We start from the raw sequence: 70,427 nt of genomic DNA, 5'->3' as shown, positions 1-70,427 counted from the left end.
AGTCCAAGACCATTGCACGGGCAGAAGCAGAGTCAGGTGAGAGCCCGTTCCTCGTAGAGGGCACCTTCTGATTTCCGTGTCCTCCCGTGGCAGAAGGGGCAGGCGGGCTTTCTGGAGGCTCTTCCAAAAGGCGCTAATCCCACTCATGAAGGCCGCACCCCCACAGCCTCGTCACCTCCCAAGGCCATACTTTCTAAGCCCGTCACATCGTGGATTTAGGAGACACATGAGCGTTCAGACCACAGCATGTGATCAGAAATGTGTGATGTGCAGGGTCCCGTCCTCTCACCCTAGAGAAGAAGCAGAGAACCTTGGAAGAAGTAAACTGAACAGCACTCAGCTCAATCTCCTTGTCTAGAGTTGAGGAAATAAGCCGGGCATGGTGGTACACACCTGCAACCCCAGTACTTGGGAGACTGAGGCAGGAGAATCGCAGGTTTGAGGATAGCCTCAGCAACTTAACAAGGTGCCTCAGCAACTTAGCAAGACCCTGTTTCAAAATAAAAAATAATGTTGGGTGTGGTGGTGGTGCACGCTTGTAATCCCAGCATTCAGGAGGCTGAGACCAGAGGATTGCAGTTTGTGGACAGCCTCAGCTACTTAGTGAGGCCCTCCGCAACTTAGTGAGACCCTGTTTCAATTAAAGAATAAAAACTAAGCCGGGCGTGGTGGCGCGCGCTTGTAATCCCAGCATTCGGGAGGCTGAGACCAGAGGATTGTAGTTCAAGGACAGCCTCCAGCTACTTAGTGAGGCCCTCTGCAACTCAGTGAGACCTGGTTTCAAAATAAAGAATAAAAAATAAGGCAGGGGGTGTCCCTGGGTTCCATCCCCAGACCTGCAAAAAAAAAAAAAAAAAGAATAAAAACTAGAGCAGGGGTGTGTGTGGCTTAGAGGTTGAATGCCCCTGGGTTCCATTCCCACACCTGAAAAAAAAAAAAAAAAAAAAAATATATATATATATATATATATATATATATATATTAAATATATATAGGGCTGGAGCATAACTTGGAGATAGAATATCTCTAGGTTTAATCCCCAGTAACCAGTAACACACACACACACACACACACACACACTCCACATTTCATGTTGTGTAGATAATCCCCCCAGCTGCCTCCTCTTCCCCCTGGTCCTGCCAGAAGAGAAGCATATGCTCCCAGGCTCTTTTGGACCATGATGTCCATCAGGGCAGACTTGAGACTTGTGTACAATTCTTAGCACAAGGTCAGCTCTTCACAGAAGGAGGAGGAGGAAATGGTCCTGGGCCTTGGCTTCGGCCCCAAGGCTTCCTCTGGCCTGAATTCTCCAGTGGGCTCTTAGCAAGGGCGAGGGCAACAGACTTGAAGCCACCCACAAGTCTTCAGCCTTCAGACTTGGCCTGTTCCCGGCCTGTTCCCTTCAGGGTCCCGTTGCCTTCCTGGCAGGAACCCAAAGGGGTGGGAGAGGGGAGGGATGAAAGCAAAGTGAAAGGATGGGCCTCTCTGGACGGCCCCTCTCCCCCCACCCTGTTGCCATGGAGACCAGAACAAAGCCTCTCTTTCCCCTCTTTTCTGGATTGTTAATTGTCTTTACTCCATGGTGCCTTTGTTAATTGTTGCCAGTCCCGCCCAGGATGGGGATCTAGGTTTCCTCCAGACAGGAAATAGGATTAAAAAAAAGTTAGGTGGCAGAGGCGGGGCACCCTAAACCAGGTGTGTGGGGGTGGTGAGGGGGCCCCAGGAGGCCAGGCTTCTGAGAGGGGATACGGCTTCACCCCTTTCCTCTCCCCATTCAATAATCTGCCTTTCCCTGGTGGGGCCTACGACCCCCTCTGTGAGAAGAGATGGGAGAGAATGAGAAAGGGAAAACAGAACTGCCCTGTGAGTGCCCCTGTGTGTGTGTGTGAGTGCCCGTGTGTGCGGGTGTGCTGTCCTCTGGGGGAGCTGGCCCTGTCTTTCAGCTGCATTCCAAGTGGGTCAGTAAAACATGCAGGCTGCAGGACCCCAAGAGAGAGAGAGAGAGAGAGAGAGAGAGAGAGAGAGAGAGAAGAAATGTATGCTAGCCCTGGAGGTGAGTGATACTTCACTCTTTTCCCTGTCCCTAAGCATAGGGATGGCAGAGCAGACAAACATGTGTAATAGACCAAGTCGCCAGCATTAGCTGAGCCCATGCACTGGCGAGGGTCCCATAGTGTGCGGTGGTATGGGTTGGGTCCTCCATCTATGGGAGGAAGTCATCCAGTTGGGGGCAGCAGGATGATTGTGACACAGAAAGCAGAGCTGTTTCCAGTTCAGGGTCCAGAGGAGAATCCAGTGGGCGCCTAACACTCAGGTGCAGGTGTATGTGGTTCCGATGCTGAGGGTGACTGAATAAGGCCCATTGGGTTCAGTGCGCATTATGCCAACCATCGGAACGATGAGTTTTGCACAAGAGAAAGAATTTGTGAGATGACCAAATTAGAGAAGTTAGGAGCCCCCAGATCTCAAGTCCACCCCCTAAAGGTAGGGTTTAGTGGTATTCATGAGATAAGGAAGCAGGGTAAGCTGGTCTCTCAGCAACCTACTAAGGCCCTGTTTCAAAATAAAAATGAAATAGAGCTGGGAGTGTAGCTCAGAGGTAGAACACTCCTGGGTTCAATCTCCACTACCACAAAAAATGGCAAAAATAAAAATAAAAAGGGCTGGGGCTATCGCTCAGAGGTACAGTGCCCCTGATTCAATCCCAGGATCAAAAACAAAACAAAACGGGGATTACAGACATGGTGGCGCAAGCCTGTAATCCCCGCGCTTGGGAGGCGGAGACAGGAGGATCGCGCAGGTTCGAAGCCAGCCACCCTGGCTTAAGGGACCCTGTTTCCAAATAAAAATATAAAAAATAATTCTGGGAGCATAGCCCGAAGGTAGAAGGGCTTCCAGGAACCCCAGTACCACACACACAAAAAAGACCCTGTTTCCAAATAAAATATAAAAAATAGGTCTGGGGGTGTAGCCTGAAGGTAGAAGGGTTCCATCCCCAGTACCACCAAAAACAAAACAAAACAAAAAAAAAAGAGCAAGCGAAGCTAGTGGATTTATTGGGGTTTCCCATCAGTCTTATAAGGACCATAAAACCCCACAAGAAGCAAAACAGCTTGGGATTCTGGGTGGAACCTGGATCTGAGAGCCAGAAACCCAGAGCGCCTGGGTTCTAACGTCAGCCCTCGCCCCTTCACTGTGTGGTCTTGGGAAACTTCCTTCACCTCCACAAGTGCCGTTTTCTCTTACAAGAGATTGACAATCGTGTGAGCAGTGTGCCCTCCTTGGGCAAGGTGCTGTGCCTCGGTCTTCTTCATTGCACAAAGATGGAGCTGAAAGATACTTCTTGAGGGCTATTCCTCCGTCATCTTGTACTCTCGGGTTCTGAGAGGCAAATGAAACATTCTGTTTCTCAATCTATTTCCTCCTCCTCCTCCTCCTCTTTCTCCTTCTCCTTCTCTTCCTTTCTTTTTCTTTTTCTGCAGTGATGAGGATCAACCTAGGGCCTCAGAAATGTTAGACAAGTGCTCTACCACTGAGCTACATCACAGCCCTTTTTGCTTAATTTTGAGATTAAGTAAAGTTGTCCAGTCTGGCCTCAGACTTGCCATCCTTCTGCCTCAGCCTCCCGAGTAGCTGGGATTACAGGCATGTGCCCACCGTGCCTGGCTACCCGTTACCTTCTTGATTAGCTCTGGTCCTGAGTGCGACTCTGGAAAAACCCGGTAGAAATGAGTAACAGTCACTTGAGTCAGCCCAAAGGCAGGCCTGAGGAACACTCCATGGGGGAGACTCAGGGCCTTGAGCACCTCTGGCTCCATCTCTGGCCACTGGCATCTGGAAAGCACCTGCTCAGTCAGTAGGATGAAGGGAGGGTCCAGACAAGCCCCTCTAGGCTGGACCTACCGGGCTCTGACCCACCACACAGGCGCCCTCTCTAAGATTCACAGAGAACAAGAGCCTTGCGGGAGTGGGCAAAAGAGAGAGGTCTCCGGGAAACTGGATTTCAGGGTGCTCTACCCTCCCTCTTTCGAGCTCTTAGACTCACTTGCTTTCTCCCAGATGTCGCCCGCCCATCAAGCTGTGACTATGGCAGAGGAAAGTAATTCACACTGTCCTGTGAATTTAATCCTTTTATGACTGCTGTTCAGGGGATTTGCATAGGACACCTAGTTTCTAACCTCAGTGTTAAAGGGAAAGCCAGGAAGCCAGCACAGTGAGGCATCACCCCCCTCCTCCCACACACACACACTTGATGGTCTTAGACCAAAGGCTTTGAAAACCAAATTCCTGCCTGGCCACACCCCTGTAATCCCAGTACTTGGGAGGCTGAGACAGGAGGGTTGCAGGTTCGAAGGCAGTCTCAGCAACCCAGGGAGATCCTGTTTCAAAATAAAAAATAAAAGCCAGGTGTGGTGGTGCACGCTTGTAATCCCAGTGCTTGGGAGGCTGAGACAGGAGGATCACACAGCTTCGAAGCCAGCCCCAGCTACTTAGTGAGGCTCTCAGCAACTTAGTGAGACCCTGTTTCTAAATAAAGTATAAAACAGATCTGGGAGTATAGCCTGGAGGTAGAAAAGCCCCTGGATTCCACCCTCAGTACCACAAATAAATAAATAATAAAGTAAAAAATAAAGTAGAGCTGGGGTATAGTTTACAGGTAGAATGCCTCTCAGTTTAATTTTAAGAACAAGAAAGAAAGAAAGGAAGGAAGGAAGAAAGAAAGAAAGAAAGAAAGAAAGAAAGAAAGAAAGAGAAAGGAAGGAAAGAAGGAAGGGAGGGAGGGAGGGAATAAGAGAGAGAAGGCCAAACTCCTGGAAGCCAATCCAAGTCATTCTCTCAGTAACTATTAGTATTTCCTGTGGGTTCTAGAAATGAAATGGAGAACAGGGCAGACAGGGTTCCCCTCTCAGGGGCTATGGTCCAGCCGGGAACAGGGAAGAAGAGGAAGGCAAGATGGAGTGAGAACCGCTGAGGTACGTGCTAAGAAGGCAGTGAGCAGGTGGAGAAAGAGGATAAAGGGATGGGGTGGAGGATGATTTTTGTGTGTGTGTGGCACTGGGGATGGAACCCAGGGGCATTCTACTCTGGACCTGCACCTCCAGCCCTATTTGTTTATTTATTTATTTATTTATTTATTTTTATTTTTTATTTTTGGTGGTACTGGGGTTCCTGGAAGCCCTTCTACCTCTGGGCTACACTCCCAGACCTATTTTATACTTTTTTTGTTTTTGAAAACAGGGTCTCTTAAGCCAGCATGGCTGGCTTCGAACCTGCGCGATCCTCCTGTCTCTGTCTCCCAAGCACTTATTCTTTATTTTGAAACAGGGTCTCACTTAAGTTGCCAAGGGTTTCACTAAGTAGCTGAGGCTGGCTGTGAACCTGCGCTCCTCCTGTCTCAGCCTCCCAAGCAGCAGGAGTACAAGCATGCGCCACCACACCCTGCTTAAATGGAGAGTGATTTTTAGGTGGAGGAAAGCTGAAAGTAGGAACCTTTGTGTTAAGACCGGAGGTGGAATGAACCTCCTCTGGAAAGAGCAGGATTTGGAAAAGGCACTTTTCAGGTCAAGAGATGCTTATAGCCGGGTGTGGTGGGGCAAGTTTGTAATCCCCGCGCTTGGGAGGAGGAGACAGGAGGATAATGCAGGTTCAAAGCCAGCCTCACTGGCTTAAGAGACCCTGTTTCCAAATAAAGTATAAAACAGGTCTGGGAGTGTAGCCCAGAGGTAGAAGGGTTCCACCCCCAATACCACTAAAAGAAAAAAAAAAAAAAAGAAAGAAAAAAAGAGAGAGATGCTTTTAAGGTTTGAAATCTGGTTTAAGGCACCTATTTCCATATGGGGATTTGGTTGGGATTGAGCAAAATTTGTGATATAGCCATTAAGGTTGGGAGACATAGTGAGAGAGGGTTCTGAAAAGTAATCAGTTGTTTTTTTTTTTTTTTTTGGTGGTACTGGGGTTCCTGGAAGCCCTTCTACCTCCGGGCTACACTCCCAGACCTATTTTTACATTTTTATTTGGAAACAGGGTCTCCTAAGCCAGCGCGCGCGGCTGGCTTCGAACCTGCGCGATCCTCCTGTCTCTGCCTCCCAAGCGTGGGGATTACAAGCGTGCGCCACCACGCCCGGCAAAGTAATCAGTTGTTTGAAAAGCAATTTATTCATTTATTTAATTTTTTGTGGTACTGGGGATGGAACCCAGGGGCTTTCTACCTCTGGGTTACACCCTAGACCTATTTTATATTTTATTTGGGAATAGATTCTCACTAAGTTGCTGAGAACCTCACTAAGTAGCTGAGGCTGGCTTCGAACCTGCGTGATCCTCCTGTCTTAGCCTCTCATGTACTGGGATTACAAGTGTGAGCCACCATGCCTGGTGTTTTTGGTTTTTTTGGTACTTGGGATTGAACCCAGCTGCACCACTCTACCTCCAAGTTATATCCCCAGCCCTATTTTCTTTCTCTCTCTCTCTCTCTCTCTCTCTCTCTCTCTCTCTCTCTCTCTCTCTCTCTCTCTTTTTTGTGGGTCTTGGGATGGGACCCAGGGGCATTTGACCTCCGAGCTATACCCCCTGCCCTATCTTTTATTCTTTTTTTTTTTTTTTTTGGTGGTACTGGAGGTGGAACCCAGAGGCTTTCTACCTTTCTACCTCAGGGCTATACACCCAGACCCATATTATATTTTATTTGGAAAGAGGGTCTCACTTAAGTTGCTGAGAGCCTCACTAAGTAGCTGAGGTTGGCTTCAAACCTGCGCAATCCTCCTGCCTCAGCCTCCCAAGCACAGGGATTACAAGCGTGTGCCACCACACCTGGCTTATTCTTTATTTTGAAACTGGGTCTCACTGAGTTGCAAAGGGCCTCACTAAGTAGCTGAGGCTGTCCGCGAACCATGATCCTCCAGTCTCCCGAATGCTGGATTACAAGCATGCACCACCATGCCCGGCTCTCTATTTTGAAACAGGGTCTCACTAAGTTGCAGAGGGCCTCACTAAGTAGCTGAGGCTGGCTAAGAACCTGTGATCCTCCTGTCTCAGCCTCCCAAGTACTGGGCTTACAAGCGTCCACCACAACTGGCTAGCAATGGTGGTTTGAGTTAAAGATGTAGCTTAATTGGTAGGGTACTTATCTAATGTGTGAGGCCCTGGGTTCTATCCACAACCACACACACACACACACACACACTCACACACACACTCACACACACTAAGAAAAAGCTAGTGGTTTGCCCAGTTAAGCAAACTATTGTCCTGGGAAGGGGGATATTTGAGCAGTCTATTGTTCGGATAAATTGATTTTCAGAAAGTTTTTGAAGAAAATGATGATGTTATTTACTGGTTTGTTATCTTTCCGGGCGAGAACATTCTGGAACAAATATTAAAGTCCTGTAGATATAAGCAGCCTTAGTTAAATGGTGTGTCTGTAGGTATCCTCAGTTCTCAGAGGCAGTGAGACTGGCAGTATAGCAGAGCAGTGAGGTGGCCTGGTATTTTGGGAGATGGACCGATGCCACTCACTAAGTTGTTAAGATGGGGAAAGAAAAATCAAGATGACTGCTAGGGTTTTGCAACAAGCCACTGGGTAAGGGTGGTACCATTTCCTGAGATGGCAAAAAAGATGGCAGAGGGTGTAAATAGATTCAAAGATGGTGGTTAAAGGTTCCTTTTTTTTTTTTTTTTTTTGTACTGGGGATTGAACCCAGGGGTATTCTATCTCCAAACTACACTCACCCTATTCATTCATTCATTCATTCATTCATTCATTTGTTTATTCTAGGGGCTGAACCCAGAGTCATTCTATACCCTCAGCCCTCTTTGTCTACTTATTGTGGTTCTGGGAATTGTACCCAGGGATATTCTACCTCTGAGCTACATCCCAGCTCTATTTTATTTTCTTATTTATTATTTGGAAATGAGGTCTCACTAGGTTTCTGAGAGCTTTGCTAAGTTGCTGAGGCTGGCCTTAAACCTGCAATCTTTCTGTTGCAGCCTTCCAAGTACTGGTGGTACAGAAATCCACTACCATGCTGGGCTAGGTTTTTATTTTCAAATAGGGTCCTGCCGAGTTGCGGAGGGTGTAAGTTGCTGAGGCCATCCTTAAACCTGTGATCCACCTGTCTCAGCCTCCTAAGTCTGAACCTGTGATCCACCTGTCTCAGCCTCCTAAGTACTGGGATCACAGGTGTGCGCCACCATGTCCGGCTAGAAACAGGGTCTCTATCCAGGCTGGTCTTGAACTTGGAATCTTCCTACCTCTACCTCCTGAGTTGCTGAGATTACAGGCTAAGTAAACCAGCCCAGCCAATCTTGGAGATTTAAGTAAAGAATTGGGAAAATTATTGACACATAGTTTCTACTTAGAACTAGGGAAATAGATAAAACTCCATCCTTGGGAGAGAAGGTAGGTAGGAAACCGAGATGCAGGAGAGGTTCATGAGAACACCCACCTGGGGCAGGAAGGAACAAAACTCGAGGGAGGCCTGGGAAGAACAACCTGTGAAGGCAGGAGGAATTCCGGAGTGTGGAGTCACGTAGCCAAGAGTGTTTCAGGGAGGGAGTGGTTGACTGGGTAAAGTGGTTTAGAGCTGACAAGTGTTTCTGGGAAGTCGTGTGGCAGTATAGAAAGATCTAGAATTTCAGTTGAATAATTTCCTCCTTCCACTCACTATCTATGACCTTGAGCTTAAATTTTCTCACGCCTAAAAGGGATGGATAGGGTGATAGGGTGGATGTGCACCCCGATAATCCCAGTACTTGGAAGACAAAGACTGAGACGGGAGGATCCCAGGTTCGAAGCCAGCCTCAGCGGTGTAGCAAGGCCCTCAACAACTTAATGAGACTGTTTCAAAATTATAAAAAGGGCTGAGAGTGTAGCTCAGAGGTAGAAAGACCCTGAGTTCTTATAACCAATAACAGGAAATAAATAAATAAATAAATAAAAATAGGGTTGGGGTGTACCTCAGGCAGAATTCCCCTGGATTCAATCCCCAGTACCACAAATAAATAAATAGATAAATAAATAAGTAAGCAAGAAAGTAGCTGGGCATGGTGGTGCACGCCTGTAATCCCAGTACTCGGCAGGCTGAGACAGGAGGATTGCAGGTTTGAGGACAGCCTCAGCAAGTAGTAAGATTCTTATCAACCTAGCAAGACCTTATTTCAAAATAAAAATAATATAGGGGCAGGAGTGTAACTCAGAGGTACAATGTCCCCAGGTTTAATTACCCCTCTACTCTCTTTCTCTCTCTCTCTCTCTCTCTCTCTCTCTCTCTCTCGTGTGTGTGTGTGTGTGTGTGTGTGTGTGTGTGTGTGTGTGAAAAATAAAATAGTGATGGGGGTGTAGCTTAGAGGTAGAATGCTCCTGGGTTTAGTCCCAGTAGGAAGAAAGAAAAAAGAAAAGGAAAGGAAAGAGAGAGAGAGAGAGAGAGAGAGAGAGAGAGAGAGAGAGAGAGAGAGAGAGAGGGAGGGAGGGAGGGAGGGAGGGAGGGAGGGAGGAAGGAAGGAAGGAAGGAAGGAAGGAAGGAAGGAAGGAAGGAAGGAGACACCAACCACACCAACCTCACAGAGTTGGGGTAAGGTGCAAATAGATATTGTAAGCCAAGTGTGATGGTCCATGCTTGTAATCTTAGTACGTGGCACAGCAGCTTAATGAGGCACTCTGCAACTGAGTGACACCCTGTTTCAATAAAAATATAAGCCGGGCACGGTGACATGCGCTTTTAGTTCCAGCACTTGGGGAGAGGCTGAGACAGGAAGATTGCAAGTTCGAGGACTGCCTCAGCAAGTAATGAGACTCTCATCAACTTAGCCAGACCCTGTTTAAAAAAAAAAAAAAAATAGGGCTGGAGGTATAGCTCAGAGGTAGAATGCCCCTAGGTTCAATCCCCAGTATAAATAAATAAATAAATAAATAAATAAGAAAATGAAAATAAAATAGGGCTGGGGGTATAGATTGGAAGTAGAATGTCTCTGGGTCCAATCCCCAGTACAAACAAACAAACAAACAAACAAACAAATAAATAAAATGAAAATGAAAATAAAATAGGGCTGGTGGTGTAGCTCAGAGGTAGAATGCTCCTAGGTTCAATCCCTAGTACCAGAGACACACATATAAACACATAGATATTGTATAGGAAAATATCAATATTTTAATGTGGTGTCAGTGACTTGGGAGGGCTGATACCACTACGGCGAGATGCAGGATGGAGTAATGCTGGAGAGAGGCAGGTCCACCTCTTGCCTCTCTGTCTTGGCATCTCCCTCTGCTGTGGTTAGGACAGAAGCCCTGCTTGGAATCCCTCAGAGGCTCCCCATTCCCTTCCATCAGCCAAATGACCAACCAATTTTAATTAAGGGCATGCTCTTGGCCAAGCCCTGGCTCAGCACAAGGAATCCAACAGTGAAGCAGAGCTATATTCCCAGCCTCTGAAGCTTGCAGACAAGTGGGGGAGACAGATGTGAGTAGTTGCCATGCTATCTACAACTGGTGAGGGGCTCCAGGAACAGACCAATGGACACCTGCTCCAGATTTAGTCATCAAAGAAGGCTCCTAGGGCTGGGTGTGATGGCGTATGCTTGCAATCCCAGTACTTGGGAGGCTGAGACAGGAGGATCGCAGGTTCATGGCCAGCCTCAGCTACTGAGTGAGGCCCTCTGCAACAGAGACTCTGTTTCTAAATAAATAATAAAAAATAGGGTTAGGGGTGTAGCTCAGAGTTAGAATACTCCTGGGTTTGGTCCTGGCACGAAAAAAATTAAAACAAGGCTTCTAGGAGAGTTAACATCAAGGTTGAGACGAAGATGAATAAAAAGAGTTAGCCCGGGATGGAAGTGGGAAATGATGAAATCTCAAGCCCTTAGAAGGCCTCTGCACCCCTACCCCCAACTCCCCTGGCCATGATCTGCTGGCGCCTGGACATCCCCACTGTGAGAGGCTTCTTTACTTGCCACTCCTTTAACCTGCCTTTGTCCCCAAAGGTCCCTCCAGATCAGTTCAGATGATGCCCCCATCCCACGGAAGACAGATTCTGTCCCATATCCTTGTACCCTGGTGAGGGGTGGGGGAGGCCCTAGGAGCTCCTGTCTGAATCCTCTTCCATTCACAGAAACTGGAGCATGTTCACCCATTCCTTCATAAGAGGGAGTCTAGTACAGGGTGCAGTGGTGCATGCACCTATAGATGTATTTTTGTGTGTGTATGTGTGGAGGTACTGGGGATGGAACCCTTCTACCCCCGGGCTATACTCCCAGACCTATTTTTTATATTTCATTTGGAAACAGGGTCTCTTAAGCCAGGGAGGCTTGCTCCGAATCTACAGGATCCTCCTGTCTCTGCCTCCCAAGCCCAAGGATTGCAAGTGTGTGCCACCACGCCTGGCTTGTTTTGTTTCTGATACTAAGGATTTAACTCAGGGACATTCTACCTCTTGGCTACACTCCCAGTCAGTTATTTATTTATTTATTTATTTATTTATTTATTTATTTATTTATGTTGGTACTGAGGAGGCATTCTACGTCAAAGCTGTGCCCCTAGCCTTATTTTTATTTATTTATTTATTGATTGATTGATTGGTGTTTGCGGTACGGGGATGAAACCCAGGGGCATTCTAGCTCCGAGTGACACCGCCAGCCTGATTTTTTAAAATTCTTTATTTTGAAACAGGGTCTCACTGAGTTTCAAAGGACTTCACTAAGTATTAGCTGAGTCTGGCTGCAAACCTGTGATCCTCTCGTCTCAGCTTCCCAAATGCTGGGATTACAAGTGCGCGCCACCGTGCCCGGTTTATTTTTATTTTTGAAACAGGGTCTTGCAAGGTTGATGAGAGTCTCACTACTCATTGCTGAGGCTGTTCTCAAACCTGCAGTCCTCCTATTTCAGCCTCCCAAGTACTGGGATTACAGGCATGTGCCACCACACCTGGCTATTTATTTACTAATTTATTTGTTCTGGGGATTGAATCCAGAGGCATTCTATCACACTGAACTATACCCCAGCTCTTTGTGTGTGTGTGTGTGTTACTGGAATGGAACCCAGGGGGTTTCTACCTCCGGGCTACACTCCCAGACCTATTTTTTATATTTTATTTGGAAACAGGGTTTCACTAAATTGTTGAAAGCCTCATTAAGGAGCTGAGACTGGCTTTGAACCTATGCGATCCTCCTGTCTCAGCTTTCCAAGTAATGGGATTACAAGCTAAATTTTTGTTTTTGAAACCGGGTCTTGATAGGTTGCTGAGAGTCTTACAAAGCTGCTGAAGCTGATCTTGAACCTGCAATCCTATCTCAGCCTCCCAAATGCTGGGATTACAGGTATAGGCCACCACATCTAATTTGGTGCATGCCTGTAATTCCAGGCATAAGGCTGGAGGATTACAAGTCGAAGGCCAGCCTGGGAAATTTAGGAAGATCCTAAAAGAGAAAATAAGTAAATAAATAACACTGGTCATGGTGGCGCATGCTTGTAACCCCAGTTTTTGGGAGGCTGAGATAGGAGGATCTAAGCCTGATTCAAAGCTAGACTCAGCAATTTATTTTTATTTTTTATTTTATTTTGTTTTTTGGGGGGTCTGAGGATGGAGCCCAGGGTACGACCTCTGAGGTACATCCCCAGCCCTATTTTTTATTTTATTTTATTTTTATTTTTTGGTGGTACTGGGTTTCCTGAAAACCCTTCTACCTCTGGGCTATACTCCCAGACACCTATTTTTTTGTATTTTTATTTGGAAACAGGGTCTCTTAAACCAGTGAGGCTGGCTTCGAACCTGCGCGATCCTTCTGTCTCCGCCTCCCAAGTGCGGGGATTACAAGCGTGCGCCACCACGCCCGGCTTATTCTTTACTTTAAACAGGGTCTCACTAAGTTGCAAAGGGCTTCACTAAGTAGCTGAGGCTGTCCACAAACCGACATCCTCTGGTTTCAGCCTCCCAAATGCTGGGATTACAAGCATGTGGCACCGCGCCTGGTTTAGACTCAGCAATTTAGTGAAACCCTGTTTCCAAATAAAAAGTAAAATCGGTCTGGGGGTGTAGCTCAGAGGTAGAATGCCCTGGGTTCAACCCCTAGTACCAAGAAAAAATAATAAATAAATCAGGCATGATGTGCAAACCTGTAATCCCAGTACTCGGAAGGCTGAGACAGGAGGATTGTAGGTTCATGGCTAGCCTCAGCTACTTAGGCCCTCTGGAACTGTTCTGAAATAAAGAATAAAAAGTAAGGCTAGGGTGTAGCTCAGAGGTAGAATGCCCCTGGGTTCAATCTCCAGCACTATAATAAAATAAAGAAAGAAAGAAAGAAAGAAAGGCTGGGGATGTAGCTCAGTGGTTTAGTGCCCCTGAGTTCAATCCTCAGTACTCCCTCCCCACAAAATAGATGAATAAAATAAAAAAAAAATGAAATGAAAATCCAGGAAGGGCGGACATCTCAGTCATCCTAAGGTCCCCAGCACCTACTGGACCAAGCATACCGTATACATTTAATAAGTACATTCATTTTATTTTATTTTGGTGGTACTGGGGATGGAACCAGAGGCTTTCTACTTTCGGATATATGCCCAGACCTACTTTATATTTTATTTGGAAACAGGGTCTCACTAAGTTGCTGAGAGCCTCACTAAGCAGCTGAGGCTGGCTTCAAACCTGTGTGATCCTCCTGTCTCAGTCTCCCAAGTGTGGGGATTACAAGCCTGTGCTACATTTAATGAAAGGAATACAACCCCCGCCCCAGGGCAGGAGAAAATAAAGGACTGTTCTAGAGGATGCAAAGGACAGTAGAAGAGCGAGGTCTTGAGCCGGGCGTGTTGGCGCACGCTTATAATCCCAGCATTTGGCATCACGGTTCGCGGACAGCCTCAGTTACTTAGTGAGGCCCTCTGCAACTCAGTGAGACCCGGTTTCAAAATAAAGAATAAAAAATAGGGCAGGGGTGTAGCTCGGAGGTCGAATGGCCCTGGGATCTCAGACCCGTAAAAAAAAGAGAGAGAGAGAGAGAGAGAGAGAGAGAGAGAGAGAGAGAGAAGAGAGAGACATAGATATCAGAGATAGGAAGCTGTCTAGTAGAGAGAGATCAGAGATAGGAAGCTGTCTAGTTGCAGGTGAGGTCAGGTTTTTAAGGAAGGTTTTCAATTTTTTAAATTTTTTTTATTGTTTTAAAACATTTATTGTTTATTTTGGGGAGTACTGGGGAAGGAACCCAGGAGTATTCTGCCTCTGGTACACTCCCAGTTCCCTTTTTTAGTGGTACTGGGAATTGAACCCAGTGGCATTCCATTACTGCACTAACCCCCCCATCTCTTTTATTTTTTATTTCGAAACTGAGTCACGCTGAGTTGTTGGGTGTTTGACTACATTCCTGAGGCTGGCCTCGATCCTCCTATCTCAGCCTCCCAGGTCCTGGAATTCCAAGCGTGCCACATGGCGTCCAGTTTAAAAAAAAAAAAAATTATTTTTTTAAACCCCCAATCCAGGCTGCTTGGAAGCTGAGCTGGACAGATAACTTCTTAGGTCTTGCTTGAAGAAGTGCGGATTTTCCGTAGCGACTCTCACACCCGGGCAGAGGGGTGGGCAGAATCCTCCTCCTCTCTCCTCCGCCCCCCCCCCCCGCCCCCGCCTCATCTCCGGCCAGCGCAGCCGGGGAACCTCGGCTCGGCCCTTCCCCGCAGAGGTTTCCAGCTGTTGATGCCTGGCTGGACCCGGCTGCAGGAGGAGGAGGAGGGACCTCCGCGCCCCTCCCTCCCCGCCTCTCCCCGCCCTCGCTCCCGCCCTCTCCCGGCCGCCCTCCCTCTTTCTCCTCCGCGGCTGTCGAGTCGCCTCGCAGCGGCGAGCGCCCGGTCCAGTCCCGGCTCGAGCCGAGTGCGCGCGGTCGGGCGCGGGGCCGCGGGCCGGGGGTGCGGGGCGCTCGGGCGGGCGGGGGCGCGGAGGGCGGCGAGCGGCCTGGCCCGGGGAGGGCGCCGCCGCCGCCAGCCCGCCGCCCGCGCGGTGGCCCCCGGGTCCCGAGCGGCTCCCCGGCGGCGGCGGGGGGCGTGCCGCCCGCAGCCCGCCGCCCCGCTCGGCCGCCGCGGCGCCGGGGCATGTGAGCGCGGAGCCGGGCGCCGCCGCCAGCACCGCCCGGAGGAGCCCAGGAGCGCGGAGCCGCGAGCCCCGAGCCCAGCGCCCGGCTTGGTCGTAAGTGCGCGCCGCCGCGCCCTCCCCGGGCCTCCGAAGTTTGACAATCGCGCCGGCCCTCCTCCCTCCCACTTCCCACCCTTGGCAAAGTTTTCCGCGGAGGAGCGGACCCTCGCCGACCCCCGGCGGCGGCCCGCGCGGCGGAGCCGGGTCCTCGTGCCGCCGGCCAGGGCCGGGCTGCGGGGTGCGCCTGCGGGGGCCGCGCGCCCCTCCGCGCCCGCTGCTCGCCGGCCCGCCGGGCGCTGGGTCTTTCCCACCGGCCTGGTTGGGGGGTTTCTCAGCGGGAAGCCCGGGCGGCGTGTGCGCGCCCCCCGCCCCGAGGCGTGGGGTGCCCGGGCAGACGCGCGCCGCAGCCCACCCAGCCGGGCTCGCCCCCCGAGGTGCAGCCGGGCGCCGCCTCCTGTTTATTTTCTGCTCGCGCTGCGCCCCGTGCCTCCCCCCACCGCAGCCCGCACCCAACTACCCCCACCCCCCGCCCCGGGCTGGCGGCGGGGGGCCTCTCCCACCCGGTCCCACCGCAGAAGCAAATTGTGCCCAGGGACCAGGAGATGCGGGAGGGGGGGTGGTCTCTCGGTCCCAGCGGCTCGCCATTGTTTTCCCACCCGCGCGTTCCGTACGTAAACACACACTCACACGTGTGTGTCTGTGTGTGTTTGGGTGTGTGCGCGCGCGCGCGAGTGTGCACGCGCCGGCTCCAGCTGCTCCGAGTGCCCAGATGCGCCGGGATCGCCCGCGGGATACCCCGCAGCCCGCCCGGGCGCGGGGGCCGGAGGTGCCGGGTTACTTAGCAGCCTGGGGAGGGCAGAGAGCCGGGGCTGCCCGAGCGCCCCCCGCGCCGCCGCGAGTCCGGCCTGGGCGGGAAGTGAATTTTGAACTTCAGCCCCGGACCTTTCCGGGAGGACCCCGAGCGCGGCAGCGGCGGCTCCCTCCCTGGAAGGCCCGCGGCAGCTGCAAGGACTCCGCTGGCGCCCTTGGCAGCCGCCTCCGTGACCGGGGCTTGGAGGAAGCCGGGGAGTTTTCCTGGGAAGTTTGCTTTAGCTCTGTGGGAATTTCCGGGCAGGGCGTCTTGGCGCTGGCGCTGGTGAAGGGCTCTAGCCAAAGGCGGCCAGAGAAGATGCTGCTGCCGCTGCTCTGGGCGGGGTTTCCAGCGACCCCGTTTCCACTGTGCTCCCTGAAGAAGCGCCTGGCTGGATGCTGGGACTCAGTACGGTTGGGTCCTAGTTCTCCACCGAGGCGTGGCACGAGTTCCTAAACTTTTCTGGACTTTTTCCTATGGAAACGGGCAGGATTGAGTCTTTGAAACTTGAAGGATCCAGAAAGATCTCACTTGGACCACCGAGAGCCAAGTACAGCCTAGTGGTCATGAACCAGAGAGGGGAGTCAGATCCCCAAGTGCTGCAACTGATGGTGTGACTTTGGTCAGTGGAACCCCACTCATCTGACTTAGTTTTCTCATCTTTAAAATGAGGCTACTCGGGCATGGTGGTGCAGGCTTGTGATCCCGGTATTTGGAAGGCTAGGACAGGAGGATGGCGATTCGCCTCCGCTACTACTTAGTGAGGCCCTTTGCAACTCAGTGACACCCTGTTTCAAAATAAAAAATTAAAAAATAAAGCCAGGTGTGGTGGTGCACGCTTGTAATTCCAGCATTTGGGAGGCTGAGACAGGAGGATCCCAGTTTGTGGACAGCCTCAGCTACTCAGTGAGTCCTCTGCAATTTAGTGAGACCCTGTTTCCAAATAAAAAATAAAAAATAGGGCTAGGGGTGTCGCTTGGAGGTAGAATGCCCCTGGCATGGTGACCCAAAGCTTGTAATCCCAGTATTTGGGAGGCTGAGACAGGATTGAGGACAACCTCAGCAATTTATTAAAGTTCTCAGCAATTTAGTAAGACCCTGTTTCAAAATGAGAAGAAAAAAAAATAAGGCTAAGGTGTAGCTTGGAGATAGAATGTTCCTGGGTTCAATCCTTAATACTGCAAAATAAATAAATAAAAATCTAAAAAATATAAACAGAACCCTTGGGGGTGGTCACGATAAGGAAACAGCTTAGTGGGGTGGCCCTCTGGAACAGGGCTGGGCACATCCTAAGAGGTGAATAAATGCTAGTTGTTGGGGTGTAGCTCTGTGGTAGAGTGCTTGCCCAGCAGGCCTGAAAGCCCTGGTTTCCTCCCCCAAAAGCTAGCTGTTAGTGCCTTTGTTGTTATTGTTATTTTTATTAGGGCCTGCTAGGCAAGTGCTTTACCACGCCCAACCTGTGCCATTCTTATTTAAGTGAATTTGTGCAGAGCCTGGAATCGCATTTGGGGATTGAGCCCACTAAATCAATTTTAGTAATTGTTGTTCATTTCTGGGGAGGAAGAGACCTCGTACAACTTTGCGAATTCTGGTTCCTCAGATCAAACTTTCCTTCCAACTACTATTTCCAGCTTCTTTAGTTGTGGGTCTTTTTGTTTATTTTTCCCTCCCTTCCGTCACAATTTTTGTGAAAGGCATTTTGTCTCCTTTCTTTCCTTATTCTTAAAAACCAGTCTTGGCCCCACGCCTTGCTCTCTGTGGAGATCAGGCCCCCAGGAAGGAAGTGGATCCTGAAGGGTGTCCCCGGCGTCCGCAGCCAGGGCTGCTGGCTCAGGATGGGATGTGCATTTGTGTCTCTAGGGTTGGGTGAATTTCCTGAGAGAGTGGAGCCAGGTGTCTGAGGCCCTGGGGAAGAGTCAGGTGGGAGGGGTCCGGACTGTTCCTGGAGGAGCTCAGCTCCCTGGGTGGTGTCTGTGTTTCCTGCTTCTGGGGCTCCTTGGGAACCTGGAGGAGCCCAGCTGCCTGAGCAGGCTGTGTATGGGATTTAGATGAGGCGGGCAGAAGTGTCCCCTCCAACTTTACGGCAGGAGCTGGAGGATTTTCTGGGAGTTTGGTTATAGGCACAAGCTCCTTGTCTGATTGGGACCTCTGCTTAGCAAAAATAAGGGGTGAGGGTGGCTCCAGGGAGCAGAGCAGAGGCTGATGCCTGCCACCTTGCTGCTGTGGACAACAGGCTCCTGTTTTTGCTCCTTTTTTTTTTTTTTTTTTTTTTTGGTGGTGCTGGAGATTGAACCCAGGTGCTTCTGAGCTATACCCCCAAGTCTCATTTTTAAATTTTATTTTTTGTGATACTGGGGATTGAACCCAGGGGCATTCTACCTCTCAGTTACCCCCCAGCCCTATTTTATTTTGTTTTTTGAAACAGAGTCATACCAAGTTGCTAAGATTGTCCTCAAATCTGTGATCCTCCTGTCTCTGCCTCCCAAGTCCTGGGATTATAGACAGGCCTGGCTTTGTGTTTTTGTTTTTGTTTTTTTTTTTAGCATTACTAGGGGCTGATCTCAGGGGTGCTCTACCATTGAGCCCTACCCCCTGTCTGGCTTTCACTAACCCACTAACCCCTGCCAGGCATGGGAGAAGATAGCCAGAGGGCCCATTCTTGGTTCTTGGGGAACCTGTAGTAGGCAGTTTTCAATAAGAATAGCAACTGCTGCACTTCATTTCTTTAGCAGAAATGTGTTACAGGAATGTGCCTGTTATGTGCCAGGCCCTGTGTTCCGGCCAGTGACAGGGTGAGCAAGTCAGATAGCACATGTGCCTTAAAAGGGGCTTCTTTCTCCCTTTATTCCTTTTTTTTTTTTTTTTTTTGGTGGTACTGGGAATTAAACTCAGGGACATTCTACCAGCCTTTTATTTTTTAGTTTGGAACAGGGCCTTGCTTGGTTGATGAGACTTGCTGAGGCTGTCTTTGAAGGTGCAATCCTCCTGTTTCAGCCTCGCAAGTACTGGGAATATAGAATTGCTCCACCACATCCGGCTGAGAGAGGCATCTTTTAGGGTGTGGGGAAGCTGGGTAAGATTATGATAATGTGCTATGCCAAGGCCAGGGGCCTGGTGTCCCTGGAATGGGAAGCCAGTGAAGGGGCCCCAGGGAAGAGGGACAGCTCAACACAGGCCTGAGAATAGAGCAGGAACCAGATGCACAACGTTAGGAAGAATGAGATTCCAGGCCCATGGAAGAGCAATGAAATCCCCCTGAAGCCAGGGAACCAAAGGGATTGTGGCTGCAGGGCAGAGACCCGAGGGCCAGAGGGCTTGGAGCTAGCTTCTGGTTAGGAGCCTGATTTTCTTGCCAGAGCAATGAGAAGGGATTGACTGGAGAGCGGTGTGTGTGTGTGTGTGAAGTGATCTGATGTATGATATTAAACGATTATTTGGTACATAAGAATCTGTAATCATAGTTGCCCCAGGGGAAGGAGATGGTGGCTGAGGGAAGAGGGCTTCTGTTTTCCCTGTAGGCACCATTGTCCTTTCTGAATTAAGTACCATGTGCAAGGGTATCCTCTATACCAAAAAAACCAAAAAACAATAAATGAGGTCAACAAAGAACAGCTTGCAAACCTGGGAAAATGTTTATGGATGCTTATGAAGAAGAGAACAAAACAGGGTGTAAAATGGTTTAAGTGTCATTTTCATGTAGATATTGTATGTAGACACCTGCCCATCACACGCACATACAATGAAGAGGGACTAGGAGGGTGCATTGACACATTTACCCAGGTTCACTCAGACAGAATCCTGGACATATGGATGGTTTTATTTCTTCTCTTTTTTTAATCTTCTGTTGGTTTTTCCAATCTCCTACAGTGGTCATGAATTACTTTTATAAGCGCAAAGAAAAATGTTGTAAAAAAGAGAGATTGCTGTGGTTGGTAAGTAGAGAATAGCTTGCAGGAGAGTGAGGATGACGTCAGGGGGCCCGCAGCTGCGACGCCTGGGATTAGGGTGGGTCCGGGCAAGGCTGTTTAGAAGTAAAGCTCGGTGGTCTTACTGACACTTTGCTTACAGTTTTAGAGCTTTTGCCTGGAGAGGGCCCCCCCACTGCAACTCAAGCTTTGTGATAAAGAGTACCAGGATCAGGAGGGGTGTAGATGGACTTCCTACCTACAGCCCTGTCCCCATCATCCCTTCTGATGGGCAGAGACTCATCCTGGGCATTTTGCTACTTTGATAGTGGATTCAGAGAAGCATGGATATACAATGAGAAGGATTTAGAGCCAGGAGAGATTCACCACGATCACCTCCTATGGGAGAGTGGCCGTGAGAATTCCTGCCTCTTAGCACCCTTGAGGCCCTCATGGCTGAGCACGAATAGGATGGTGCAGGGCGAGTGTTGGCTTGAGCTGGCCTCTCCCTTCAAGAGATCTAGGTGTTTCTGCCCTTGGTGGTGGACAGGCCAGTCTACTAAGCTTTCCTCCTCTCTGGGGGTGCTTTGAGGTGGGCCTAGATGGGGACGCTCCCTGCTTAAGCCTCCTGGAAGATGATACCACTGGAAAAAGTGGATTGAGAGGCTGGAGTACTGGAGCGCCCCCTCCCCCAGCACATTCAGGGGTGCAGCCGAGTGTTTGAAAAGGGCTCTGTGCTGGGAAGGCCGGCTGGGGCACAGTAAATCGTGCTTTGAATGGGAGTTATTTTTGTGCTCACTGTTTGCTTAAGAGGGCTTGCTCCTGCCTGGACTCGCTGCAGTCCTCACCCACTGCCAGTCCTTCCTGGAACCCGCATGTGTTAAGACAGGGTGGCTGTCATAGTGCCACCAGATGGGAAATCAAGACCCATGGACGATGGCTTCCACACCTCACTATGTCCCTGCTCTGTGCCGGAAGTGGAATATGTGTGTGCTGGTCCTTGTTTTGTGGCTCTGTTTGTTTGTGTGTTTCCAAACTGGGGCTTGAAGCCAGGGGCATTCTACCTTCTAGCTACACCTCCAGCCCTTCATATTTTTATTTGGAAACAGGGTCTTGCTAAGTTGCTAAGCATCTGGAAGCTGCAGAGGCTGGCCTTGAAGCTGCAGTCCTTGTCTGAATCTCCCAAGTACTGGGATTACAGGTGTGGGCCACCACACCCGGCCCTGGTGGCCCCGTGGTGACTGTCCCTTGGGAAGGCTTGGTTAGGAGATGTGCTACAGCCAACTCAGTAAGGCCACCACCAACCAGCATCTCTGACCCCGGATCACCTTGTCGCCTTCAAAATTCAAATACTTTCCTGAGCAGCAGTGATAGGGTGGTTCATTCTAAGTCAGCCGGTTACACATCCATGTCCTAAGGACATGGGACATGAGAGACAACTCCCTGCTGCAAAACCCAGTGGTGATGAAGGCCTTCCCAGCCCCTGGAAAGAGTTCTGCCATTTCATGTGGTCCACCGCATAGAACCTCCCAGCTACCTCTTGCTATTCCTGCCCTGGCTTCTTGGCCCAGGATTTGGCAGGGAGGCCCTCCCTGCTTTAGGAAGACTTCTGCTGCTTTTGTGGGGTCCCTGAGCCCTGAAGCCCCTTGCTCACTCCTGGGAAGAGCAGATGGCAGTGCCGGCTGGGATGATCTGCATGTCCCAGAGATAGATGGACAGTGGTCAGACCTATAGACCATAGAGGGAGGAAGAGTGGCCAGAGCCTCCTCCAAGACCATCATGAGCAAACCAAGGGCCTCGGCAGAGCCAGAGATGCACAGTGTGGGCTGGACATCCCCGAGCACTAGGCTAGGAGAGGTACTGAGATTTGTGCCCAAATGCTCAGGATTTCAGCCAGGGATGTTTTGGGGGAGGAATGTATGGGGAAATAGAGGAGACAAGGGAAGACATAGGGACAGCATCCCCACCTTTTTCCTGAAAAAGGTGGTTCTACCCAGATCCTTTTGGTCTCTCCCAGGAAGCCAGAAAATCTCGAATTCAGTTCCCTGGGTAGGAACAGCATTCAGACTCCTCCCCCATGCCGGGCTCCCCAAACAGTGGCCTTAGCATTTAAATGGCCTTGGCACAGAGCCCATAGGCTGTCCACCGGGTTGGAGAAGGAGGTGAGGGAGAAGAGCATGCCCCCCCCCCCCCACTTTCTGGGGAAGCATCGAGGTAGGATTTCAGTGTTTGGGCTTAAGAGGAGCCAGGGAAGGGACCACCTCTGGGCCACAGCGGCCTGGAGCCCTTCTCCCTGGTGGTTTGGTCTGTAATCCCTGCCCGGCTGGGAGCTCCCTGGGGGATCCACCCCAGAGGAGGCCAGACTGCTCCCTCCCCTTGGCCTCACCTCCCCCAGGCCCCGCCTCCAGCCTGACTCAGAATGGAATGTGCAGCCTGCGGAACTGGATGGGGTGAAGACTGGATGGGGTGAAGACGGGTTCCCTGCCTAGGTAGGGGTGAGCGGTGCTCCCTGCCACCCAGGCCCTGTGCTGAGATGGCACAGAGCTGTGCCCAGAAAGTCCAGGTCTGGCCATTTGAAGGAGTAGCCAGCATATGGATTTTCTTCTTTAAGTCCAAGTTGAGGGCAGGTGGTGAGTTGAGGCCACACCAGCAGGCAGGGCAGCAGCCTTGGATAGTCACCATCCTTTGTTGACTTTTTGTGTGTGTGTGTGTGTGGTACTGAGGATTGAGTCCAGGGGCATTCTATCTTTGTGCTACATTCTCAACCCTATTTTATTTTGAAACAGGGTCTCGTTAAGTTTTGGAGATCCTCACTAAATTGTTGAAGCTTTCCTAGAATCTCCAATTCTCCTGTCTCACCTCCAAAGTACTGGGATTACATATGTGTGCGCTCATGCCTGGCCTTATTTTTTTTATTTTGAAATAGTCTCTAAGTTGTAGAAGGCCTCACTAAGTTGCTGAGGTTGGCCTCGAACCTAAGATCCTCCTGTCTCAATCTCCCAAGTACTGGGAATACAGGTGTGCACCATCACACCTGGCTATTATTATTTTTATAGTTTTAAAAAGCAGTACATTCATATAGGTTACATTTGGAGTACGAATGAGAAGAATTGAAAATATATCTAAGCCGGGCGTGGTGGCGCACGCTTGTAATCCCCGCGCTTGGGTGACAGAGACAGGAGGATCGCGCAGGTTCGAAGCTAGCCGCGCGCGCTGGCTTAGGAGACCCTGTTTCCAAATAAAAATGTAAAAATAGGTCTGGGAGTGTAGCCTGGAGGTAGAAGGGCTTCCAGGAACCCCAGTACCACCACCCCCCCCCCAAAAAAAAGAAAGAAAGAAAATATATCTAGAATTGCCAGATGGTGAAACAGAAAACCTGTCTTTCCACGGAAAAGAAAGAGGAGTCAGGGCTTGACCAACTCTAGGGCAGCAGAAAAAGTTCCCAGCCATGAGGGGACGTGAGAGTCCCAGCCATGAGAAGACGGTGGCGGGGGTCCCCTGGTGAGCCCTGGGCTGTGGGGCTCCTGAGGCCTTGAACCTGGGAGAGGCCCAACAAGGAGGGGAGCCTTGGCTCCAGCTCTCACTAGAACTTGAAAGAATCAACTGCCACCAGCAGGACCTGGCAGAGTGGAGGCCACCCGTCTGCGCCCCCAGCCCCTGCGGGTCCAGAGTCACTGAAGCATCCCTGTGAGCCTTGTGCTTGGAGGGTGGGGAGGGAAGGAAATGAAAGGTTAGTGGCTGGCCTGGGAGGAAGCCTGGGAGCAGGTAGACCCGGCAGGGTGTGGAGGACCTGAACAGGAAGTATTGTAAGCAAAAGGGAGGGCCCTTCAGCCCCTGCCGGGTTGCTGGCTTGGGCTCTGCTTTCTGCAGGGTGCAGAGGTGTGTGTGTGTGTGTGTGTGTGTGTGTGTGTGTGTGTGTGTGTGTGTGTGTGAGACGTAGTTGGGTGGGGCAGGTGCGCAGCCTCCTCTGGCCCCGGAGAACTAGGCAGAGACCTAGGCAGAGACCGTGAGGACATTACAGCAAGGTCAAGAAGGAACAGGGTGGGGTGGCTTTGAGGAAAATAGGCGGAGGGACCCTCTTCGCACTCATTCTTGAACTTCCACCTTTCAGAGCTCCCAGTTCCCCCAAAAGACCCCTTCTCAATCCCGGGTCTACCTGGGGTAGGGGAGGAGGGGCGTTACCTTCCTGCCCTTCCTTAGCCCTCTGCAGCTGTTCCCACATCACGGAGCCTCAGCATCCCCTCACCCAGGGGAGACAGCATGGGGGAGTCCGCCTGGGTGGAGGGGCTGGAGGAAGAGAGGACCCCATGCTGGGGCCAAGTAGGGCTCCCTAGCTGGGGATGCTGGGCAGGGAGGAGAGCCTCTTATCTTAGTTGGGGTGAAGGGCTCAGCCTACACTAACAGATACCCTCGCCAGTGAACTCCCAGGGAGCAGAACTGGAAACAGGTTAGATAACAGAGGAAGAGCCGTGTTAATGTAAACGTAGGTAGCAGGAGCGCTTTTCCTTTGGTATCTGAAGGAAACAAGGGATGAACTTGACTGCTGATTGCCAAAGAATTGTTGTCATACGAACCTAGATGAATGGGGCTGGTGCAGTGTTCCTACATCTACCTGGTGGCCCTCTTGGAGCTGGCCCAGGGCAAGCATCAGGAATCTGGTTTCCTTTCCTTCTTTTCCTTTTTTTTTTTTTTTTTTTTTGTGGTGCTAGAGATTGAGCCCAGGGACATTCTACCTCTGAGCTCTACCTCCCGACCGATTTTTTTTTTTTTTTAATTTGGAAACAGGATCTCTAAGGTAACAAGTTGCAGAGGTTGGCTTCAAACATGCAATCCTCCTGTGTCAGCCTCCCAGGTCCTGGCATTACAGGTGTGTGCCACCATGCTGGGCTTGGATCTGTGTTTTTCATGATGTTAGTTCCCTGACTCTTATACCAGGTTTGCCTGGACTTAGCCATATTCCTCATATGGCACCCCCAATTGGGGAGTGATTTTGGATATGTTGCCCTTTTCTGATTGATATACAAATTTGGGGAGGACTTGTGTTCAAGGGTTGGGCAGTTTAGAGGATCTGTGGAGTTGGAGCTGGCCTCCACCCTCTGTTGAGTCAGGGTTCTGATTGGCTAATTGGCTACAGGTGTAAGGGACCTGCTGCTTCCTGAGCCATGGCCCGTTGGGTCACATTCAAAGGGACACTTGGGGAAGAGGGAGGCAGTCCCTCCTCCAGCCCCTCTTGCTGTTCTTCTACCCATGAGGCTACTTTGCACCCAGGCTGCTTCTCTCCTGTCCCATCACCAACTTGTCCTTTGTCCTCCCAGGATCCCTGCTTTCTGATCTGTAAGGAGATAACCTGCTAATCAGATTTGACCCATCTAGGTTCTCTAGGCTAGTGACACAGTAACAGAAACTTTTGCAGTGCATTAGCTTTTTAACCAGGCCAGGGGCCTTATCCATCCAAAGGTGACTGAGGGTGGACCTGTGGGGGTCTGCTCCCCTCCGCCCTCCATCTGCTCCAGCCCACGTGGGGGCTGGAAGTCTAGGAGACCAGCACCGGCCCTACCCAGCATGAGGAAGGTAAAGAGAAGAGAGTAACTGATACTACTGAGTGGGAGAGGGGTGTGGGCTGCTTTGGGAGCATCCAGGAGCCATCAGGGAAGCTCCTAGAGGAGGAACTTGGGAAGAGTAGGTCAGAAGGAAGAGGATGATGGAAGGGCAGGTCCCCCCACACCTCCTGGGGCCCCATCTGGGTCTCCAGGGGCGTGTCACCAAGGACCCGGCATGTCCTGACTGGGAAAGAGTGAGTGTGCCTGGCATGGGGGACCTGGGCTTGGTGTGTGCCTTTACCTGTGCCTGTGCCTGTGGTGTGGCGCTGTGGTCCCAGCAGGGCTTGGGCACAGTGTGGGGTGTGGCCCAAGCTGCCAGGGGGTTGGAACCCCAGCTTCGGTGGTGTGGGATTGCTCGGGCCAACTGCAAATTAGCCAGACTGGCATGAAATGCCTTCACTGCTTCTCTCCGCTCCTCCTGTTCCTCCCTGCCCTCCTGAAAATCAACAACTGTGTCAACAGCAGTGTGATTGTGCTTGGCCTGCAGCGCTGCCAGGACCAGGCAGGTGCTGGCAGGGGCTGTGGAGCCCCACGCTGGGTGCAGGCAGGCCTGGCTGCCAGGCTGCAGGATAAACAAGGCCGCACACAGGCTTGGAGGAGGGAGGCTGAGGGCAGGCAGGAGGGGAGAACAGGTGTCTCAGGAGCTCTGCAAACACAAAGGGCCTCTTGTCTCCTCCCCCTGGCTGGGAGCAGCCCCCTCCCTCCCTCCTTTCAGGCCCCGCCCAGAGCCCAGTGACCAGGTCAGCCAGGGTGCTGTCTTGCAAGTCCACCCCCACCCCGCCTCTTGGCGTGTGTTTGTTCTTTCTTGGAGACAGGGTTAAAACCAGCTCACATGCACAAGCTGCAGAGGTAGGAGATCTGCCTCAGACAGGATAAATCCACAGGCCCTGCCTTCCTGGGCCTCAGTTTCCCTGCTGGGAAGGCAGCAAGATCTCTCACCCTTGATGGGGCACGCAAGCTCAAAATGGATGTGAGCTGGGAAAAGCACCTGGGGTTGTTGAGAAGGCAGGAGCTTATCAGGAGTGAGGCGGAGGGAGACCTGGGGGATCCCTTGGGAATTTGAGGCTGGGGTGTGGTAGCACCCTATTTCCTCTGCCTATTTATTTATTTATTTATATTGAAACAGGGTCTTGTTAAGTTGCTGAGGGACTCTACCTATTTATAAAACAAACATTTGCTGAGCACCTACTGTTTGCCAGGCATTGCATTAGGGACTAGGGAGGCAGTGGAGAATGATCCAGTCCCAGCGTGGACAGCCAGCTTCTGAGGCCAGGCTGCCTGTGTGATTTTAAGTTACTTAACCTGTCTGAATCTGTTTCCTCATCTGTAAAGTGGGGGTGATGTCCGTTACCATCCCCATCCCTGAGACAGCATTAGGGCTCATATCTAGCCAGAACCTGAGAGATAGACAAGTAATTGTAACCTAGTTAAGTACCAGAGACCTGTGACATCTGAGGAATAATCAGCCCTTGTTAAGACTGTTAGGGAGGGGAACATTTGGACTGGGTTTTAGGTGAGGTGTAGGAGTTTGCTGCTCAGAAATATAGGGAAGGGGCTCAGGGGCACCATGGAACCAGAGCCCAGAGGTGAGAAAGTGTATGTTTGTGTCTGAGTTACAGTTTTCAGAGGGTGACAGCCAGAGGGTGGCCTGGGCTGGTGTGAGGGGCCTCGTTGCCTGGAAGGAGTGTGGGTGCATCCAGCTGGCTGTCAGCTACTCTGGGCCAGGTACCGTTTGGGTATCACTCAATGGGTTCTCCCCCCTTCACTCTGGAATAGCCTTTGGTTTATATTTTGGGCTGTTAAGAGTCAGAAAATTCTATTTTAGTTTAATTTATTTTATTTATTTATTTATTTATTTATTTATTTATTTATTTATTTTGTGGGTCTGGGGATGGAACCCAGGGGCATTCTACTTCCAAGCTACACCCCCTGTCCTATATTTTTTATTCTTTATTTTGAAACCGGGTCTCACTTGAGTTGCAAAGGGCCTCACTAAGTAGCTGAGGCTGTCCTTGAATCACAATCCTCCGGTCTCAGCCTCCCAAATGCTGGGATTACAAGCGTGTGTCACCACGCCCGGCTTAGTTAGAAAGTTCTAGATGTGAAACTTTTAGATTTTGGTTCTTGGTACTGAGCCATTAACCACATTTCTTTGGGTCACATTTTCCTTATCAAGAAAATGGGAGGTGCTATCTCTCTCTTGGCAGGGTTTTGAAAGGATTAGAGGACACCATTGTTGGGTGCACAGTAAACAATGTGTGGGACCACAAACCTGTTGGGCCTCAGCCTCTGTGTCTTTATTGAAGGGACAATGGTCTGTGTCCTTCCTTCCTTCCATGGTTTTTTAGAGGTGATGAGCCCTAGACCCCTGACTTGTGCTGAGGGTGCGGCATCACCCTCTAGGTTCCTTGCCAGACTCTGCTGGACTGAACGAGGGAGCCCGATGCCATGGTGGGGCAGCTGTGGGGTGCAGGACCCTCCTCACAGTGGCTTGGGGCTGCTCCTCAGCCTCAGACAGCAGGGTCCTGTCCTGCTTAGCTGCCTGGGGAGAAGCCCCGCAGAGTTTCTGGCCTCTCCCTGGGGACTGTGCTGGTGTTTGAGGGTCCCTGAGGCCATGGGCTCCCAGGAAGACCTAGGATCTGGTCTAACTTCTACGGTTGACTTGCATGTACCCTCAGGCCCGTCACTGAGCCTCCTAGAACCTTGCTTTCCCCCTCTGTGACTTGGGAAGGGCCCTTTTGAGCCCTCCTAAGAGAAAAGGGACCATTGGGTGCTGTGGAAGAGTAGGTGGAGGCTGTGGCTGCTGCCCTGGTGCCCTGGCTGCAGTCTCAAAGTCCAGGTACGGAGCTGGACGCTGTGCCAGTGTCTCTGCATTTGCGCCAAGCTGGGCCCTCATGCATGTTTGGGTGAGGTGCCCTTCTGACTTAGGAGGGTTGGGAGCACCGGATCCCCAAAGTCTACAAGTTTCACATGCACCACCAGGCCTAGCTTGTCACTGGCTTTAAAACATGGTGATGGGAAGGGCCAGGAACATGGAGGAATGTCCGGAGCCCATCAGGTCTCCTGGGAATCACAGGGAATCCGCCCCAAGACCATCTGGAAGGATGTTTGCCTGGACACCGTCATGTCATGTTTCTTAGGTGATCACGAGTTAAACTGAAACCAAGGGGAGGAGTTGGTGTGAAGAGCATGCTGGGAGATAGGGCTGGGGACACTACTCTGAGCTCACCTGGCCCAGCGGTGTAATGACTTCCTAGGTAACCTGAAGACTACACAAGTAAGAGAGGAGGAAAGAGCAGCAGGGACACTTGGGTTTTTCCAGAAGCCTTGCCTATATTTACATGCAATTTGCAAATAACCAACACACTGAACACAATTTTCTAATCTCTCTCCAGGCACATTCAGATCTGCTTTTACTATCGTTCTTTCCTATGATAGCTGCCACTGGCTTTTCACTCCTGTCTCATCGCCTCCCTTGCCTGGGGTCTCAGAGAGGGCAGGGGCCTGGACAGAGGCAGTCAGGGGCTGTCCCCAGCACTGAGCTCATCCCACCTCCCTGGGGAAGCGCAGAGGGCAGTACCATGGCTGCTGCTCCTTAGCTGGGGCACAAGCCCAGAGTCCCCACCCCAACCCAGTGGCCACCTCTTTACCTGTGTTAGGGAGCAGGACACCTTCCCGTGCTCAGCATTCAGCAGGCGCTCAATAAATATGAGGAAAAGCCTAATAGAGATAGAAGGAGCTGTGGGACACAAATACAGTCCATAGGCCCCGGGCGGGGGCCTCGAGGGCGGGAGCAACTGACTTCCCTTTCAGTGACCATGACCCGAGGAGGCATTTCTTTCTGTCCTCAGCCTTGCAGGAACTAGTGCTGAGGATGAGAGGAGCAGAAAGGAAGAGGCCTATTATTTTGTTTTTCAGATCGAGAGTCTGTTATTAGCAATTTATTACATCCGGGTCTCCAGCCAAGCACATTCTGTTCTCCAGCGTTGGGGGAAGACGCTCGCTCGGGGGATATGGCAGGAGGCTGGGCAGGAAGGAGGAATGGATCAACAGCTTCACGATTGACAGTCTGAGCCGAGGCCATGTCGGGAGGCGCCTTCCCCATGGCAGGGCGACCCCACCTGGGCCCCGACGGCCTGGGAAGCGGAGTGAATGGCCTGTCCTCCCACACTTGGCCCACCGCCCATGGGTCTCTGCGAAACAGGGTCAGGGCAGTGACGCTCAGAACAAAATCTAGTTCCTTTTTTCCCTTTTGTGTAACTGGAGATGAAACCCAGTGGCATTCTACCTCCGAGCTACACCCCCAATCCGGTTTTTTTTTAAATTCTTTATTTGGAAACAGTCTCACTGAATTGCAAAGGACCTCACTAAGTTACTGAGGCTGCCCTTGAACCCCGATCCTCCAGTCTCAGCCTCCTGAATGCTGAGATTACACGAGTGTGCCACCACGACGCCCGGGTCTACTTACTTATTTTATTATTATTATTTTTGATACTGGAGGTTGAACCCTAAGGCATTCTTTTGAGCTATACCCCTAGCTCTATTTTGTTTTGTATTTTCAGACAGGGTCTTACTAAGTTACTGAAGGATATTTATTTATTTATTTATTTATTTGTACATAGTAGGGATTGAGCCCAGGGGCATTCTACCACCAGGCTACACTTTCAGACCTTTTTATTTTTATTTTGAAGCAGGGTCTCACTAAGTTGCTGAGGCTAACTTGAAACCTGTGATCCTCCTATCTCAGCCTCCCAAGTACTGGGATTACAGGTGTGTACCATGACATTGGGCTTATTTTATTTATTTTTGAAATAGGGTCTCACTAAGTTGCTGAGGCTGGCCTTGATCCTGTGATTCTTCCATCTCAGCTTCCCAAGTCCTAGGATTACAGGTGTGCACCATCTGGCCCAGCTGCAATGATAGTTTCTTGAGCTAGTGAGGAAGAAGGAGCAAACTGGTGCATGCAAGAACCCAGGAAGGGAAGGAGCAGGCAAGATGGCTGCTCTTATGGAAAGAATGGTGCATGAGCAAAACAACCCCCTTTTTGCAAATGTGCTGAGCTGGTGGAATTTCTCTTGGTGGCTACGAGATCGGGGCGGTAGATAGCGCTCTGTGGGCGCTGGGCCCGTGTATGCGCAGGTGGCTGTGTGGGGGTCCCGGAAGAGGATGGAGAAGGCAAGGCCAGTCAAGGCACCCCCTCCTCAGACCTGGCCTCCATGCTTCCCGGGGCACATTCCTGGTGCCCATTCCTGGCGGCACGTGCCCTACCTCCATCCACCCCTCACGTAAGTCGCTCTCAACCTCCCCTGTGGCCCCCTTGTTCTCCCACTGTTGGCTTTGACTATAAGTGGCTACATCACTTTTTAAGGACATTCCCCCAAGGTCTCTTGATGCCAAGTGGTGGGGGACTCTGGCGGAGGGGCCTCTGTCCGGGTCAGGGATGGTGGTGCCTGTTTCTCGGAGTCTATCTCACGGCCAGGCCTCTCTCTGGAGGGAGCCCAGGTCATTTGGGGTAAACCGAGCCACCCAAATGGTGGTTTCTTGCATCCCAGCCACATCTCCAAGCTTGGTACCATGGATGGTTGTTGATGGACAGGTTCAGTGTAGATGAGAAGCTCCCGTGGGACTCTGGGAAGGTCACTGCAGACAAATGTGGGGGCAGTTGGGGGAGCTGGGCTAGGCGGTTAGTTAGAGCCTGGGTCTACTTTCCAGCCGCAAGGCATGTCCTCTATATCCCACCGATGACCACTTCTCCCTGAGCTGGCTACTTGGCCTGGGTTCTCTGGACTGACATCCTCCTCCTTGGCTAGCTAAAGGCTCTTGCCAGAGGGTCATGCAGGGATGAATTCTGAGATTCGGTTCAGGGAGTGTGTATTGAGTCGAGGTTCCATTAGCAGCCCTTGTGCCTCTGGGTGCTGTAAGGAACAGCGGTGACTGAGCTCCCCCCCTCCTAGTGGCTGAAGAGGGAGCCCGGCTGCGATGAGAAGGGACTGAGTCAGCTTAGACTACAGTTAGGCTGGGACCACCCTGCCTAGCGGGAACCTTGGACGCAGACCATGGAGCTGGGACTTTGTTGACAATGGGGAACCAGAGGATGTTGCAGAGAACTTTCAGAATGGGTGGCTGGTTCATTCAGGCCCAAGTGTCTCCCATTGTTTGTGAGAATTCCCAATGGCATCCTGTTCTTTTCCTTTTCATTCAAAGGCATTCTGCTGCCTTCAGGTCCAGCTGATGGGCCTAGTAACTGAGACAACTTCCCCTTGCCTGCCAGGGCTAGCGAATGTGGGACCGGGGCTGACAGCCCCTGGAGACTTGTTGCTTTTCCCTGTCCACCTTGTCCCCTGCTGCCCATGGCTTTGGTCCTTCTAGGGCCCAGCGAATATGGCTACCTTTTCTGGGAAACCTAGCATAAGCAGGTTCCTGATGAACGGGCAAACTCCCATTGTTCAGAATTATCCCTAAATGTCTTTATATTTGTTTTTTTACTATTATTATTTTGTAGTGGGTATTGCACCCAGGAACATTCTCCCTCTGAGCTACAACCCCAGTCCTTTTTTTTTTTCCCCCTTCGGTGCTAGGGATAGAACCCAGGGGCATTCTACCTTTGAGCTTCACCCCCAGAGCTATTTTTTATTCTTTATTTTGAAACAGTCTCACTTAGTGAGGCAAAGGGCCTCACTAAGTAGTTGAGACTGTCCGCGACCCGTGATCCTTCTGCCTTACCCTCCACAATGCTGGGATTACAAGCGTACGCCACTAGTCCAGCTCCTAGAACTTTCTTAGAGCCTACTTTTTTTCATCTACCAAGTGGGTCAAGGATTCCTTGAAGTACTTGCTTAGGCGTGTGGAGTGGGGGTGGCACCACTCTCCAGGGCCTGCCGGGTATGGGGTCAGCACACACGAGCATGGCCCCTGTAGGATCTGGGGAAAGAGAAGCTCCTCTCCATGGTGTGCTGGGATAGACATTGCTCTCTTGGTGCTTTGGTTGTAATGAGCAAATGCACCATGCCGCCTTGGCCGAGTTATCTTTTCTTTTTTGGGGGGCAGGTTCTGGGGATCGAACCCAGTTGTGTTCACCTCCATGCTACACCCTCCAGGCCCCCCCCCCCCTTTTTTTGGTGGTGCTGGGGATGGAACCCAGGGGCATTGTGCCTCCGAGCTACACCCCCAGCGCTATTTTTTAGTCTCTTTATTTTTGAAACAGGGTCTTACTGAGTTGCAAAGGGCCTCGCTAAGTAGCTGAGGCTGTCTGTGAACCGCCATCCTCCGGTCTCAGCCTCCCGAATGCTGGGATTACAAGTGTGCACTATCACTCCGGCCTTATTTTTAGTCCTTATTTTTTTAGTTTTTATTTTTATTTTTATTTTTATTTTTTGTGGTACTGGGAATGGGACTCAGGCATTCTAACTCCGAGTACAAGTGTGCACTACCACTCCGGCCCTATTTTTAGTCATTATTTTTTTAGTTTTTATTTTTATTTTTATTTTTTGTGGTACTGGGAATGGGACTCAGGCATTCTAACTCCGAGTGACACCTTCAGCCCTATTTTTTATTCTTTATTTGAAAACAGGATCTCAATGAGTTGCAGAGGGCCTCACTAAGTAGCTGAGGCTGTCTACGAGCTGGGATCCTCCTGTTTGAGCCTCCCAAATGCTGGGATTACAAGCCTGCACCACCATGCCAGACTTTGTCTTTATTTTGAAACAGTGTCTTGTTAAGTTGCAGAGGGCCTCATTAAGTAGAGCAGGCAGTCTTTGAACTTACAGTCCTCCTGTCTCAGCCTCCCAAGTGCTAGATTACAAGCACGCACCACCACACTAAACTCAGAACTCTCCATCAAAAGATGCCAAGAGCCAGGTGTGGTGGCGCAGGCTTGTAATCCCAGCATTTGGGAAGCTGAGATAGGAGGATCGCAGTTCGCGGACAGCCTCAGCTACTTAGTGAGGCCCTTTGCAATTCAACTGAGACCCAGTTTCAAAATAAAGAATAAAAAATAGGGGCTGGGAATGTAACTTGGAGTTAGACCGTGTCTGTGTTACGGGGTACATAAAAAGGCTTATGTGAAGGGTGCCTAGAGATTGTACCCAGGGGTTTGCTGCTGTCCCTTGTTTCTGGTTACTTTGTTATTGGAACAGACATTTCTCTCAAAGAAAGCAGGTTGAGTGCTGTTACCAAGTGTCCCAGGGGCTTGGAGCAGGGCAAGGTGCTCCTGGAGATGGGCTGGTGCATGTACCCTGTCTTGCTGGTCCCAGGGAGCAGCCCTGAGGCGATGGACCTGTTTGTCACATGCTGGCTGCAGGCAGGGCGTCACCAGGTGTGACCTAAGTGACAGTGTTGTTCAGAGCACACTGCCTTCCCTGTCCACCCTAAACTCAGGGGACCCTTCTCACCAAGGGCAGTCGATTTTTGTAAAACTGGAATTCACATAGAGTTGGGGTTGCCCTGAGGCATGAAACCACCACATTCACGAAGGCCCGCCGCTGGGTTATGAATTTTAATAATTCATAACAATAAACAGCCTCTAAGTAACCTTTGGACTCGGGCGGCTGCCCGCAAGAGCCTGGCAGGAGGTGGAGGCAGCATGGGTGTGCGTGGCTGCCCTCCCTCTGGCCACGGGGACAGCCCAGCCGCAGACAGGGGGAGGCCTTCTTGCCGCTGGCCATTCTTGTGACACGCAGCGCCTGCTGGAGAGCGGTCGCCGGCACTTGGGGTGCGGTGGGAGGTAGCCTTTCCACGGAGATCATTGCACGGTGGTTTGGGACTTGGAACCAGGCCCACCTTAGGCTGGATTCTGCTTACCCACCTCAGCTTAAGTGTCCACATCTGTGAAATGGGTTTTGCTGCTGCAGAAGGCAGCTGTGAAGCTCTTAGTTTGTGATCCCGCCATAAATGGCGGGCGCTGTCATTCGCTTACTCTTGGGGGGAGCTGCCGGACGTGGCCTCGCAACACTTCAATTTTTGCAGCATCAAAGACATGGGAGGCCGCCTCGGCCTCTAATTTCACCTCTGGGAGAAGTAATAATTCATGTTTCATATAGACCCGGGAGGTTCAGTGGCTTGTCCCATGCCTTACAGTGAGTCAAGAGATCCGAGTCCCTTACACGTGTATATGGAGCATTTTAGACCATGTAGCATCAGGTACTTTTATTTATTTTTTATTTTATTTTTTGTAGTACTGGAGACTCAACGCAGGGGCATTCTACCTCCAGGCTACACCCCCTGCCCTATTTTTTATTCCTTATTTTGAAATTGGGTCTCACTAAGATGCAGAGGGCCTCAAGTAGCTGAGGCTGGCCTGTGATATCTTCCTGTCTCAGCCTCCCAAGTACTGGGATTACAAGCATGCACCACCATGCCTGGCTTATTTATTATTTTTGTGGTACTAGGGGTTGAACCCAGGGGTGCGAGAGCTACACCCCCGGCCCTGTTTTATTTATTTCAGTTTTGAAATAGAGCCTCACATGGTTGCTGAAGGCCTTGGTAAATGCTGTGGTTGGCTGCAACTGTGATCCTCTTGTCTCAGCCCCCCAAGCGCTGGGATTCCAGGTGCGTTCAATTTGCAGTCCAGTCTCGGCCTCCCCCAGCTACTGGGATTCAGGCCTGCAGCCGCCATGCCCAACTGTGTCCAGTGCTTTGACATTTAGAAAGTAGTTGCTGAGGTCCCTACTGCCCTGCTGGTACGCGCTTTGACTCCCAGTTTTCAGAGGCTAAAACTGACGCTCAGAGACTCCAGAGACGCGCCCGGGATCACGCCTTGAGTCTAAGGCTCACACTCAGGCCTTCTGCTCTTTCCACTGGGCCCAGAACACTGCTCTGGCTCTTCTAGACCCTCTGGAATTATTTTTTCTCTCCATCCAAACGTGTTTGTTAGTGGATTGCCATGAGCCGGGAGAGAGAGGGTTAAATTCCTCAGAGCAGAGCCGGTTTTGAGCTGGGCGCCTTCAGTGACCCCATCATTGACCCCCTTCCCCTGGGTCAGGTCTGCAGGCTGTGGGGGAGGGGAAGCAGCAGCGGCTCCTGAGGCCCAGCGGGGGCCGAGGGAGGGCCTGGAGACTATGGGCGCTGGGCCGAAGGTCTTTTATCCCTCTCCCTCTTTGGACAAAGATGAACAAAGATGCCGGTGGCTTTTGCAGTCTCTGTAGGAAGTCCCATGGGTCCCTTGGGGCGGGCTGCCATCCGTGTGGCCTGCGTTCGCAATCGAGCCACAGAGCACAAGCTGCTCCGGCAGACACAGGAAACCCTGTGATTTCTTCTTGGTTAAGTGGGAACCGGGATAATTTTGACCAGTAAAGTACCAAAGGGAAAATCAGAGCACAGAAACATCGAGTGAACCTTGAGGCCGGTGGGACTTTGGGGCAGCCCGTAACTCGCCGAGGAGGAAGAGGATGCTTTGGGCGGGCCACTGAAGCTAGTGTCAGGGACCCAGTGAAGTGTGCACTGCAAAAGTGGGAAAACCGCCGCCCCCTTCCTCTCCCCAACTGGTCCCCGCTCCACAAGCACGGGCCTGCTGGTGCGCTGCTCAGGCTGGACTATTGTCCTGTGTGCTTCCAGACAGGAGGCACCCGGAGTAGCCTTATTTTAGGGCCCAGGGTTGTACAGCAAGTCGGGCAGAGCTGTTCTGGAGGCCGGGCAGCCACCTGGTGCTTGCCTTGAAACCAGGGTCTTTAGAGGAAGGATTTCCAGGAAAGTGGAGAGACTGACCCGGAAGATAAACCTCCTCTTCTCCGAGCACCCTCCCTCCGTCCCAGGGGCCCAGGACCCCGGCAAGGAAGAACTCCTTCAGCGCACCTTGCTGGGCTTGCAGGGCGAAGCCTTTAGCTTTTTCTCTCATTGAGGACGGTGGGGAGGGGAGACCCAGCAGGTGAACTGAGACCTTGTGAGCAGCGGGTCTCCTGTTTGCCTCTCTGCAGATTAAAGGTGCTAAAAAAGTAAATGATTAGCATTTTTTCTCCTTTTAAATTGTGTTACAATATATGTAACACTAAATTCACCCCTTTACTCATCTTGAAATGTGCAGTCAAGGGCATCCGGTACATTCATCTTGTTGCACAGACATCGCCAAGGTATCCCACACGAAAACTCAGGACCCACTCATTCTTTTTTCTTTTTGTGCAGCACTAGGGGTGGAACCCAGGGGCATTCTACCTCCGAGCTGCACCCTCAGCCCTATTTTTTTTTTTTTTTTTTTTTTTGGTGGTACTGGAGGTGGAACCCAGAGGCTTTCTAACTCTGGGCTATACTCCCAGACCTTTTTTATATTTTTATTTGGAAACAGGGTCTCACTAAGTTGCTGGGAGCCTCACTGAGTAGCTGAGGCTGGCTTTGAACCCGTGCGATCCTCCTGTCTCAGCCTCCCAAGCGCGGGGATTACAAGCGTGCGCCACCACGCCTGGCTCTCAGCCCTATTTTTTATTCTTTCTTTTTTTTTTTGAAACTGTCTCACTAAATTGTAGAGGGCCTCATGAAGTAGCTGAGGCTGGCCTTGAACCTGCCATCCTCCTGTCTCAGCCTCCAAAGTACTAGGATTACAAGCCTGCATTAAACAACTTTCTGTTCACTTCTGCTCCAACCCTAGTCCCCTCTATTTTCCTCCTTTCCTTCCCTCCCCCATCCCAAGCAGAGCCTTACTACATTGCAGAACGTCTCCCTAAATTGCTGAGGCTGTCCTTGAACCTGCAATCCTCCTTTCAGCCTCCCAAATCTTGGGATTGCAGGCATGCACCGCCACCGACTTCCTATTTCTTTAAATTGAAAGAATAGTTCATAAGTGAACTCCTGCAGAATTTGTTCTCTGTACCTGACTTATTTTATTTAGCAGGTTTTCAAGGTCTGTCCAAGTTGTAATATGTATCAAGATTTCCTTCCTTTTTAAGGCTAACTGTCCATTGTACGCATGTACCACACTTTGCTGAACTGGAGATGGACGCATGGGTTGTTTCTATTTTCAACTCTCATGAACAATGTTGTAGTGAACACAGGTGTACAAATTTTCTCTTCAATACCCTTCAAGGTTGCTGGGTCACAGGGCAAGTCCCTCTATATATTTTGTTGTTGTTGTTGTCGTTTGTGTGTGTGTTGTTTTTGTTTTTTGGTACTGGGGATTTAAACCAGGGACATTTTACATCTGAACTGTACCCCTAGTACTAGGGATTGAGCCCACAGGCATTCTACCTCTGAGCTATATCCCCAGCCCTATTTATTTTTTATTTTGAGATAGAGTTTCACTAAGGTGCTGAGGGCCTCACTAAATTGTTGAGGCTGGTTTTGAACCTGCGATCCTCTTGTCTTAGCCTCCCAAATCCTGGGATTACAGGTGTCTACTAGAAGCGTTTTTTTTTTTTTTTTTTTTTGGTAGTACTGGGGGTTCCTGGAAGTCCTTCTACCTCCGGGCTACACTACCAGACCTATTTTTACATTTTTATTTGGAAACAGGGTCTCCTAAGCCAGCGAGCACAGCTGGCTTCGAACCTGTGCGATCCTCCTGTCTCTGCCTCCCAAGCGCAGGGATTACAAGCGTACGCCCGGTTTAGAAGTTTTAATAATGTCTACCAAACCGGGCGTGGTGGTGGACGTTTGTAATCCCAGCATTCGGGAGGCTGAGACTGGAGGATCGTTTTTTGTGGACAGCTTCAGCTACTTAGTGAAGCCCTCTGCAACTTAGTGAGACCCTGTTTCAAAAATAAAGAATAAAAAAATAGGGCAGGGGTGTAGCTTGGAGGTAGAATGCCCCTGAGTTCGATCCCCAGTACCGCAAAAAAAAAAAAAAAACCCAAAAAACAAACAAAAAAAACCCCAAAGTCCACTGTGTAATAACAAGTAATAACATGAAAACTCCCCCAATACATACCCAAATGGGAGGAAAGAAACAGGATAAGAACCTACATATGAACTCTGTGATAAAAAAGAAAACTATGCTTAGAGCAGAGTTCAGTGGAAATACGCCGCACGCTCAGCACCGCGTCTAGCCTGATGAGAGGTGGGTGACTCTTTAATTTTCCCATCTTCTTTGTTGCTGTGAACATTGCAGGACTGCTGGGGGTTGGGGGGCATGTACTCTTCTAGGCAGGAAAAATTGATTCGAATGTGTGAGCGACTGTACCATCCATCGGGCACATGGTTGCACGCACACAGCCCTGATCGGTGCCACTGAGCATTTGGCACTGATGCAGAGCAGAGGGGAAGAGAGGAGAGGAGGCGAGGGGCTGGGAGGCGTGGAGGGCTGGCCTGGGAGCGAGAGGGACGTTGGGCCTCTGCCCTCCGGAGGCCATGTTGAGCTCCCTGGCTGTACTTACCTGGTCTCTTGCTGTGGCTGGCAGCAGGAGCGAGTGAAGTCTGGAGCCTGTAGAAACGGGCTTGTCTTGACATGCTTTCCATCCACTGAACCGAGGGCCAGCTTCCCTTGACCCTCATCGTGGGAGCAGCACTTGCCAAGCAGAGGTGGGGGTGGGGTCGGGCGATTGAGGCCCCGGCCGCCTTTGCGGGGACCTCTGGCAGGGCAGAGAGGAGCCACTCAGTCCTTTGCTGAGAGTCTATTGAGCCGGTGCTGGGTTCTGTTTCTCGGCTGTCACTCCCTGGCTATGAACTTGGGTCGTGGCCTGGCCTCCCTCCCTCTGTCTCTGTCCTCATCAGTAAAGCAGAGATAATTGATAGTAGCTGTTTCACAAGCTGATGAAACAATAGAGCTGAAGCGCACTCTGACACTGGGCGCACTGTGGAGTTGATTCCTGGTCTGAGAGCTGCATTCTGATGTTAGGCGGCAGGCTTGAATCCCCTCAGGGTCTCGGTTTGTAAAGTGGAGATGACACTACCTACCTCCCAAGATGATCATGAAGATTAAATAAACTACTATGGGAAAAAGTGATGCACGCACTTAGAGCCCCAGTAGGTGGCTGACACCTACTTAGGTCCTGGGTTCAAGGCCAGCCTCCGAGAGCCAGACCTGGCGACAGGAGCCTGTAATCCCAGTATTTAGGAGGCTGAGACAGGAGGATTGCAGGTTCAAGGACAGCCTCAGCATATAGTGAAACTCTTAACAATCTAGCGAGACCCTATTTCAAAATTAGAAATAAAATTAGGCCACCTTCCAAAGGTGGAAGGCCTCTGGATTTAATCCTCAGTAGCACGCGCGCATACACACACACACGCACACACACACACACACACACACACACACACACACACAGCCTCAGAAACTTAGCAATATACTGTCTCAAAATATAAAATAATGGCCGGGCATGGTGGCACATTCTTATAATCCCAGTGCTTGGGAGGCTGAGACAGGAGGATCGCACAGGTTTGAAGCCAGTCTCAGCTACTTAGTGAGGCTCTCAGCAATTAGTGAGACCCTGTTTCCAAGTAAAGTATAAAATAGGTCTGGGAGTGTAGCCCAGAGGTAGATAAGCCCCTGGGTTCCACACCCAGTACAACAACAACAAAATAGAGTTGGGGGTGTAGCTCCGAGGTACACTGCCCCTTCCATCCCCAGCACCGTATAAATAAATAAATAAATATAAAAAGGACTGGAGGTCTAGCTAGGCAGTAGAATGCCCCGAGTTCAATCCCCATTACCAAAAAGGAAAAAGAAGCAGTGTGCGGTGGCACATGCCTGTAATAGTCTCAGTACTTGGGAGGTTAAGACAGGGGGATTGCTGGGCGTGGTGGTGCATACTTATAATTCTAGTACTTGGGAGGCCTAGGAGGATTCGGGTTTGGGACTAGCCTCAGCTACTTAGTGAGGCCCTTTGCAGCTTAGTGAGACTTTGTTTCAGAATAAAGAATAAAATTGGGCTGAGGATGTAGCTCAGAGGTAATATATATGCCCCTGGGTTCAATCTTAGGTATTGCAAAAAAAAAAAAAAAAAAAAAAAAAGACGAGGATTGCAGGCTTGAAGCTAGCCCCGGTAACTTAATGAGGCTCTTGGCAACTTAGACCCTGTTTCCAAATAAAAACTAAAATAGGGTCGGAGAGTGTAGCTTAGAGGTAAAATGCCTCTGGGTTCAGTTCCCCAGTAAAATACACGTGTACGCATGAGCACATGTGTGTGCGCTTACATGCATGATTCATACAGTTCTTGGCATATAGTAAGTGTTTCAAAAATGTTAGCTATAACTAGGAGGTCTTTAGCCATAGGCACCAGTTCTTTGAGGCGGACATCTGCCGGCTCATCTGATTGTCCGGTGCTCATTACTCATTAGATATTTTGAATGTTGGTAGTCTTGTTTCTTATTAGCATTGTGGACTCTGCGTGTCAAGATCCCCCCCCTTGATCACACCTCATCCCACCCTTTCCCAAGCCTTGGTTGAGATGGTCCTGCCTCCATTTCCAGAATGCAGTGGTGAGGGAAAGTGGGGTCCAGGCAGACTAGGGGAAAGCTGGCTTGCTTTGGAGATTGTTTCTTGAGCATTGTAGACAAAACCTAAACGATGAGAGACTATGTATGATACAGCTCTCCTTCCCCTTGCTTCCCAGCCCTTTTGAGAAGGAGCCAAAGGCAAGAAAACAACCACCCACCCATAAATAAAGACGGCCATGAAAATAACAAAAAGAAAGAAGAAATCTTGCTTTTGCGATTGCCGATGGGGTAGATAAGGGGGAGGAAACGTGGCCTTTACGGATCAAAAGAACAGAACATTTTGTTCCTTGGAAGGACGAATGCGGGGTGAACCAGAGCACTAAATTGGGGCTTCTGATGGGCGAGCGTGGTTGGGGGGAGATGGTGGCGATTAGGCCTTAGCTCTTCCTGGGTGGCATCCCACCTAGAGGCGGGGGGAGGGGGAGGCAGGGAACGGAAGCAGCGGACCCGCCGGCTTGAGGCTGGTGGTCCACCCTGAGCCTCAGCCATGTAGTGTGGTGCACCAGGCACCATGCTTTTCCTCAGGTTCAGCTCAAGCTGGGGGCTGGTGCCTGAACCCCTGAGGGCACCCCTAGACCTCCTCTTAAGTTATATCTCCCGTGGAGCCCTAGGGAGGTAATTCCAGGGAGGAGGAGATGAGGCCCAGGTGTGTTGGCTGATGACCTGCATGCCGACCTTTAGCGTCCAGGCTGAGCCCCTCAGCGCTGCCTGGGCTTTCTTGGTGACCTGCATCTACTGACTTTTGCTTTCTTGTATCACGCATCCATCTTGTTCGCTGACCCGTTTTCTCACCCCAACAGAGGTAGCTGAGGCAGATAGATCAAGAGGAACTAGGAAAAAATCAGACCCCTTTCCCGAACCGCAGGGACCCCAAGATGCTGTGGGGGAGTGGCCTGTGGGCTCATGGGGATGTGGAGGGTGGTATTTGAAATGCCTTTTAAGAAGGGCCAGGCATAATGGCACACGCCTGTAATCCTACTACTTGGGAGACCAAGACAGGAGGATTGCAGGTTCAAGGACAGCCCCAACAACTTAAGAGAGACCCTGTTTCCAAATAAAAAATAAAATATGGCTGGGGGTGTAGCTCAGAGGTAGAACACCCCTGGATTCAATCATCAGTACCGCACAAAACAAAAGTAACAACAGCAAAACCTATACACTGCTTTAGGACTGAGTACGCTGGCCGGCAGAGGGTCTCTGGAAGCATCTTGCCAGCTCACCTTGTGCCAGGCACTGTGTATCTCAGGCATAGTAACATTAATTCTTCAGCAGCCCCGAGACGTGGGCATTGTTCGCCCCATCACACATGGAGACCCTGAGGTCTGCAAAGAGGCGGCCTCAAGTATTCATCAGGCTTAGAGCAGCGTTGAGCTGGGCGACTTTCCACCTAACCAGCCCTCACCCTCCCGATCTCAGTCACAACAGTAATGGCCTGCACAGTTGTTCAGCTCCAGGCCTCGCCTGTATTATCTCATTTACTTCTGGAAACCACACGGGGGGGGGGGTGTTACTTGTCCCATTTATAGATAGAGGAAGTGGGAGACTGAGAGTGTAACGAGTTGGCTGGTAAGAGGTGCTGGGTTTCCACCAAGTCTGCACATCTCCGGAGTCTCTGTTTCAACATCCACCGTAACAGCTTAGTTGACACGGCTTTTAGACCTGTCACCAAGCAGTAGCCAAATGCTACCCAGCTCATCTGCTATCAGAGGGGGAATGTCTATCACAGATGAAGTTTCATCTAGACTGGGGACTGTCCTCCCATGTTCTGTGCGCCCAGGATTGGCAGGGTGCTGCAGGGGTGACTGGAACAGCCCTTTACCTCATGGGCTCTTAGGGAGCCGATGGGCTTGGCAGAGCTTTGGTGTCATCAGCTGGGGAAGGGAGGGCACTGTGGCATGGCGCGGCGTGTGGCCCCCCTCAGCAAATCTCTATCTTCTTTGCACTCTGGAGGTCTAGGGGCCCAACCTAGTGTAGGCCTTGCCGGGGAGACTCCAGGTAGTTGGGGACACTGAAAGAACAGACAACAGACATCCTAAGTAGGGGTATGAGATAGTGCCAAAGAGAGGGAAAGCTATGTGTGGCAGGTGGAGAGGAGGGTGACATGCCCAATTGTCCTTCAGGGAGGCATTCTGCTTGTTTGTTTGTTTGTTTTTGTTTGTTTTTTTTTAATTTGAAAACAGGGTCTCACTAAGTTGCTGAGAGCCTCACTAAGTAGCTGAGGCTGGCTTCGAAGCTGTGTGATTTTTCAGTATCAGCCTCCCAATCAATCACATCCCTATTTTTTTTTCTTTTCTTTTTTTCTTTTTGGTGGTACTGGGGTTCCTGGAAACCCTTCTACTTCTGAGCTACACTCCCAGACCTATTTTATATTTTATTTGGTAACAGGGTCTCACTAAGTTGCTGAGAGCCTCACTACGTAGCTGAGGCTGGCCTTGAACCTGTGCGATCCTTCTGTCTCAGCCTTCCAAGCGCGGGGATTACAAGCGTGCGCCACCATGCCCGGCTGGCATTTTGCTTGTTTGACCATGTTGTGAGTGCGACAGGGATGGGAAGCAAACGTTTTTACTTTTTATAAACACCATCATATTCAGTCTTCTTGATCATTCTATGAGATAGATATATTTGTCCAACTTTATTATTTAATAATAATTATTATTTTATGCAGTCCTGGGGATGGAACCCAGGGGCATTCTATACCCCCAGCTCTATTTTTCTATTCTTTATTTTGAAACAGTCTCACTAAGTTGCAGAGGGCCTTCCTAAGTAGCTGAGGCTGGCCATGAACCTGTGATCCTCCTGTCTCAGCCTCCCAAGTACTAGGATTACAAGCCTGTGTCACCACACCTTTATTATTATTATTACTATTATTACTTTGTACTGGAATCGAACCTAGGGGCGTTCTACTTCTGCGCTACACCCCCAGGCCCTTTTTAAATTTTTATTTTGAAAAAGAGTCTGCCTAGGTTGATTAGAGTCTCACTGCTTGCTGAGGCTGTCCTCCAGCCTGTCTCAGCCTCCCGAGTATGGGGATTATAGGCAGGCTCCACCACGCCTGGCTGGAGGCTTCTTTACAGAGCATCCATGATCACCTTAACCTTTTGCCCTCTTCTCCTCCGGGAGGAGGTTGGGTGTGGAGTTGAAAGTCCCAACCCTCTAATCCTGTTTTGGTCTTTCTATGATAACTGTCTTTCTGCTACCTGAAGAAAGCCTCCTTCAGTCAACTCATTAGCATATAGAAAGACACATATCACTTTGGAGATTCCAAGCATTTTAGGAGCTGGATGCCAGTAAACAGGATGAAAAGCAAATAGCCTCTCACAGTATCCCTGGAGGGAAGGAGACCCCTTTCTGCTGGTCTTTCTGCCACTTCCCTGAGCATACATTCCCTACCCATTCTTTAATTGTGCATAATCTCCTCATCACAGAATCTCCATTCTACACACGAGGGGTTTTGAGAGGTAGAGGCTTTTTCCCAAGTCCCCAAAGCTGTCTTGGTTTTCTTTGACTAATCTTTCCTTGGTCACGACTCAGGTCAGAAACACCTGGAAGTGCTAAAGGCAGTGGCTGGACCTTCTTTGCTGGACCAGAGCCTCTCAGGGGCAGAGGGAGAGTGGCCCAGCCTCAGTGGACAGGGGGGAAGATGGGGGTTGAGGCCCCAGTGAGGCCCGAGTTCAGATGTCACCTTTGCGGGCCTCAGGAAGGATGCTCCAGCTCCCTGCGCACTAGTCTCTGGGTTCTTCTGAGGATTAAGCCCCTCACCTTTAGTGCTTGCAGCTACGAAGCACTTCCCCACTCTGTGCTTTCCTTGGCCCTCTCTTGCTTTGGTTGGTATTGGAGATTATCCTCAAAAGGGCCTTTGGCCAGGCTATCAGCCCCAGCTGGGCACTGCCCTGCAGGGAGACAGGATGGGACTGGAGCTGCCTCCGTGCACTGTCAGGGTGCAGGAGCACCTGGAGACATCAGATGGTAGAGGCATGAAGGCCTCTAGAGGGATCCCAGAGGCACTGGCCTTGCGGAAAGCCCCGTGCTGGGAGCCTCAACAGCACTCTTTTTCCCCCCTTGCGCAGTACTGAGTATTGAACAGTGGTGCTCTACCACTGAGTGACATCCCCAACCTTGTCTGTCTGTCTGTCTGTCTGTCTATCTATCTATCTATCTATCTATCTATCTATCTAATCTAATCTAATCTATCTGCACTACTGGAGATTGAACCCAGGGGCATTCTACCTCTGAGCTACACCCCCAGCCCTGTTCTTTATTCTTTATTTTATTTTATTTTTTGTGGTACTGGGGATGGAACCCAGGGGTACACCCCCAGCCCTGTTCTTTATTCTTTATTTTATTTTTTGCAGTACTGGAGATGGAACCCAGGGGCATTTTACCTTCAAGTGACCAGATGTATTTTGAAACAGGGTATCACTATGTTGCATAGGGCCTCACTAAGTAGCTGAGTCTGGCCAAGAACCTGCGATCCTCCTGCGTCAGCCTCCCAAGCACTGGGATTATTACACGTGTGCGCCACAATGCTCAGTTTATTATTTATTTTGAGACAGGTTCTTCTTAAGTTGTCTAGGCTGGCCTCGAACTTGCCATCCTCCTGCCTCGGCCTCCCGAGTCACTGGGATTACAGGCATGCACCACCATGCCTGACTCTCAACGGCATTATTTGGCTGTCTCTTCTGTCTCTCTTGACTGTCCCCCTGGGTTGGGACAGAACTCAAGTTCTTCAGAGGACAGAAGACAGGTAGGAGGTGGCTGGGAACCTCACAGGTACCTCTTCCCCCTGGTCGGAGCTCAGCGCAGAGCTGCGGCGGGGGCGGGGGGGGGTGGCCCATACCCGGCCAGAGGGCAGGGGCACCAGGCCTCTGTATGCCCGAGTGACTGCCACCTGGGGCAGCTCCGAACAGCTCAGGGATGGGGACTGTTGGCAGGGCCACCTGAGCTGGGCAGATCAGACCTGGCCACAAGTGGGTCCCATAGCACTCGACCACACAGGCTGGACCCGCGAGGAGATTCAGGAAAGTTTTGTCCCAAGCCTGCAGCCAGCCCAGCTCCCAGCTCTGAGTAAACACAGAGATAGGATCGGGCGTAGCCAGGAAGGGTGGCAGGGTGCGGCCTGTGAGAAGAATGGCAGGATGTGGCACCGGGGCACTGTTCTGGGCACCCACGCCTCGGACTATTGTTCAGGGCAGCCTGAGGCTCTCAAATCTCTGGGGCTTTGAGAGGAAGTGACATTCCCTTGGGAGCAGCCCTGCCCCACCCTGCTGCTCATTTCTGCTTCCTGGACCATGCCCTGGGCACCACCCAGTTAGGCCGGGACCGGAGGCGGCCAGCAGGGGGCTTGTTCGCCCAGGGGCTCCTCTGGGGGTCTGTCTGTTCAGTCCATCTCCCTGGACCCCCTGGGTCTGAGTCAGTCATGCTGTATGGCTGGGATTTCTCTCCCTCTGCATCTAGATATTTTGTGGGAGGCGATGTGGTGACCCAGGGAACGAAGGCTCCTTTGATTCCCATCCAGCGGAGTCTGGTGTCGACTGATTAGAGGAGGAAGTGGCCTGTGATTGTTTGGGAAAGGGCTCGATGTGTGCCCCCGAGAGAGCTGGCTGTGGGGGCATCGGCACCTGGCACCTGCTCTGTCACAGGGGCCCTCCTTGGTGGTGCCTCTCCTGCCTTGGCCCGGGCATTGGATTTGGAGCCCCAGCTCAGACTCCTTGCTCCACACGTCAAGGGTGAAGGTGTCCGCAGCCCCCTCCTCTTAGGGGACTGCACCTCTTAAGGATGCTCCGAGGAGATAAGACCAAGGAGAATGGAGAAAGAAGGCCTGCACGGTGGGCTCCCAAGAAGGGCAGGGAGGGCCGGCAGGCCCAGCTGGTGGAGGGCCTCTGACCAGCCAGAGTCAGCGCCGCACCAACAAGCCACAGGACTGAGCATCTGTAGGCCTCAGCTTCCCTGCTGACAGAGCACGTGGACTGTTGGCAGGAGGAGCTCAGGCCCAGGAGTGTCTCCATCCAAGCCAGAAGCCGGCAGGGTGCTCTAGGCTTATGGCCCGTGAGCAGGACTTGGGGCATTGGACGAAGGTGGGGACCGGGGAGCCAATAGCTCCTGTCTCCTGTGAGCTGAGGGTCCTTTGGTTTTGGGCATCTGTGATAACTGACCTTGAAAGCTCTTCAGGAGTCACATGGATAGTTGAAGCATAGAACATGCTTTGTATGGAAAGGGCGAAGGAAATGGAAATGGAGGGGGGTTTTAGTCCCTAGAAAAGAACTAATATAAGGGTGGACTCGAATGAGTTTCGTATTCCTGTATGGGGGATTGAACCCAGGGGCACTCTACCCTCGAACTACACCCCCAGCCCTATGTTATTTTTATTTTGAAACAGGATCTCACTAGGTTTGGTGAGAGAATCTCACTACTTGAGGAGGCTGTCCTTGAACCTGCCATGCTCCTGTCTCAGCATCCCAAGTACTGAGATTGTAGGCGGATGCCAGTATGCTCGGCTAACAGTCTTTAGTCTTTTTTTGGAAAAGTGTGAAAACTGGTTTTTAGGTGACCCAAGGTAAATACAAAAGGAAATAGACTTGCTTTGCTGCTGAGGGGGATTGAGGTCACTCATAAGAAGAACTTAGATACAAGGAAGAGACAGCAGAGGCGAGCTGGGCGTGGAGAACAGGGAGCAACCTCTATCTAATCTGGTAGCAACAGTATGGGTCACCTGTTATGCAGTCAGGTCAGCCTATATATCATCTCCTCTTCACTGTAGAACATTTATTGAGCATCTACTATGCTCCAGGTGCCGCGCTAGGTTCTGGGGCAAGAATGATGAACAGAAACAGGTCTATTTTCATAGCGCTTGACTACTTGAGCGAGTCTGAAATAAATCAAGCATATGAAGGAGTCATTACCAACTGTGATTCATACTTTGAAGGCCAAGTTCAAAGTGCCATAAGAGTATAAGTGGAGCCAGGCGTGGTGGCGCGTGTCTGTAATCCCAGTAGTTGGGAGGCTGTGACCGGAGGATGGCAGGTTTGAAGCCAGCCTCGGCAAGTAGTGAGGGTAAATTACCGACTTGCCCAAGGTGGCATGGCAGTCGAGATCAGAATTGGGATTCGGGATGTATCCAGGTCTGTCTGACCCAGAGGCTTTTCTCTCAACCATCTGACTCAGCATCCCAGACTACGGCCAACTTAATGGACACCTGCGCTGTATTGTTACTCAGGGACTTCCGGGATATTGGGGTTACTGTGCCCTTCTGTGGGTGAGGAGACAGGCTCAGAGAGGCTAATTAATTTGCCTAAGTTCACACAAGTCGGCTGATGTCAGGCAGGAACTGAAGCCCAGGTTGTTGGACCCAAAAGCTTATGGGTTTTCCAGACTCGGCTGTTCTGCTGACTCCCAATTATTCCGGTTCTGCAGACAAAGCTTTGGGGGGTGAAGCCACCTGTGGAGAGTGACAGAGTTGGGCTGCACAGCCACCCCAGTCCTTCCCCTTTTTTCCCATCGTCTGTCACAGCTGACTCCACTGAGATCCTTCTATCTCAGTTTCCCAGGTGCTGGGATTGCAGGCTTGTGCCACCTGCAGGTTTGTACAGGCTTTTGCTCCCCTCTTTGGGAAGGTCAGGGGTCAGAGCCTGGCTCCTGATGCTCTTTCTAGAGAGACTTCATCCCTCTTGGCCCTGGCAGGCTGGGACCTTGGTTCCTTCCAGGCTGTGACGGGCAGGTAAAGGTGCTGGTCCTCTCAAGCAGTCCATGTGACCCTGTCCCCAAAGGCAAGACCCAGGGAGACTCCAGAAGCCCATAGACCTGGCCTCTCCCTGCAACATGGGTTCAGAGGAGTCCAGGGAGCCCAGCACCAGGGCCTGCACGTGAGTTCACTCTCGGTCAGCATGGGAACACACCTGTTACCTGGTAGGCACCAAGCCCTGGAGGACAGACTGACACCTCCAGGCCTGCTTGGCTGGTCACCAGGAGCCATTTCCTTTGTTACCAAGGCTGTGCTGGAGGCCAGGGAGCCCCAGGAGGCAGCTCCCTAACACAGAGATAATCCCCAGAGCCTGGCTGCAGCCCTGTGGATTATCTCTTTATACTGGGCGTGAAGTATGGGCAGAAAAGGCCATAGAAGCCCACAGCCAAGGAGACGGCCTAGTGCTATGCTGCCCGACAAATATAATAATGGGAGCCATGTGCGTAATTTAAAATTTTCTAGTTAGCTACATTAAAAAGTGTTGAGGGCCAGGGTGGCAGAGCACTTCCCCAGCCTGTGTGCGGCTCTGGATTCCACCCCCGCACTGCAGAAAAAGGAAATAAAAAGAAACAGGTGAAATGAATGTTAAAAATGTATTTTATCAAGCCTGCCTGGTGTGGCGGTGCACACCTGTAATTGCAGCACTCAAGAGGCTGAGACATGAGTGTGGAAGGTTCCAGGCCAGCCTGGGCAGTTTAGTGAGCCCATGTCTCCAAACAAAATATAAAGAGGGGTGAGAATGTAGGTCAGTAATAGAACATTTCTGGGTTTGATCTCCAGTACTACTCCTACTAGTAATGTAAATAAAAATGAATTTTATCTAGCCAAAACCATCCAAGATATAATTCCAGTTTGTAATTGGAAACCAGTTATGAATGAGTCTGTGCACTAAGCCTGCGAGACCCGGGTGTGCTTGGCGCACTCGGCACATATCCCCGGGGACTGGGCCATTACCAGTGCTCAGTAGTGGCCAGTGGCGCCTGTCTGGGACAGTGCGGTCCAGATGACCACCTCTGCTGTACCTCGCTGGGGGGATGGACGGCGGTCACCATCCCCACCGTGTCCTTAGGCTTTTGTGATCCCGCTCATCTGATCCTGTTCCATGCTGCTGCAGCGGCCATTGCTGGGGTCTCTGGGCTGCCATGGGAAGGAAGAAAGGCTTTGAGGTAGGAGCTGGAAGGCCACAAAGTTGGGCAGAACGAAGGAGAAAGGCCCGCAGGGCCCAAGTGTGGATGGAGGAGGCGACCCGGTGGCCCGGCCTCAGCCCGGGTGGGTGTGGGACGAGGTGGCGCAGAGCCGCGGGATCAGAAGCCCACAGGCCCGCATTGTGCGCCTGTCACACTTCCTTTGGCTTTATTGCTTTTGTCCAACACCCTATTGTCTGGTTTCCTTTTGTCCCCCTTTCAGCACGGCTGCCTTTTATTTTCCAGCCAGCCTGGTTGTTTTCATTTCTTTTGTCTGAAGTTCCTGAGAGGAAGGTTTTATTTTCAGCGGTTTGATTAATTCACAGCTTGAGCCCAGGGTTTGTTATGTAATTGCTGCCCTCAGCTTCAGGATAATACCCCTCCCCCTCCCCACCCCCACGCCTTGCCCCCTGCCCAGGGCCCGGCTCCCAGCCCCTCCTTCCGCCGGATGGGCTGAGTTCCCTGCTTCCTGGAGGCTCTCCCAGCGCTCTCCCAGCCCAGGGGGTGGGTCATTTGGAGGGGACACCAGGGCAAGCAGGGCTGATCTCTCCATCTAGGTGAGACGGAGTGTACAGCCATGGCGGGCTCCTCTCTTCTCATCCTGCAGGGCCCTATCGTGAGTCCAGCACCACCTCCCAGGGCACCCTGTACTTTAGTGGTGCTAGGGGTTGAGCTCAGGGGCCTTCTACCTCGCAGCTATACCACCAGCTCTATTTTATTTATTTGGAAACAGGATTTTGCTAAATTGCTAAGGCTGCAATCCTCCCATCTCAGCTTCTCCCCGGTACTGGGATTACAGGTATGCACCACTACACCCATCCGACCCTGTACTTTATTTATTCATTTGTTTGTGATACTAGGAATTGAACCCAGGGGGTTTCCAACTCCAAGCTACACCCCCAGCCCTAATTTCATTTTTTATTTTAAAATAGGGTCTGAGGAAGTTAATGAGAGTCTCACTACTTGCTGAGTCTGTCTCAGTCTTTCAAGTACTGGGATTACAGGCATGTGCCACCATGCCCAGCAGACCCTGTACTTTAAAAAGTGGGTGGGCAGAAGAGTCTGCTGTGGTCTAATCAATAGGGTGGAATCAAATACATCTGTATATGATCTCAGTCAATTCTAATGTCTTTTTAGTTATTTCATTTAAAATACAGTATATGTACCCTTGTGGATGGCTTTCATTAGACATTACAAGGAACATTTTATAGAGCTCTTGCGATCTAAATGGATGCATCTATACAGAACTGATGCAATATATGAATACAGTAGCCTCTCCTGCTCCGTACTTTTACTCTCGGCAGTTTCAGCTACTTTCAGTCAACTATGATCCAAAAGTATTACACGGAAATAGTCAGCAGTAAACAGTCCATCGGGTTTCAGTTGCACAAGTTCTGTGTGCCGTGACGAGTCTGTACTGTCCAGGAACGGAATCATCCCTTTGCCCAGAGTGTCCGCACGGTATATATTACCTGCTCATCAATCACTTGGTAGCCGTCTCGTTTGTCAGATCGATGGTGGCAGTATCACTGTGCTTGTGTCCGTGTCATCTTTATTTTGAGTAAAATGACCGACCCCAAAGTACAAGAGTTGTCATGCTGGAGTTGGGATGTGCCCAAGAGAAGCCACGGAGTGAGTCTTTTCACGGAAAAGGTTGAAGTTCTCAAAAGAGAAAATTGTAAATTGTATGCTAAAGTTGTTAGGATCTTTAATATATGAAATCATGAAGACAGAAAAAAAAGTTTATGGTAGTTTTGCTGTTGCAACTTAAACTGCACAAATTACAGCCACGGTGTGATAAGTACTTAAGATGAAGAAGTCATTAAATGTGTGTATGTATGTAGTAGAGGAAACTATAGTGTATTGGGGTTGACACTCCCCATGGTCTCATGCGGCCACTGTGGGGGGGAGGGTTTGGAACATTCCTCCCCCGCCCCCAGGATAAGGGGGTGCTACAGAATCATACTAAATCCGCAGCTTAAGGGGTTGGGGGGCTTTGTTTGTTTGGGGGAAAGGGAGTTTGACACTAGAAGTTGAAACCTGAAGCATTCTACTTCCATATCACACCCCTAGCCTTATATTTTCTTTTTTTTTTTTTTTTTTAATTTTGGATCAGGGTCTCACTAAGTTGCTGAGGCTAACCTTGAACTTAAAGTTCTCCTGTCTCAACCTTCCAAGTACTGGAATTATAATAAGCATGTGCCACCGGGCCTGGCTTGGGGATGTGTTTTACTATATCTTTTCTTAAACCTCCCCTAACTCTACATGTATTTTAGTCCATTTTGGGCTACTATTATAGAATAGCACAGACCAGGTAATTTATAATAAATGGAGATCATTATTTCTTACAGTTCTGGGAAGTCCAAGGCTAGCACCTGGTGAAGGCTCCCCGTGCTCTGTTACCCCATAGCAGGGGGCAGTAGGCAGGAGTGAGGGAGGAGCCAGAGAGAGCCAAACTCACTTTGACAACTGGCCCGCTCTCCTCTCCTGTAACTCTCCCACTGCCTTGATCATTAATGACCATTAATGATGTGAACCTATTCGAGAAGGCAGAGCCTTCCTACCTAACCACCTCTGATCAGGTCCCACCCTCTGACAAGGTTGCACTGGGTATTTAGTACCCAACACACTAATGTTGGGAGGACATATTCAAACCATAGTACCACATAAAGACTTTTTTTCGGTACTATGGATTAAACTCAGGGACATTCTGCCTCCAAGCTATACTCCAGCCTTTTATTATATTAATTAATTAATTTATTTATGGTACTGGGATGGAACCCAGGAACTTTCTAACTCTGGGCTACACTCCCAGACCTATTTTAGATTTTAATTGGAAACTGGGTCTCTAAGTTGCTGAGAGCCTCACTGAGTAGCTGAGGCTGGCTTTGAACTTGCACGATCCTCCTGTCTCAGCCTCTCAAGTACTGGGATTACAAGTGTGTGCCACCACGCCTCGCATTATTTATTTACTTTTAATGTGCATTATACTTTTACATTATAATGTAGATCATGTTAACATTGACATACGTGACACACACAACACTTGGCTATTATTTATTTCAAAACTGGGCCCACCTAAATTCCTGAGATGTTGAGCTGGCCTCAAACCTGTATTTGGGAGGCAAAGACAGGAGGATTGCTATATGAGGGCCAGCCTCAGCAACTTAGCAAGACCCTGTTTCAACATGAAAAATAAAAGTGAAGAAGAGCTTGGGACTATAGCTTGGAGGTAGAACGCTCCTGAGAGCATTCCTTGGCACGCACACAAAAAAATTTTAATAAAATAATAATAACTGGCATTTGTATCAAAGATTATAGATGTTTGTGTTTATTCCCTAAGCAATGCAGTACAACTACCTACATAGCATTCACATTGTATTAAGTATTACAAGTACTCCAGAGATGACTTAGAGTACACAAAGGGTGTTTGTAGGCTCTATGAAAATACTGCACCATCTTATTTTATTTATTTATTTATTTTGTGGTACTGGGGGTGGAACCCAGGGCTTTTCTACCCCTGGGCTGTACTCCCAGACCTATTTTTTAATACTTTATTTGGAAACGGGGTCTCACTAAGTTGCTGAGAGCCTCACTAAGTAGCTGAGGCTGGCTTCGAACCTGTGATCTTCCTGTCCCCGCTTCCCAAGCGCGGGGATTACAAGCGTGCGCCACCAGCTGGGCATATGGTGTCATTTTATAGAAGAGACCCTAGCATCTATGAAATTTGGAATGCATATGGTGTATCCTGGAACCATCATCCTCTTGATTCCAAGAGACCACTGTCAGGCAGTCCAACTAGCAGTGTTTTTTTTGTTTTCTTTTGTTTTTAGTCTTTTTGTTTTTTGAAACAGGGTCTCATTAAGTTGCAAAGGGCCTCGCTAAGTAGCTGAGGCTGTCCACGAACCACGATCCTCCAGTCTCCATCTCCCAAATGCTGGGATTACAATAAGCATGTATCACCACGCCCGGCTTAGCAGTGGGTTTTTACTTATTTTATTTATTTATTTATTTTTGTGTGTGTGGTACTGGGGATGGAACCCAGGGGCTTTTCTACCTCCAGGCTATACTCCCAGACCTATTTTATATTTTATTTGGAAACAGGATCTCAGTAAGTTGCCGAAAGCCTCACTAAATAGCTGAGGCTGGCTTCGAACCCGTGCGATCCTCCTGTCTCAGCATCCCAAGTGCAGGGATTACAAGCGTGTGCCACCACGCTCGGCTTTTATTTATTTATTTTTTTAAGCAAATGCCAGGTTGGTGCTACTAGAGCCACGGTCTGTCCTCCGCTCCCTGTAAAGATCGACACACTGTGCTCCTGCCCGCCCCATCAGGTGGGGACCATTCAGGCTCATTTTGCAGACAAGGAAGCTGCAGTGTGAACACTCAGAGCCTGTCCAGGGCCACACAGGCGCAGCCAGGCAGGACCCACGCTAGGAAGGAGCTTGCTGTGCGTGCCCATGGGAGCCTGGAGCGCGTTCTTGGATGCCCGCCCCCTCCCCAAGCCTGGCACGACCACAGGAACTGCTCCCCGAGATCCTGTGATTGCCAGGCTCCCCAGATGTCCCCAGCAGTGGTGCAGCAGGAGGGGAGACTGGTCTATTTGCCGCTTAAACCTGGGATGGCAAATTCAAATTCTAAGCCAGCGCCTCCACCTAGACACCAGAAAATATTTTCCGTAAAGCCATTCATCTCTTGGCTTGTCATCTATTTTCCTCCACTTTTGGTCAATACATGAATATGAGAAATATTCTTTTACTTTGTCTCTGCAATGAGAAAATCAAAAGAGGACGGGGCTAGGGAGTGCGGCTCAGTGGTAGTGCTTGCATGCAGGAGGCTCCGAGTTAGCAACTGATGTGTTGTCTAGTACTGATTCTTGGTTTCCTTGGGGTGGAGTAGGAGGGAGGGGTGGCAACTAAGGGAAATGGCTGATATACCTGGAGGACCTGCTACTCAGTTCTACCCAGTTTTTGCCATTGAGGTGAAAGTTCAAGTCCAGACTTCTATATAGTTTGTTCTTTCTCTCTCTCCCCCTTCCCCGCCCCTCGGATACGGGGATGGAAACCAGGGACATTCTACCTCCAGTGTGTACCCCAGCCCTTTTAATTTTTTGTTTCAAAACAAAGTCTCACTAGGTTGCTGAGAGCTCCACTACATTGCCAAGACTGTGAATCTGCGATTCTCCTCTCTCAGCCTCCTAAGTACTAGGATTTTAAGTTTTGGTAACTAATTACAAATATGCATGTACATAGGAGCACGGAGCCAGTTAATCTCTGAGCCGGGTGTGATGGCACCTCTGCCTATAATCCCAGTACCTGGAAGCTGAGATAGGAGGATCGCAGGTTCAAAGTTGGCCTCATCTACCTTGTGAGGTTCTCTACAACTTGTGAGACCCTGTTTCAAAATAGAGAATAAAAATTAGGGTTGGGGATGTAGCTCAGAGGTAGAATGACCCTGGGTTTAATCTCCAGCACCCCCCCCCCCAACAAACAAAACAATTGAACAATGAGAGACAAGAAACCCTTTCCTAGCTTTCCGGTGGGTTCCGCAGTGGGCTTACATTTCGACTGTGTGCCTGTTTGAGGGGTGCCAGGAGGTGCTGAGACTGGGGGTGCGAGGGGTGGGGTCACTGCCACTGGGGCTCCCAGGGCCAGTTTGGACTCCCCTGGGCTCACTGTGCCCCTCCTCCTGCAGGATGTCCATGAGGAGCCCTGTCTCTGCCCAGCTGAGCCTGGATGGCGCTGGCACCATGGTGAACTGCACCATCAAGTCAGAGGAGAAGAAGGAGCCTTGTCATGAGGCCCCCCAGGGACCGGCCCCCACAGCTGAGCTTCAGCCTGCAGACCCAGCCCGGGCCACCCAGGATGCCGCCGACCCCCAAGCGCCAGCTCAGGTACCTAGCACTCTCCCAGGGCTCTGGGGGCCTCTGCAGCCTCACGGCTACGCCCCCCCATACCTTTTACTGGTAGGGCACAGCAGGCTTCCCACAGGGGTGAGATGCTTCCCGGTGGGCAGGGAGGGCCTGCCGAGTTAGTCTGGAAGGCAGGTCCTTTCTCGTACCTGATAGTTACTGCTCACCCCCTCCTGAGGACTAGGTGGGGAGATGGATAGATACACCGAAAGCTTGGCTTAGAAGTGATCTGCCAGCTTTTTTACATGTTCCAGGAAAACCTGCCTTATTTAAGTAAGAGTTAAATGGCTACTAAAAGACCATATAATTCCTCACTCTTAAAATAAGGGAGCCAAGCCGGGCATGGTGGCACATGCTTGTAATCCCAGCATTCGGGAGGCTGAGATGGGAGGATGGCGGTTCGCGGACAGCCTCAGCTACTTAGTGAGGCCCTTTGGAATTCAGTGTGACCTTGTTTCAAAATAAAGAATAAAAAATAGGGCTGGGGGTATAGCTCAGAGGTAGAATGCCCCTGGGTTCCATCCCCAGTACAGCCAAAATAAAATAAATAAAAATAAGGGAGCCAAAATATATAATCTTGCAGTTCTTAAAATTTCTGTAGCCGGGCATGGTGGCACACGCTTGTGATTCCAGTACTTGAGAGACCGAGACAGGAAGATCTCGAGTTCATGGCCAGCCTCAGCAATGTAGTGGGGCCCTCCTCAACTTAGTGTGACCCTGTTTCCAAGTAAAAATAAAGTGGGACTGGGGCTGTGTGTGGCTGAGAGGTAGAACGCCCTGGATGTTCCATCCCTAGTAACACACACACACACACACACACACACACACTTCTATGATTCTAAACAGATAATTAATATGGAATCTACTATTAAAAGCTGAATGAATCTGGACATGGTGGTACATGCCTGTAATCCCATTATTTGGGAGGCTGAGACAGGAGGACCAAAGGTTCAAGGATGGCCTCATCAACATAGGGAGAAACTTAGCAACCTAACAAGACTGTTTCAAAACAAAAAAATCCACAGAGGGCTGGGGATATAGCTCAGGTAGGATGCCCTGGGTTCAATCCCTAGACTCACAAACAGCTGAATGAGTAACGGTGAGAATTTGGGGCTCTAAGGGGGAATCAAGCCTGGGAGAGAGTGTGTTTGGGATTGGGGCGGGGAAGACTTCTGGAGGAGGGAACTCAGAGCCGGCCATAGAGGACTGGGAGGATGTGGCAGGAGGAGGAGGGAGGGCTTCTTAAGAGGGTTTAGGGGGCCTGTGAGCAGCCAGCCAGGCTGGAGCAGCAGGTATGTCCAGGGGGTGTTAATTACTAGACCCCGTTCACGCCTCTGTCCTGGCTACAGTCATCTGACGGGTAAAAATAAAGTGGGACTGGGGCTGTGTGTGGCTGAGAGGTAGAAGGGGAGGTATTAGTATCTCCATTTTCAGAAGAGGGAAGTCCTGTTCAGAGAAGGTCAGGAACTTATGTGGATCAAACCCCTTGTGAGTCACCAAGCCTAGGCTGATACCCAGGTCCTTTTTTGTGTGTGTGGTACTTGGGATGGAACTCAGGGGCATTCTACCTTCAAACAACACCCCCAGCCCTATTTATTTGGAAACAGGGTCTCTTAAGCCAGCGAGGCTGTCTTCAAACCTGAGCAATCCTCCTGTCTCTGCCTCCCAAGCGTGGGGATTACAAGCGTGTGCCACCATGCCCAGCCCTTTTATTCTTTATTTTGAAACAGGGTCTCACTAAGTTGTGGAGTTCTTTATCTTCAAGACTTTTTTTTTTTTTTTTCAGTACTGGGGGTAGAACCCAGGGCCTCTCTATGACTGAGCTACACTGCCAGACCATTTTATTGATTGATTGATCGATTGATTTTTGTGGTACTGGGGATGGAACCCAGGGCTTTCTATCTCTGGGCTACACTCCCAGACCTATTTTATATTTATTTGGAAACAAGAGTCTCACTAAGTTGCTAAGAGCCTCACTAAGTAGCTGAGGCTGGCTTTGAACCTGCACAATCCTCCTGTCAGCCTCTCAAGTGCTAGGATTACAAGCATGTGCCACCATGCCTGGCTCCATTTTATTTTTTATTTCATTTTATTTTTTGGTGGTACTGAGGTTCCTGGAAACCCTTCTTTCTCCAAGCTACACTCCCAGACCTATTTTATATTTTTTATTTGGAAACAGGGTCTCATAAGCCAGCGCGGCTGGCTTTGAACCTGTGATCCTCCTGTCTCCGCCTCCCAAGTGTGGGGATTACAAGCGTGCGCCACCACGCCCGGCTCCATTTTATTTTTAAACAGGGTGTCACTAAGTTGCAGAGGCTGCCCACAAACTTGCAATCCTCCTGTCTCAGACACCCAAGTCCTGGGATTATTCCAGGTGTGCGCCACCATGCCCGGTAAAATGCAAAGGAAGGCAGGAAGGTGGGGGAGGAAGGGCCTGCCAGGGAACAGCAGGCTCAGGTAGAGTCTCTGGGATGCCTGGCCTTCCCTGTACTCTGTCCCTGCTTCTCTTGGGGTAGCAGTGACAATTCAGCGTGTCTTGCAGGACTGTCACTCCCCAGTGCAAAATGGGTCTCCAGAGCCCAAGAGACCAGGAGCCTCCGAAGCAGCTTCTGGGAGCCAGGAGAAGCTGGACTTCAACCGCAACTTACAAGAAGGTGAGAGGTCTGCTCTGGAAGAGGCGGGGCCGGGGCGGAGGGGCTGGGAGGGTGGCCTCACCCCTCCTGTCTTCCAGTGGTGCCGGCCATCGAGAAGCTGCTGTCCAGTGACTGGAAAGAGCGGTTTCTGGGAAGGAGCTCTGTGGAAGCCAAAGACGTCAAAGGTGAGGGCCTATGGGTGGGCAGGGCAGGATACTGAAACCCTTTTTTTTCTTCTCCTGGCGTGGCTGTGCAGTCTGGGTGTGGAGGGTGATTCTTGAGGTTCTGGGTACTCTCATGCCTGCTCTGTGCTGCTGGGCTCCCGCCTGTCCCTGGGGGTCCTCCTCCCCCTTCACCTGAGGGCCCCCAAGCAGTAGGTCTGGCTGGTTTCACACGGAAGAGGCCTGGCTGGGACGGTTATGGATGCATGCTCTTGGCTGCAGGCGGGCGTGCCTTTTCCTCTCACTGCTGCCAGTTAACTCGGCCGTCACGACCTTGCTGAGCGAATGAAGTGTGGTTATTAAAGGGCTGTCACTTGGGTTTCCTAGGGCAGTCATTTTTCCAGTATGGTTGGTAACCTCACAGAGGGATCTTTAAACCAATGCAGAAGCCCAGGCTGCATCTCCATCTACTGAAAAGAACCCCAGCAGGCAGGGTCCTTGCATCTATTTTTCAGTGGTGCCGTGAGTGATCCTGGTGCAAATGGTATACAGCATGGCACCGAGAGGTAGACCACCACACCAGACATCAGCTGAACTGGGGGGCAGGAAAGTGAACTCACACGTGCTAGTCGAGGACCACCTGCTGAACCCTAGACTGCTGCAGTGCGATCTTACCGCTACCGTCTAAACACCTGACAACCACAACTTTGAGAAGGAAGAGTTATTTGCTTAGGGTTTTGGAGGTTTCAGTCCAAGTATACATAGTCCATTTTATACCAGCTGCCAAGCAAGAAGCAGGGCTACAGTCATCCTTAGGGTGTGACGATGGAAAGGCAGAGAGCACGGGGTGGTGTGGCTGGGGGGTAGATAGTCCCTAGGGACCCACCTCCAGCTGTGCCCTGTCTTCAGGGCCCCTCTGAGCATGGCGCCTCCAGAGAATGAGGTCCCAGGGACATTTGGCTTTCAAACTGTAACAGAGACCAAGAGCTTTTCGTACAGTACGTGAACTTGCTCACACAAGTTATCCTGTGAAGTGTCCGTTTTCAAAACGACCCAAAAGTCCCCAAGAGTCGGTCACTTGCCAGACAGTATCCCGGGATATAGCACCTGCTCAGTAAATGTCAGATGGACGGGGGGATGGACGGACAGATGAACTAACAAAAACTCTGCGTGGTGGCTGTTTCACCGTGGAGCAGGGACCCAGGAGAGCCTGGCAGAGAAGGAGCTCCAGCTTCTGGTCATGATCCACCAACTGTCCACCCTGCGGGACCAGCTCCTGACAGCCCACTCGGAGCAGAAGAATATGGCCGCTATGCTTTTTGAGAAGCAGCAGCAGCAGATGGAGCTGGCCCGGCAGCAGCAGGAGCAGGTGCAGGCTGGGGCCGGGGGAGGCGCCAGGGATGGGCTGTCGGATCCCCACCTCTGGCTGCTTCTCCAGCCCTTGGGGCTGAAGGGACTCTGCAGGAAGACAGCCAAGACTCATGCCCGGGCTCCATTCCTGCTCCTCTGAGGGAAGGGTGGGCTGTGCCCAGAGGTACCTCTGCAGAAGGCAGGGTTGGGCTGCAGCAGGCTCTAGGGGAGGGGGTCCCCAAGGCTAGTGTTCGTGATCCCCTTGCCTGCTCTTACCCCCCTGCCAGATCGCCAAGCAGCAGCAGCAGCTGATTCAGCAGCAGCACAAAATCAACCTCCTTCAACAGCAGATACAGGTAAGGGGGAGAGGGGCCTTGGCGCAAGGGTGGGAGGTGACAGCGTGGATTCAGCTCACACAGTGCTGGGGATGAAGACACAGGCCACAAGAAAGCTCCACTGAGCAGAATTCCTCAGGCCCAGCCCTGGACCTGCAGGGGCTCAGGGTGTCCTCCTTCCCAGCTGAGCCTCAGAGCAGGAAGTCTCAGGGCTCAGAGGTGGCACTGGGCAGATGTGCTCTGCTGAAGACTGCTGCCCTGCGCCCCTCCTGTGTGGCCCCCCCTCTGTGTCTTGTGCTGGTCATGCCTGAGTAGTTCTACAGGTCCCAGGGATGCACACAGAGTCTCTCTTGCTTTCAGCAGGTCAACATGCCTTATGTCATGATCCCAGCCTTTCCCCCAAGCCACCAGCCTCTGCCGGTCGCCCCTGACTCCCAGCTGGCTTTGCCCATCCAGCCCATCCCCTGCAAGCCAGGTGAGTGTGGCAGGGGCTCCGAGGTCAGAGCCCCCAACCGCCTTCATTCCTTACTTTCCTGTGGGGCCTTTTTGTGCCTCTGTTTTGGATCTTCCTTGTGGAAAAACACTTTCTTTCTGAACTTTCCCAGGAGAATGAGAAGAAATAGTCATTGGAAGCCGCTGAGAGCTTTTAGATAAAAGAAAATGGAGAGCTGGGTGTGGCGGTGCACGCTTGTAATCCCAGCATTTGGGAGGCCGAGACAGGAGGATCGCGGTTTGCAGACAGCCTCAGCTACTTAGTGAGGCCCTTTGCAACTCAGTGAGACCCTGTTTCAAAATAAAAAATGAAAAATAGGGCTGGGGGTGTTGCTCGGAGGTAGAATGCCCCTGGGTTCCATCCCTAGTACCAAAAAAATAAAAAGGCAGAATCTAGGTCTACTCTACCCAGCCCTGGTCCACTTACAGTGCCAGAATACAAACATCTGCAACATTAACTGAGGTTCTAGCAGCTGCCCCTGCCTTCACGATCTTGTCTCTGCCTTGCCCATGTCAATCCTGCCTCTGTCCTGGCACTGAAATCCAGCAGAGTAATATGTGTTCAACACCGAGGCACCAATCATGGGGAGTTCAGGAAGGCTTCCTGAGGAGGGGCATTTGATTGGTCCTGGGACGATGGGTAGGACTTTTTTTTGGGTGGGGGGTACTAGGTATTGAACCCAGGGGCATTCTATCTCTAAGCTATATCCCTCAACTATTTTTATTTTATTTATTTATTTATTTATTTTCCGGTGGTACTGGAGGTGGAACCCAGAGGCTTTCTACCTCTGGGCTACACTCCCAGACCTATTTTATATTTTATTTGGAAACAGAGTCTCACTAAGTTGCTGAGAGCCTCAGTAAGTAGCTGAGGCTGGCTTCGAACCTGTGCGATCCTCCTGTCTCAGTCTTCCAAGCGCAGGGATTACAAGCGTGCGCCACCAAGCCCGGCTTTTATTTTTGTTTTGAAAAAGGGTCTTTGTGGGTTGTTGAGAGTCTCACTACATTGCTGAGGCTGTCCTCAAACCTGTGACCCTCCTGTCTCAGCCTCCCAAGTACACCACCACACCCATGTGGTGTGTACAGGTGCACACCACACCCAGCTATGGGTGGGACGATTGTAGGTAAAGTTGGGAGCTGAGGGTCGGCTCAGGAAGAGGATGTCCAGGCAAAGCCCTGGGTCCTCCTGTGGGAGTTGTGGAAAGGGGCGTTGGGGTTGAGGGGAGCCCTTGATGGGAGTTTTGGGACAGAGCTAGAAAGGTTATTGGGGATGGAGTGTGGGGTCTTGGGTTTATTTCATAGGGCGTGGGGTATAACTGAACATTTGAGTAGTGGCTCTGGGCAGTGTCCCTGGCTCTGGGCAGCGATCCAGGAGGGGGATGTTGAGCTAATTCTCATGATAGGGGATGACACCAGACTGGGCAGTGACAATGGAGAGACAGAGGTAGGGTTGCTGGCTCTGTGGTCCGGGCAGACAGGCTGCACACAACTGCCCCAGGAGTGAGCATGGCTCCTCCGGTCCCCTTCCTGTCCCACGAGCTCCTTGACAGTAGCCTGCAGTGAGGAGTTTGAGTTCCCGGCCTTGCCACGTGCCCAGTTTCTCTCCCTACCCTTCACTCCCACACCCCACCACCCCATAGCCACCTGCCTGAGTCCTGCCCATCCGCAGACACCAGCTCACGTCCGCCCTCCCGGGCAGCCTGCTCCAGTCACCTTAGCTGAGCAAAGTCCCTGACATGACCTGTGGGCCCTTAGCAGCACCTGCCATGTGGGTAGTGAAGTGTACACAGGCTTATCTCTCCACCTGGATTGTCACGCCTCCTTGACAGTGGGCCTGGTTGAGGGAGAATGAGGTGGGGTGGATACGTAGAAGGGGGAGTACTGTGTAGAGAGGAAGGCTGTGGGGTCTACAGGACCTGAGTTCAAATCCTGGCGCTGCCATATAGTTTAATGGGTTGCTGTGGGCAATTCACCGTGCATCTAAGGTCTCAGTTTCTTCATTCATCAGATGGGAAAGTGATGTTTTGCGCGCTGTGTATAATAGAGGGAGCGTACACAACATGTGCCTCCTCGCAGGTAGCTGTGTTTGGCTCTGCACACCACCCAGGTGGCATGGAGTATACATGGCTGTTGAATAACTAGATGGTGCGCCTCCACTGGGAACTCTAGACGGTTGAGAGGGGCAGGCAGGGGGAGAGCTCCAGCTGGCTTGCAGAGGACAGTGGGTGGAACCACGCTGGGCCAGCTCAAGGCCTGGCTACCTGAGGCCCTGGAACTTCATCAAGCAGGGTGCCCGCTGTTCTGTGCTCATCCAGGACTTCTCTCCCTGCCGCCCTTTCCACAGTGGAATATCCGCTGCAGCTGCTGCACAGCCCCCCGACCCCCGTGGTGAAGAGGCCTGGGGCCATGTCTGCTCACCACCCCCTGCAGGTATCCCTGCCCACAGGCCTGGACTCCCCGCTCGGCCTGTGAACACGGGCTGCCCTCCTTCATCCTTATGGCTCTGTCTGCCCGGGTGTGCATGTCTGGTCTTGTGTTTTCTCTGTCCCTTGGTGGGGATCCCCTTTGGCATCCCTCATCTCTGACCTTCGGGGTCTCCTCCAGGAACCCTCCCAGCCCCTAAACCTCACCGCCAAGCCCAAGGTTCCTGAGCTGCCCAACACCTCCAGCTCCCCTAGCCTGAAGATGAGTATCTGTGGACCCCGCCCACCCAGCCACGGGGCCCCCACGCGGGACCTGCAGTCCAGCCCTCCCAGCCTGCCCCTGGGTGAGTTCTGCCTCTGCGCCTTTTTCCATTGGCCCTTTTGTCTGGGAGAGTGACCTTTGACGTGCCCCTCCCCTCTGAGTTCTAGTTTTTGAAGGACTTAGACTTGCACTTAGAAGGGGCCTCCCCCCTCTTTCCCATCCTGTGTGTCTGGAGGCTCCAGCCCTGGATTTGGCGTGCTGAGTTGCGTAGCTCAGGGGTGCTGTTCACACGTCCAGTCTGGGCCCCGTGGAGGGGCAGGGGACACTAACCTGGGCAGCTCCAGGGGTTTGGGCTCAGATGGGGATGAACTCAGCTGCCCCTCCTCTCCCTCCTCCCTCCTGTAGGCTTCCTTGGTGAAGGGGATGCTGTCACCAAAGCCATCCAGGATGCTCGGCAGCTGCTGCACAGCCACAGCGGGGCCTTGGAAAGCACCCCCAAGACACCCTTTCGAAAGGTATGGCCCCACTTCCCTGCCCCTGAGGGCGGAAGCAGGTTGTGCATGTCTGGGTGGAAGGTGCAGGCTGAGGCCACCGGAAGGGTGGGCAGGAGGAGAGGGGTGACTGAAGGGCTGAGGTGCAAGTTGCCCTTGTCAACCCCAGGACCTCATCAGCTTGGACACATCCCCAGCCAAGGAGCGGCTGGAGGAGAGCTGTGCGCACCCGCTGGAAGAAGCCATGCTGAGCTGCGACGTGGATGGTATGGGCTCTGCCGCCGGGCTGTGGACGGAAGGGCTTCGTCCATCTGATCCCTCCCCTCCCTCCCTTCCTCCATCTGCAGGCCTTCGCCATCCCCTGGGGTCTCTGGTCTGTCAGGTTTCCTAAATGCCAGGACAGCGGGGCCTCCACTCCTCCGAGGGGCCCCATGGCTCTGGTTTCCCCTATGCCTGTCCTTTGTCTCTGCTGGTAACTTATTGCTGGCCTGTGCTTTCCTCTGCACCCCTGCTCCTGCCTCTCAGCCTGGACCGGCCACTGTGTAGGCCTCCTCGGCTCCCCCTGGTGGTCACAGGGCGAACACCACTCTGCCGACCCCATGCAGCTGCCTAGTTGACTCTACTTACTCTGTTTCCCAGGCTCCCGACACTTTCCGGAGTCCCGGAATAACAGCCACATCAAGAGACCCATGAATGCCTTCATGGTGTGGGCTAAGGACGAGAGGAGAAAGATCCTGCAGGCCTTCCCAGATATGCACAACTCCAGCATCAGCAAGATCCTTGGTAGGAGCAGCGAGTGGGCCCTTGGGGTGCTCAGGGCTCCGAGGTCCATGGCATAGCAGGGCCTGGTTGCAGGAGCCAGCAGGCTTGCTTGGTGATGTTGGATGCCAACATCACGGGGCAGCTGGGTGTGGGGGTCTTGTACCATCGTAGGGCTTTCCTGGTAGCATCTCCCCTGAAGAATACAAGCTGTGCTGTGTGTGTTCTTTAGCCCCCCACCCCCACCCTGATCTGCCCCTGACCTCTTTTTAATTAATTAATTTATTTGGTGATACTGGGGGTGGAACCCAGAGGCTTTCTACCTCCGGGCTATACTCCCAGACCTATTTTATATTTTATTTGGAAACAGGGTCTCACTAAGTTGCTGAGAGCCTCACTAAGTAGCTGAGGCTGGCTTTAAAACTGCAATCCTCCAGTCTGAGCCTCCCAAGCGCTGGGATTACAAGCGTGCACCACCACATCCAGCCTCTTATTTATTTATTTATTTATTTATTTTGGTGATACTGGGGTTCCTGGAAGCCCTTCTACTTGCGGGCTACACTCTCAGACCTATTTTTACATTTTTATTTGGAAACAGGGTCTCCTAAGCCAGCGTGCACGGCTGGCTTCGAACCTGCACGATCCTCCTGTCTCTGCCTCCCAAGCACGGGGATTACAAGCGTGCGCCACCACGCCCGGCGCCGGCCTCTTTTTTGAATTATGCATTCCAATTGGAGGCCCAGGAGGGATATAGGGCAGATGGGGCTGGAAGAGGTCAGTTGCTTTTTAGACCAAGATCCCCCACAGTGTCCATGTGAGGTTTTATGTGTGGTGCTGGAGATTGGGCCCAGGGCCTTGCACTTGCTAGGCACACAGTGTTCTACCACTGAACCAGACCATGAGCTCAGCACCAGGTGTTTTTTTTTTTTTTTTTTTTTTTTGCGGGTCTTGGGATGGAACCCAGGGGCATTCAACCTCCAAGCTATACCCCCTGTCCTATTTTATTCTTTATTTTGAAACCGGGTCTCACTGCGTTGCAGAGGGCCTCACTAAGTAGCAGAAGCTGTCCATGAACCGCGATCCTCCGGTTTCTCCTCCCGAATGCTGGGATTACAAGCGTGCGCCACCCAGCCCGGCAGCACCAGGTGTTTTGTCTTGAGTAGGAAGCCTGTCTGGATTGTTGGTAGTCTGGGTAGCTGTTCTTTTCATAATGCAAACGAGATGGAGGCCTCCTGGAAAGTGCTGGGTTGTTGAGATGTAGTTGGTTGCTGAGTCTTAAGCTGCCGGTTAGATACCCCTATACATACCAGCTTCATTCATCTCTTTGTACACCATCCTAAACAGCAGACCAGGGCCTTGCAAAGTGCTTCCATGTATATCGTTCTGTTGACCCTGCCTGTGGCTTAGAGTCTTCTTAGGGCTCCCAGGGCCTTCGGGGAGAGGGGTAGTGAGCAGAGCCCAGCCCTGACTCTCTGCCCCCCGGGCTGGGCCAGGCTCTCGCTGGAAGTCCATGACCAACCAAGAGAAGCAGCCCTACTATGAGGAACAGGCGCGGCTAAGCCGGCAGCACCTGGAAAAGTATCCTGACTACAAGTACAAGCCACGACCCAAGCGCACCTGCATCGTGGAGGGCAAGCGGCTGCGCGTGGGCGAGTACAAAGCCCTGATGAGGACCCGGCGGCAGGACGCCCGCCAGAGCTACGTGATCCCGTGAGCAGCCCCCCATCCCCCACCGGCAGCCTGCGCCCAGTGAGTGTGGCTGTGGTGACAGGCTGGCTGTTGGTGTGAGCTTGTGTCTGAGCACACGTGTGCACGAGCACATGGGTGTCATCTGTGGGGTGACTGAGAGACAGAGACTGGTGAGCATGGTGGCTGAAGATGTAGGTATGTGACTGACTGGAAGACTGGCGTTTTCTACCTGCAGAAAGGTGCCTGTAGATCCCGTTTCTATTCTTTTTTTTTTTTTTTTTTTTTTGCGGTACTGGGGATGGAACCCAGGGGCATTCTACCTCTGATCTACACCTCCTCCAGGACTAATTTTTATTCTTTATTTTGAAACAAGGTCTCACTGAGTTGCAAAGGGCCTCACTGAGTAGCTGGGGCTGTCTGTGAACTGTGATCCTCCTGTCTCAGCCTCCCAAATGCTGGGATTACAAGTGTGCACCATCATGCCTAGCTTACTCTTTATTTTTATGTATTTATTTATTTTTTTGTGGGTCTGGGGTTGGAACCCAGCAGCATTCGACCTCCGGGCTACACCCCCTGCCCTATTTTTTATTCTTTATTTTGAAACCGGGTCTCACTGAGTTGCAGAGGGCCTCACTAAGTAGCTGAGGCTGTCCATGAACCGCGATCCTCCGTCTCAGCCTCCTAAATGCTGGGATTACAAGCATGTGCCACCGCGCCTGGCTCTTACTCTTTATTTTTGAAAAAGGGTCTCACTAAGTTGCAGAGGGCCTCAGTAGGTATCCGAGCTTGGCCACAAACCTGCGATCCTCCTGTCTCAGCCTCCCAAGTACTGGGATTCTAAGCATGCACCACCACACCCAGCTAGTAGATCCTGTTTCTGATGAACTCTACAAATTTAGGGTTTTGAAAGTGTTCATTTGGCTGGGCATGGTGGCGCACGCTTGTAATCCCCATGCTTGGGAGGCTGAGACAGGAGGATCGTGCAGTTTCGAAGCCAGCCTCAGCTACTTAGGCTCTCAGCAATTTAGTGAGACCCTGTTTCCAAATAAAACACAAAATAGGTCTGGGAGTATAGTTTGGAGGTAGAAAGCCCTGAGTTCCACTCCCAGTACCACACACACAGAAAAAAGTGTTCATTTAGCTGGCCATGGTGGTACACGCTTGTAATCACAGTACATGGGAGGCTGTGATAGGATTGCAGATTTGTGTCCAGGCTCAGCTACTTACTGAGGCCCTCCGCAACCTATTGAGACCCTGTTTCTAAATAGTTAAAAATAGCCAGGCGTGACGCTTGTAATCCCTGCGTGTAGGAGGCGGAGACAGGAGGATTGCGCACGTTTGAAGCCAGCCTTGCTGGCTTAAGAGAACCTGTTTCCAAAAAAAAGATAAGTCTGGGAGTGTAGCCTGGAGGTAGAAAGGTTCCATCCCCAGTAACACACACACACACACACACACACACACACACACACACACACACACACACAGTTAAAAATAGGGGTGTAGCTCAGAGATAGAATGCCCCTGAGTTCAATCCCTGATACCACCAAAAACAAAGTGTCCATTTGCCAGGCATGGTGGCACATACATGTAATACCAGTACTGGAGAGGCTAAGACAAGAGGTTCACAGGTTTGAGGCCAGCCTCAAACTTAGACCCTAAGCAAATTAGTGAGACTCTGTTTAAAAATAAAAACATAAAAAGGTCTGGAAGCAATATACCCACGAGTTTAATCTGTAGTGTGTAGTATGTGTAGAGTGTAGTGGTGCACACTTGTAATCCCAGCATTTGGGAGGCTGAGACAGGAGGATCCCAGTTTGAGGGCAGCCTCAGCTACTACTTAGTGAGGCCCTTTGCAACTCCATAAGACCTTGTTCCAAAATAAAGAATAAAAAAATAGGGCTGGGAGTATAGCTCGGAGGTAGAATGCCCTGGGTCCCATCCCCAGTACCACAAAAACTAACTAAATAAATAATAAAAAATAATAATAATCCCTAATACCAAAAAAATAAAAGCGTTCATCCCATGCAAGGGTTTCTGATTGACCAAAGCAAGCACCCTTAATGGATTCCTTTAAACAGGAAATTTCCTGGGGCATTAAAAATACACAATTTCCTAAAATTAGATTCACATGTGATTTCTCCAAGAGTTTTTACCAGTTGGACCCACAAGTGGCTCTGGATGTGCAGAGAGAGAGAGCTATAGATGGTAGTGGACTTGGCCACTGGAAAGCAGCCCAGGGCCCAGCGTGTGAGTGGCGTAGCTTGGGGGACTGGGGTGGAAGAAGGGCACACTGTGACCGCCCCTCCCCGCCACCTCTCAGCTCGCAGGCCGGCCAGGTGCCCATGAGCTCCTCAGATGTCCTGTACCCTCGGGCGGCAGGCCTGCCCCTGGCGCAGCCACTGGTGGAGCACTACGTCCCCCACAGCCTGGACCCCAACATGCCCGTGATCGTCAACACCTGCAGCCTCCGGGAGGAGGGCGAGGGCACCGACGACAGGCACTCGGTGGCCGACGGCGAGATGTACCGGTACAGTGAGGATGAGGACTCCGAGGGAGAAGAGAAGAGTGACGGGGAGCTGGTGGTGCTCACAGACTGATCCCCGCCCTGGCCCGGCCCCTCGCGCGCAGCCAGCCGGCCTGGACTATGTTGGTACTTGGACTTGGGTATGCCCAGGAGTTGGGCAAAGCTGTTCACTTGTAGATATATCCCTCTTCCCCACATTTTCGGGCGCACCTGAGGGGCTGTCGGCCTAGGTGGGCAGGGCTTGCGTGGTGGCTAGGGGCCGAGCTGGCTGAGCTTCTTGGCTCTTGGGGCCAATGGCCCAGGGACACTGGATGACCCTTCCCTCTTGCAGGTCTGCCTGCCGGGGGGTACGGCAGCTACACACCTGTCCCCTTGGGGTCCCATGCTTCGTTTTCATCCTGTCCTGGCTGGACCAGCCATTGTGGGACCAACATTCCCTCCCACACTCCCCCAGGCCACTCCTCTATCACCAGGATCTCTTTGTACTTTGTGCAGAAGGGTCTGGCTGTCCCTGTCTTTAACTGTGCTAAGCTCATTGTGCCTCCAGCCGTTCCGCGCGCGTGTGCGTACATGCGTGTATGTGCGTGCATGCATGCATGTATGTGCGTGCGTGCATGCGTGTATGTGCGTGCATACGTGGGGACCCATGCATCTTTGTCTAGTCATTCATTGCACAAGATATTTATTGAGTGCCTGCAACGTGCCAGGCACTGCTGCTGAATTCCTGCAGACATGTTTCTCTGTGCTACTCCTTCTCCTGGGGCCTCCTCTGTGCTTCCCTCTCACCCCAAATGGCTACCTCTTTTGTCAGTCTGGGTGTCTCAGGTTCCGTGTGTCCTCTTGTGCATTTCTCTCTTTCCTTGTCTCTCTGCAAGGCCCCTCTGTTTCTCTCCCTTTCTCCTTGTTGGTCCCACCCCTTCACCCCGTGCTCTTGGGTGTCTGTGGGCCCCTGGCCTGTCCCTGGGTCTGTCTGCCTTCCTGACCTCTTCCTGCCCTGCCAGGCCTTAGCTCCCAGCAGCTTGAGGACGCGCCTCATCACTCACAGGGCATTGTCCTGGGGTCCTAGCCCCTGGGCCCAGCCTGAGTGCGGGGAGTGGGGTCAGGAGCGCTCATGGTTCCCCCTCTGCCAGTGGCAGAGGCTCTGGAGAGGCCCCCACGGTGGCCTCCGATCCTCCCTCCCTCGGGCACCCGGGTGGGTGGATCCCCATCCCTAGAAAGGGCTGGATAGAAGACTCTTCCTCCTCTACTGGGGCCTCCCTCCTGTCCTCCCTTCCCCTCCTCTATTCTAGGGAAAGGGTCTCAGCTCCTGACCAGCTTCTCAAGTTACTTTCCTAAGAAAATCAAATCCCCTTGGCACCTAAGTCCAAAGCTCTGGCCCCAGGATCAAGGTGGGAAAACCAAATCCCACAGGGCCAGATGTGGAATCCAGCCCCCACCCCCCATCTTCTCCACTCCTCATAGCCCCCCCCCCCCCCCCCCCGTTTCTCGCCAGGCTGTTTCTTTTTTATGACTGTAAACATAGATAGTGCTTTATTTTGTTAATAATAAGATAATGATGAGTAACTTAACCAGCACATTTGTTTTCTGATGGCATAATAAAGAGGGATCATTTCAGAATCTGGCCCTTGCATCTGGTTGGAGAGAGGCTGGCCTAAGTCCAGAAATCCT

At 51.3% G+C, this 70,427-nt stretch overlaps 1 protein-coding gene across 3 annotated transcripts; it reads left to right on the top strand.

Moving 5' to 3' along the window:
* Positions 1-30,607: 30,607 nt before the first annotated feature.
* SOX13 (SRY-box transcription factor 13) lies at positions 30,608-68,832 on the top strand (the record flags this gene model as incomplete). 3 transcript variants are annotated; one of them, XM_080699269.1, is made up of 14 exons in its annotated part: positions 30,608-30,738; positions 55,424-55,622; positions 58,183-58,294; positions 58,372-58,458; positions 59,631-59,803; positions 60,072-60,140; positions 60,480-60,594; positions 62,956-63,041; positions 63,216-63,378; positions 63,702-63,811; positions 63,957-64,053; positions 64,427-64,570; positions 66,040-66,256; positions 68,556-68,832. In XM_080699269.1, the coding sequence occupies 14 exons, from the start codon at positions 30,620-30,622 to the stop codon at positions 68,830-68,832; spliced, it is 1,968 nt and encodes a 655-aa protein (XP_080555395.1). The 3 variants fall into 3 exon arrangements, with proteins under 3 accessions (XP_080555395.1, XP_080555394.1, XP_080555393.1); XM_080699268.1 differs by lacking the exon at positions 30,608-30,738 and having other exon boundaries at positions 55,425-55,622; positions 60,483-60,594; XM_080699267.1 differs by lacking the exon at positions 30,608-30,738 and having other exon boundaries at positions 55,425-55,721; positions 58,171-58,294.
* Between the last annotated feature and the right edge of the window lie 1,595 nt (positions 68,833-70,427).

The sequence above is a fragment of the Muscardinus avellanarius genome (genome assembly GCF_963383645.1).
Source record: "Muscardinus avellanarius genome assembly, chromosome: 7".
In the NCBI taxonomy this organism is placed as follows: Eukaryota; Metazoa; Chordata; class Mammalia; order Rodentia; family Gliridae; genus Muscardinus; species Muscardinus avellanarius.
This window is presented reverse-complemented; position numbering and strand designations above follow the sequence as displayed.